Source organism: Hyaena hyaena, unplaced genomic scaffold (genome assembly GCF_003009895.1).
Source record: "Hyaena hyaena isolate Hyena2069 unplaced genomic scaffold, ASM300989v1 scaffold_510, whole genome shotgun sequence".
In the NCBI taxonomy this organism is placed as follows: domain Eukaryota; kingdom Metazoa; phylum Chordata; class Mammalia; order Carnivora; family Hyaenidae; genus Hyaena; species Hyaena hyaena.
This window is the reverse complement of record NW_024081141.1, coordinates 1,341,373-1,410,910: the sequence shown is the minus strand read 5'-3', so window position 1 is coordinate 1,410,910 and position 69,538 is coordinate 1,341,373. Positions and strand designations below refer to the sequence as shown.

General features: G+C 51.1%; 3 protein-coding genes across 4 annotated transcripts; all 3 read right to left on the bottom strand.

Annotated features, from left to right (window-relative positions):
- Window positions 1-15,965: 15,965 nt before the first annotated feature.
- Window positions 15,966-25,208, bottom strand: KRT71 (keratin 71). The gene is made up of 9 exons (XM_039255078.1): window positions 24,762-25,208; window positions 22,079-22,293; window positions 21,351-21,411; window positions 20,730-20,825; window positions 20,199-20,363; window positions 19,873-19,998; window positions 18,271-18,491; window positions 17,565-17,599; window positions 15,966-16,812 (listed from the first exon to the last, which is right to left on the bottom strand). The coding sequence occupies exons 1-9, from the start codon at window positions 25,206-25,208 to the stop codon at window positions 16,601-16,603; spliced, it is 1,578 nt and encodes a 525-aa protein (XP_039111009.1). The 3' UTR covers window positions 15,966-16,600.
- Window positions 25,209-37,126: 11,918 nt separating this feature from the next.
- LOC120247246 (keratin, type II cytoskeletal 74-like) lies at window positions 37,127-44,501 on the bottom strand. Its single transcript, XM_039255077.1, has 9 exons — window positions 44,031-44,501; window positions 43,200-43,414; window positions 42,707-42,767; window positions 42,129-42,224; window positions 41,487-41,651; window positions 40,169-40,294; window positions 38,518-38,738; window positions 38,021-38,055; window positions 37,127-37,329 (listed from the first exon to the last, which is right to left on the bottom strand). The coding sequence occupies exons 1-9, from the start codon at window positions 44,499-44,501 to the stop codon at window positions 37,127-37,129; spliced, it is 1,593 nt and encodes a 530-aa protein (XP_039111008.1).
- Window positions 44,502-55,562: 11,061 nt separating this feature from the next.
- Window positions 55,563-67,461, bottom strand: LOC120247248 (keratin, type II cytoskeletal 72). 2 transcript variants are annotated; one of them, XM_039255080.1, is made up of 9 exons: window positions 67,003-67,461; window positions 64,957-65,171; window positions 61,951-62,011; window positions 61,502-61,597; window positions 60,674-60,838; window positions 59,961-60,086; window positions 57,496-57,716; window positions 56,871-56,905; window positions 55,563-56,130 (listed from the first exon to the last, which is right to left on the bottom strand). In XM_039255080.1, exons 1-9 carry the CDS (start codon window positions 67,459-67,461, stop codon window positions 55,940-55,942), a joined length of 1,569 nt encoding a protein of 522 aa, XP_039111011.1. In that variant the 3' UTR covers window positions 55,563-55,939. The 2 variants fall into 2 exon arrangements, with proteins under 2 accessions (XP_039111011.1, XP_039111012.1); XM_039255081.1 differs by lacking the exon at window positions 59,961-60,086.
- Window positions 67,462-69,538: the final 2,077 nt, after the last annotated feature.

Sequence of the window (69,538 nt, the reverse complement as noted above, 5' to 3'; positions counted from 1 at the left end):
CTCTGCACACTCATGGATCCTGCCTTCACACCCCGTCGGCACAGAAACTGTGGGCCTTGCTCACCGTCCACTGGGACTGACAGTCATTGTCGAGGGCTCATGAAAACAGGTTGGCTTTTTCCAAGAGAGACACAGTGTCCCCGACAACCAATCATTTACTCATTTCTGCATTCACCACAAGTGCTTTGGGCAGTTGTGGGGTGTCATGCACTGGGTTGCCTCTGTGGGGGTGCAGCTGTGAACAGGACAGACCCATGGGGAAGACACAGGGTCTGAGGACAGGGCTGGGTCTCCCTGATTTCCTTGCCAGGCCCAGGACAGTGACCTACATTCACCCGCCTGGGGACAGTAGGTGGTCGTGCAAGGGTTGGGAGAAGACTAGCCTCTGAGCCAAAGTCAGCACCAAGGCCCCTTCAGCCAAGGCGTCTGCCCGTGCCAGGCCTGGACCCTCCAGGCTGTGGGTGCTGGTGCCAGGTGGGAAGAGGAGCAAATGATGGAAACCTCTTTCTTCCTGCCCCCCTCCCATCCCTCTTCCCACCAATAGAAGGATTGAGGATCACATGTGACCATTCGCCTGTGTCTAGACCACATTATGCCTTCAGCTGGCTGTCTACTCAAATCCATACCCTCTGGAGCAGTTTCCAAGGGCTCCTGTTGTCCCTCATCCCACCCAGTCTCTGGGTTCCCGTGGCCATTCAGCCTCAACTCCTCTGTCCAGCCACGTGGATCCCTCCACACCCCACCCCAGGGCCTGGCTTTCATGCTAAGAGGGGCCGTTACACTGAGGGTTGCCTCTTTGTCTCTGTCTCTCTGTCTCTGACTCTCTCTGTCTTGGTTTCTCTGCCATAAAACATGAAGCAAAGATCCAAAGGCTTCTCAGGCAGTGTGTTCCAAATGGGTGTCTGACCATGGCTAGCTGGGTGCCTCTCTGAAACTTTCCATGATCCCAAAACAGTTCAGAACGTGGGCTGGGCCAGTGCCCATGATGTGTTTTGTGGTGTGATAGAAGACAATAGCAACAGGCACAATTCCACAACACTGACTGAGTGCCAGGCACAGTTCTGGATATAGTAACTCATTTAATCCTTACACCGGCATGAGGTAGGCCTATTATTGTCCTCATTTTACACATGAAGAAATTGAGGCCCAGAGACGTTATGTCATTGGTAAGTTACAGAGCCTAGATATGAACGCACGCAAGTATGACTCCAAAAGCCCTTGTCTTCACCATTGTTGACATTCAGGGTGTTGGCTCACGACTCTGACTTGAGCTGATGAGGACTTCGGCAGTGGCTCTGGTCTCCGGCCAGCCTGTGAGGGCAGCAAACACAGAGGGCCTTAGATACCACTCAGCAGTCAGCGTGTGTCAGTATCCTGCAGCAGCCTTGGGGGAGGGGAGGCTCTAACCTTGAGTAGGGATAGGGGTGGGTCTTTGGGGAGAGCCCTCCCCTCTCTGGACTGCCAGAACCTAGGGTGGGGCAGCTGGGACTCGGGGGCAAGACTCCAGTGGATTGGGGTCATCCTACACCATGTCCCTGGGGGGTGAATCTTGGGGGATCACCCACTATCACTCTTCTCCCTATGTCCCTGGCACTAGACACGGGGCAAAGGCCCAGATGTGTCTGCAGCAGTCTATCCCCAGATGGCCCAGATGTGTCTGACAACCACCTATCCAATGCTACATGCGTGGTCTGATGTCTTGGTTCAGTCTTCAGCCTTCCCTTCTGTTGTTCATTTTTCCTACCCTTGAAACCCCCTACACCAGGACACCCAGACAAGGCCCTCCAGAACTTTGCTCTGGATGAGCAAACGCCACAAAGAGGAGTAGATAAGAAGGGATGACCCAGCCTGAGGATTAGTTGGCATTTTTGAGTCTTTGGGATGGGCCAGGCTACCAAGTGGACCTTAGGGAGTGGACAGCTCCACCCAACTCAGAAAGGAGATGAACCCCGTCTCACTCGGATATGTAGCCTCATTTCTTTTGGTGACATTGGGTCTGATTTCTTCCAGCTCTTCTCTGACATTAATGGCTCTTGGAGTCTCACTGTCTGCCTGAAATTGTGCTAAGATTGAACATGCATTGCCTCATTTACTACTCGCGTTACCGTGGATAACAAGACTATTGTCACCCCTGTTTTCTGAATCTCAGAAATGACTGTGTCTTGTCTAAGGTCATACAGTTAGTAATGTCAAACCTGAGACTGGACCCCCAGTCTGGCTGTTCCTAGAGCCCATGTTCTCAACCAGCACATGAGTGGTGGTGCCCAGGGGACCTGAGGAGCCAAGCACCTCCATGATCTCCATCAGCAGCCCACACGCCAAAGCCTCCTCAAAGAAACATACCATCTAAATGAAAACAATGTGCTTCTCTGCACAGCAGCTCTGAGACAGGTCTACTGTGCCCTTGCCTCTTTCCAATCAGATCATAGTCCTTAAACCCTAAGCCCTGATCATGCAGAAATTCTGGAAGCATCACTAGGGCTGTCAACACCATGATGCCCCCACAAGGTGGGACTTCCTGACTCTCTGTATCCATGAGGCCTGAGTGTTCTCCACTTATCCATCAGCCTTCCCAGACACGGTATGTGCCAAAGAATGAACAAAAGCTCCATTCACGATGACCCCTCCTCCTCCATCATGCCTTACTTCCGTCCTCAGCAGCCCAGGAGCCCAACCGGTTTGCGTCTGCCCCAAGGCCTTGTCCCACTCATCGACCTCCTCACCCTCCAGATCTCCCTCCAGCCTCACCATTCAGAGCTAGGGAGACACTTGGTAGCAATCGATGCCTCACTGCCAGAATGTCATGACCTATCCAGCCTCTTGGGCAGTCCCCAATTTCCAGCTGACCTGGGCATCCCCGAGGGCTGGGGCCCCTCACTCTGGCGCCAGCCACAGCCTCCTGCAGGTTGGCACACTGCCTTCCACAGAGAACAATAACGTGTTATGGTCTGCAAGACCTCAGACATAACATGGCTCCATTGTTCAGAGTCTGGAAAATGATCTCATATTATTAACCCTGAGAATCAAAGTTATCCCCAGTCACTTGGTAAAGCGTTGTTGCCTTCCTTTGCTCAAGAACACACAGTAGCTTCCTAATGACCTATACTCATCTCCTCATTCCTCTGGATCCCCCTTTCTCACCATCCCTACTACGATCTATCATGGGCTCAGGCCCATTCCCTAATTCCCACAACCTGGACTATGTTATGCTACATGGCAAAGAAAAATTAAAGCTGCAGAAAAAATTAAGGTTGTTAATCAGCTGCCCTTAAAATTGGGAAATTACCCAACATAATCCCAAGGGTCCTTAAATGTAGAGAAGGGAGGCAGAGGAGAGGTCTGAGTGACGGCAAGCAAGAAAAGCCTGACCACTGTTGCCATTTTTGAAAAGCAAGGATGGGACCTGTGAGCCAAGGAAGGCAGATGGCTTCTAGAAGCTGCAAAATGCAAGGAAATGGATTCTCCCCTAGAGCCTCCAGAAGAAACACAGACCTGCCTACACCTTGAGTTTAGCCCAGCTAAAACTGTGAGATAATAAGTTTGTGTTATTTCCACCAATGAGTTTCTGGTAATTTGTTACACCAACAACAGGGAACAAATACACTGTCTCTATCCAGATCAGCTTTGGCCAAGGAACCTACTCTTTATCCTCCACACCACACCCAGGTAACCCTCTCTCAATCCCCAGACATTGCCCCTGCCTCCTCGGCCTAGTCCTGCCTGCCCCTCCTACTTCCTGGGTTCCACTCCTCACAGGGCACCTCCAAGGTCATCCACGACAGAGAGGGCCACCTCCATGTCCATGGAGCAACAGTGACCAGGCTACATTCAGCATCCACTGTGGTTCCTCTGCCAGATATATGTTCTTCTCCTCCAGGGTTTGTAAACATTCTCAGGTTTTGTCTACTGCTCTCAGGTGAAGAGTTCACTCTGGATTGGTCCCTGTGTCCATCTTCCTCAGTACTGACCGTTCCCTCCCAATCCCTCCACATTTCCTTGCCCTAAGGTCCAGCAGGAGCAGTGCTGGCTCATGACAGCTGCAGGTTCTCACTCTTTGGCTGCGGGTAGGAAGAACCTAGGCTGGAATTAGACCCATCCTTTGGTTACTATTTGATGAGTGTGAACCATGAAGTTCATGTCTGCTCCATCCTGGAGCCTGGAGGGTGGAGGAAGGCTGCTTGGTAAAGAGCACTCCGCTTTGCCAGGTTGTTTTGAGGGGATTGATCTTTGGTTTTGGCAACTCAGTGGCCTCATTTTGTGATCACCTAACTTCACCCATTGCTGCTTTTGTTCACCATGGATTCTCCCCCCGTTCAATTACCACCAGCCATAAGTTGTCACACTGGTGTGGCCAATAAAGGCAAGATGGCAATTCATAGGCAAGAGTCTCTGACAGTTGATGAAGAATGTGTCTGTTCTGGAATATGACATCACAACTGGTGTCCTCCCTGAGGACCTTGGCCTGGTGGGCAAATGCTGACATTTCCCAATGGTCCAGTTCTTTGTGAGGGAGGCAGGGGAAATGGCCCCACTCTTTCCCCAGACAGTCCCCAGAGGGACATTCCCCAAACAAAATGGGCTCTGTCCATCTTCCCAAAGGCCCATAGTCTTCTTGGTTTGCAGAAAACAGAGAGTACCCTTTGTATTAGGATTTGGATGAAGGTTCTACTCCTTGAGAATGGGACATGCCTAATAGGTTTGTATCATAATGATCTCAGCTGGGAGTGCAAGCTACAGACAGTCCTTCACTTGAAAATAGCTCTGGCTCCTCAGGAATTCTGCCCTCCCTGTCACCTTGCACTCTCTTGGAGATTCCCACAGCATGTGTGCTCTCCACATACCTCCAGAAAAACGAGTGTGGTCAGCTCACAGCTCTCCCGCTGGTGGCAGACAGCCTCAGATGGAAGTAGGAACAGAGTAAGTGATGTCTCGGGTTTGCTCCCTGAGGAAACCCATGCAGCATGGGTGTCCTTCCACCCAAACATGGGGCTCAGATTGCCAAACTGGGCCCCACCTCATGAGTCAGTTGGGCAGATACCTCCAAAGGCCTCCAGCACCATCAATTATCTGCCTTGGTCAGGTGTGGGGATTCAAGCTGGGCCTCAGGCTGGGCAGCAGTTGGCCACGTTCTTCATTCTGACAGACTCAGCTCCAGGCTGTGGTTGTTTCCCGTGGACCAGAATCCTGAGATATCTGAGGCAGGGTCTCCATGCAAGCATCTCCTGAGGGCTGAGGGAAGGAGCACCTTCTGTCATTTCCACAGAGCCTCACTCTCCTTGCTCTTGTTCATTCCCAGCAACCAGAGTTGGCCTCACCCAGCCTGTGGAGCATCTCCCCTCAGGCATGCAGCTGGGCCCTGGGAACACAGGCTGTGAGCCCCATAGTAGACCCTCTCCTCAGCCGCCTCTGAGAACATGGCAGTCTCGTCTGTTCCCCCTTGCCTCTTTGGAGAGTCACACTGTCTTGCTGGGAGGAACCAGAGGGGGTGCCCTTCCCTGGCCCTACTGGAGACTAGTGTGGGGACCACTCTCCTCTACCCCAGGGCCTATTTTCAGACAGTTTCCATCAGAAGAAACCCCTTCCTCACTGTGAGTTGAAATCGCGCCCCCCCCCCCCATATGCTTCTTGGCCTTTGTTCTGCTCTATGGAGCAACACAGAAGAGCCTCAAATTTCTCTTTCCTCTGGCAAATTTCTCCATATTTGGGGACATTTCTGAGTCACTACCCCTTCTCTGATTCAGAGGACACTTACTCCTAAGGAGAAAAAATATGGTTCCATCCCATGCTATCTACACTGTAGCAGCTTGCCCAACGGTGTGCTTCTCACAGCCCTCAGAAGCTGGCTCAGCCCTGGCTGCCAACACAGACCCAAGCTGGGATTGCTGGCCTCTCTAGCTAGTGCCTGTTTGCCCCTCTCTAAAACAAATATGACTCCTTAAATATTTCCCCAGCTGCAGCCATTCAGGTACACGCCAGGAGTTTGCTCATACCTACAAACAACCTGGACTATTACTCTCTGTAATATCTTTCCTTTAGATTGGCTTGCAAGTTTACCTAATATATTTATTTTATAAGGTGATTTTTTAACTATTGAATGACATCTTTTCTAATACACATCAAAACAATGTCAGGACTATAAAACAGGCTATGACAGAGCCTAGAATGATTTTGTGCACCAGCAGGGCTGTCCTCTCTGCTTTGGGAAGCAGCCTTTCACATGTCTGCAGGGAGGGAGCTGTGCTCAAGGGTCCCTTCTGCCCATCTCATCCCCTTCCTCAAGCTTCTGCCCCAGACTAACTTCCTTACATGTCTCTGGTTTCCTCCCTCTGGGGTTGTCCAAAATAGGAATAGTCTTTTCCCTCTGTTTTCTGGCTCCCTGCCTTCATTCTCCACCACAAGGCTGGCCTTGCTCACTGCTCTCAAGCCTCCTCTACCACCAAGTGAGGAGGAGACCACTCTGTGGCACTTAGGATGGGATAGGGGCAAGGGGCTGATTTATGTCTTCAGAACATCCAACTGCAAACCTGGACCAACAGGTACACCTGACCTAGAGTCAGGGAGGTGGCAAGTCCGTTTCTATAATTATACCGTCAAGTGTCTAGAAACCACAAATGAGCACTTAGAAAGCCAAATTACAGTCCTTACAGGTAAGGAGGGTGCGTACAGCAAGCAGCAGCCTCTGGTCAGGCAGTCAAAACAACTGAGGCTGTGGCCGATTCAGCCCCGGTGTGTTCTCGGGAAGAGGGGGGTGGCTTAGGCACCTGATCCCACCACCCCCCCCTTGATAGGTAGTGCCTTCCTAGAGATACTGAGAACCACTGTCACTAATCTCAGGCAGAACCCCGGGGAAATTCTTGAAAAGCTTCTCCTCTGGAGGCATTTGCCCCCTCCCCAGCACACCAGGCTCATGATCATGGCCACACTGGCTATCCCCTAAGAACAACCTTGACCATGTGGACATCCAGGATCCTTGAACATATCTGGCAGTCCTGCCCAGTTCACAATGCTGGTTCCAGCCTCACCGCTCACCCTCCCAGACCCATACCATTGGCCCCACACAAAGTCCCCAGTTTCTCTGGAACATCTCTCTCAATAGCAGTGTTTCAGACCTGCCTCTTAAAGGCAGAGCCAACCCCTGGAAAAAAAAACAAGAGGGGGCAGTGAGATTTCCTCTGCCTCCTCCCTAGCACACACGCTCCATCCAGGTAGGAGAGAATGTGGGGGCCACTTCTGATTTGTGACCCTAAGCGAGTTTCATAGTCTCTCTGGCCCTGCGTTTTTTTATATCTATAAAATGGTGTTAGTAGAATTGTTGATGAGGATTTAATAAGGAAGTATCCTTAAAGAAGCTACCTCATGGTCTGGCACCCAGGAAGCCCTCAACAGACAATAGCTATTATCATCATTCCTACCTCCAAAGTTTCTCTCTGTGTATATTTCCCATCTCCTTGATGGGCCAGGTGCCGCCCCTTTGTTTCACCTTCCTATCCTTTGACACCCACGGCTTGGCCTAGGTGCCGAGGTCTGCCCCAGTTGGTGTCCCAAGTGTGGGTCCTGTGTCCAGGAGTACCCTGACACTAGGTCAAGGGGGACCCTGCCCTGGACCCTTCTTTAACAGGCCCTGTTTTGGTCCCTTCCACCTTTCCAGAGCAAGGAGTCTGTAAGGTCACTGGGACAAGCTTATCTGGAACCACACTCTTCTCAGGCAACTAAACCCCTAGAATCTACCTCTCCCCCAGCCTCCAGCCCACATCCAGCCCTGTACAGTCCTCTTCTTCTGGAGATCTGTCCTCTGGAGCACAGACTGCCCTGCTGGTTAACGCCCGTCCAGGCTGTCTGCAGTTGTAGGCCAGGGTTAGTGTGGGGTTCTTGCAGTGAGGACGGAGCCAAGGGTTGGAAGAGAAGGGCAGACTATAGGGGCAAAGGGGCCCTCTGTACTGCCACATTCAGACCTGGAACCCTGAGGAGTCCAAGAATACTCCAGTTGAGCCTGACTTGCTGGTCATTCTGTTGAGGACCCAAAGCCTGGGTGCCTCAGCAGGTACAAGATCACCTCCATCAGCTTCTGTACCACCAGCCTTGGTGTGTGGAGGGGAGGAGGCTACCTGGGGTGCTTGGGGCTCTCAAGAGGTCAGATGGGAGCCTGCTGACTGTATTCTCCTTGGTACTTCAGGTCTGTGAGCCAAAGATTGGGATGCAGAGAAGAAGTTACTGGGGTCTTCCCCACTGACAGCAGATGCAAAGCTGAGATGTCCAAATATCCAGACCCTTTCTCAGAGGCTAATATAAACTACCTATTTAATCAGATGTTATCATTGTGTTTTCTTAGGCATTTCATAGTATTCTTTCCATATTCCATGCCATTTTCTGAAGACACCTTTCTGAGACTCCTGGACCCACACATCTGGGAATAAGTTGCTAACTGGGATAATTACAGGAATGTGTGAGTTTGGGCACAAATGTATAAATTACAAATATGCTTATCTCTATAGAGTCAAGTTGCCCTGATTTGTCCACCTGCTAGTGACCATAGGCAAGGTGCTTAACATCTCTAGTCCTCAGGTTCCTTATCTGATAGATATCTAGATAAATTCTAAGAACATTTCCACCTCTAACACTTTGGTGTTTATCCTATTTGCTCTTCCTTCCTTATTCTGCAGTCACACCAGGGTAATCATCTCCTTCTCAAAGCGTCCTTCACATTCTTCCCTCTAAAACCCAACTTCATCCAGGAAGCCACAACTGCACTCGTCGTATGAAAAGACCCACCTTGGACCTAGAAGTGTGTTTCTCATTCAGCACACAAGGAAACTGAAGATGAAGTGAGAGGCAATGACCTAGAGACAGAACCAAATACCCTTCCACCTCTCCACCTCTGGGGTCCACAACCCTCAGGGCCACCATTATAGTTTGCACAAATTATTGTTTCTGTGAGCATCAGTGCCTCGCTTCCATCACAAGACTTCTGAGGGCCAGATCATATTCCCACCCTCCCTGCCCTGCACCAGCCCTCCCACACAATCCCTATGCCAGATGGGATCTCAGTGTTTAAGTCAGGGCTCTCCAGATAAACAGAACTAATAGGAGATGGGTGGATGGATAGATAGATGTAGTTACTCATTATAAGGAGTTGGCTCACATGGTTAGGAAGGCTGAGAAGTCTCAAGATCTGTGGTTGGCAAGCTGGAGACCGAGGTGAGCTGCTGATATAATTCCAGTGGGTGTTGGAAGGTCTGAGAACTGGGATAACTGATGTGCCAGTTCCAGTCTGAGAAACAAGACCAATGTCGCAGCTCAAATAGTCAAGCCAGCAAAGTTTCTTCTAACTCAGCATTTTTGTTTATTTGTGTACTCAATTGATTGGATGAACCCACCCACACAGGGGGGGCTGGAGAGGGGGGAGGTAGGACCATCTGCTTTACTCGGTCTCCAGATTCAAATGTTAATCTCATCTAGAAACACCCTCACAGACACACCTGGAATAATGTTTGACCAAATGTCTGGCACTCCATAGCCCAGTCAAGTTGACACATAAAATTCACCATCACACTCAGTAAATGTCTGTTTAGTGCAACAAAGAAAAACTCATCTTGATTCCTGCCAAAAACCCACTGTCCCATTTGAAGGCTCCCTTTATTCTTATCTTGGACTGTGGTCATTGTCTCAATAGCAGTAATGAGAATAATTCATAATAATAATAATAATAATAATAATAATAATAGCAGCTAACATTTACTGTGGGCTGGCATTTTATGTCTCAACCGCAAAGGTATCAGGAGATAATGATTCTTCTTACCCTTTGTGCAGAAGAGGAAACAGACAAGAGAAGACAATGAACTAGCTGTGGAGAGCAGCATTTCCAGACAGCACCCAGGACCGGAGCCCTGGCCCCGCCCTCCCACACGGCAATGACCTTGCCTCTGCAGTGCTGTCACCAGCATCATTCTGAACACCCATGCTGCATTTCTACAGGCTTCCCCTTCATTTGATGATTTTCTAAATGTCGTGTAGTTGACAGAGTGGTTTTATTCTTGTTGTTTAGACAAAGACACTGGGACACAAAGAGGGTGCAGCTTGAAGCACTTTTCACTAGTCTGGAGCTAATGGGGAAAAAGAAGGGTAGGGCAGCAGGTTTTCATGTGGCTAACTATTTTTTTATTTTTTATTTTTTGCTTCCATCTTTTTAATTGCTGCTTAGTGCTCCATGGTATAAAATCTATTTAACCAATCATTATAGCTTTTTTAAATAAATATAATTTATTGTCAAATTGGCTTACATATAGCACGCAGTGCTCATCCCAACAGGTGTCCTCCTCGTGCTCGCTTCGGCAGCACATATACTAAAACAGGTGTCCTCCTCAATACCCATCACCCATTTTCCCCACTCCCCCTGCCATCCACTCTCAGCTTGTTCTCTGTATTTAAAAATCTCTTGTGGTTTGCCTCCCTCCCTCTCTGTAACTATTTTTCCTCCTTGCCTTCCCACATGGTCTTCTGTTAAGTTTCTCAAGATCCACATACAAGTGAAAACGTCTTATCTGTCCTTCTCTGACTGACTTATTTCACTCAGCATAATACTTTCTAGCTCCATACACGTTGCTGCAAATGGCAGGATTTCATTCTTTCTCATTGTCATGTGGCTAACTTTATTTAGTCTAAAGGACTGAGCTTAATTCTGCGAGGTGGCCTTCCTACTGTGAAATTGTCTTTTTCCTTTATGAAATGATGAAGGTGGTGGATGCTGTGTGTTTCTTTCCTTTATGTCCCGTTTTGGCAAAATAAAAGGCTGGCAGCCCTCGCCTCTGATTTGAAATCCTAATTGATGGTGGGCTGTCAGGGTCCCGCCCTGCTGGCCTGGAGCCCGGGGTGGGGTGCTTGCTGGGAGCTCTCTCATGGCACACCTCTTCCTGGGGTGTGTGGGGGGGGCATTTACTCAGGTGCACTTTTGCCCCTGAGTAAGTATGAAGGATAAGTTGTGCCCAACCTGCCTCCTACCAGTTGGGAAGATGCCCTCCATTGCCCTTGCCTGCAGAGGAAGGTCAGAGAGGACAACGGGCCTGGCTGACCTGCTTGCTGAGAACGTGTAGAGGGAACACCCAGTGTGTTCCGGCTACAGAGAGTGCAGTATCCCCACCAACCTTTGTTTTCAAATCTGCCTCAGCTTGCATGGGGCCTCTTCTCCCACACCCATCTGATGCTCCACTCGCTTGCTTGTGGGGTTGTGGGGAATCAAGCAGAGATCATCCCACCAGCCACCCTTGGCCCATCCATCCTAAAAGCTACGATTCATCCAACTCTTCTTTCTTTTGAGGATTTTCTATGGCAGCCTGGAGGCCTCTCTCTCCAGATTTTGCTAGATTCCAAGACAATCAAAGAGCTATTTGAGGAGCACATGGGTGGCTCAGTCAGTTAAGTGTCCAACTTTGGCTCAAGTCGTGATCTCACAGTTCATGGGTTCGAGCATGGGTTTGCGTTGGGGTCTGTGCTGATAGCTCAGAGCCTGGAGCCTGCTTCAGATTCTGTATCTTCCTCTCTTTCTGACCCTCCCCTGCTCACGCTGTCTCTCTCTCTCTCTTTCTCTCTCTCAGAAATAAATAAAACATTAAAAATTTAAAAAAAAAAAAAAAGAGGGAGACACAGAATCCAAAACAGGCTCCAGGCTCTGAGCTGTCAGCACAGAGCCTGATACAGGGCTTGAACTCACAAACCATGAGATCATGACTTGAGCTAAAGTCAGACGCTCAACCAACTGAGCCACCTAGGCGCTCCTTGTTCTCCATTTTTGGATGGCTTTTTCTCCCTCCTCCACCAACACTGGCAAGAGACAGAGTTTGTATTCCAGTCTAGAATGGGGGACCGAGAAGTAGCTGAGGCTGAGGAAGGGAGAGACTGGGAAAATATTTTCCTTTCTTGAAGCTGTGTTGTGATAAGCCCACAGCCAACTGAGGGAACATTAGAGAAGCAGCCAGAGAGGCTGGGTGACAGGACCTGAGAATCTCCACCCCTGAGAAGGCCAGCCACTGAGGGAGCCAGACAAGAAACCGTCTTCACTGCTGGGCAAGGCAGGCAAGCGTGTAGCTGGAGGGACGGTGGTCAGACCTGAAGCAGAACTTTTCTAAGGCCAAGTTGTGAGGCACAAGGACTCCGGAGTCTCCTCAGAAGGTACTCAAGAAGAGCGGCGATGCCTTTACCACGGACTGGCCACCGGACCATTGTCTGGAGAGAGGACAGTGCCCAGAAGAGCCCACCTGCATGAGCAGGGCCACCTCCTTCACGCTTCTCTAGATTCTTCTTGCTGATTTAGGATTCCATTTTGATACTTCTGCCCCCAGAGCCCAGCCAGCTTCTCCAGATAGAGTGACCACCCTGGTCTGCCTCAGCCCTCCCCACACGCTGGGTCCACGCCAGCCCACAATAACCACCTGCTTGAGGCTTCCTCCTTGCCTCCTCCTGCTCCTTCTCCAGGGCCAACGTTAGCAGCTTCCTTGACCACTTCTGGTGCAGGAGACCAAGGCTTCAAGGGGAGCTGGATCTATGTGCTGCTTTGCCAATCCTCCCTCAAACATTGAGGGGATCAGCTTCTATGTCTGCAGGTGACAACACGGCTGCAGCCTCAGTGGGGAAATCTGAGATGGGTTACATGGCAATCCATAGGCATAAAAGGAACCCAGCCCAGTGCCTAGGACATGGAGGTATCAGTCTTCAGCTGATGGAACGTGATGGCAGCAGCAGCAAACAGTGGGCAGGGAGCCCGCAGGACATCAGGGAAGGGTGGGAACGCACAGCAGCTGGGTGGGCAGAGGCAGATGGCTCCCACACCGGGAGGCAGGGCGGTGATGTGGAAAGAGTGTGGGCTTTGGAGAGACAGACCTCATCGAATCCTGGCTCCGTGCACTGGCTCTGTGGCCCTGGCTACAGCAGGTCTCTGTCTTAGGAAAAACAGCACCCACCTCAGAGAGGCGTGCCCAGCTCAGGGAGAGTCTGGTCCACAGTAGGTGTCCCATAAAGCTCAGTTTCCAGTCCCTCATTTTGAACCCCTGCCTGGTACTCTAGGTCTAAAGCATAGGAAAGGGCCGGGAGACTGAGGCTTCACAGAAGGAGAGAAGGAGCAGAGTAGTGATCAAAGCCAAGAAGCCTCAGCCCCCTTGGTGGGCACCCCAAGTTCGGTGTGGGACCCCTTTTGTTCTCCTCGCCCTCCAGAGATGGTCTGAGGGTGCCAACCTCCACATCTATGGCCCACTTGACCCACGGCAGTCCCTGGGAGCCCCCCAGCTGAACTGCCACAATGTCTGGCTTGGCTTGCTGCTGGGTCCCCTCCAGTGGGATGTCCCAAGGAGCCGGGAGTCAGAGTCCCATGGGGAGGGGTAGTTAGTCCACCAGCTTATACTCACTGCAAATGCTGTGCCAAGCACAAGAGTGCAGAGGTGAGGACCATTCAGACCCTGTCACTGACTTTGGGGGAGGTGATGGAAAGTACAAGTAAGTGGGTTGGGGACTTAATCCATTTGCACCAGCTTTTTCTCCACCTGTGTCCTTCCTGAGTGGCTCCTCCTGCCTGTAGGATCAGAAGCTTCCTGAATGCGGGGATTTTAACTTTGCTTTCTCCTTCTCCTGCATCCACTCCACAGAGCATCACATAGCTATGAGGAGAGGAAGGCAGCACAGTGTCACAGACCCAGAGGTAAGACGTGAGGCTCATTGTTATGCTCTTACACACCTGTGACCAGTTCCCTTTCCTGCCCTTTACCCTCCTTTGTTGCCCTGTAACACCTGCCACCCTGTCCCTCAGCACATAGCCATGTTTTTTACCTGACACAAGTCTGGGATATTAGGTGTAGGTTTCCTCAGTGCCCCAACCCCATGTCCCTTTCAGAGCTCACATTGCCATCTTAATGCCTTGACCCCATCTCTACTCACTCATTCTAAGACCTTGCTACATTTACTAGAGTTTGGACCTCTTTCTCCACTGATTACATTCTCAGCTCAGGACGTTCACTAGAATCCCTTCCCTAACTTTTGAGAGATACCATGAATGCCTGGGCCCTACTCCAGTAGACCACCTTAATTGGTTTGGGGTGGTGGCTCAGACATCAGTATTTTTAAGTTCCCACATTATTTAAAAGATTTTTTAAATGTTTATTTATTTTTGAGAGAGAAAGACAGAGTGAGAGTGGTGCAGGGGCAGAGAGAGTGGAAGACATAGACTCCTAAGCAGGCTCCAGGCTCTGAGCCGTTAGCACTTGAGCGGGGCTCAAGCTCATGAACAATGAGATCATGACCGGAGCTGAAGTCAGACGCTTAACCACCTGAGCCACACAGGCACCTCTCCCAGGTTATTTCTGTGCCTGTGTGAAGAGCTACTGCTCTTGGCAACGGTGATCAAAAGACCACCTAGACTCATGTGACTTAAAGGCCACCCTACCTGTAAGCCATTAGCATTATTTCCTTTCCTCGGAGCCCTTGCTTGTACCCCGAGCCTTCCATCAACTCCTGCCTGGTCTGTAGTCCACAGCCAGCTGAGACCCCTTCCTCTGGTACCTGCAAGCTCTGTAACTCAGGTCCTTACTGTGGACCTCAGTGGGTCCTCCTGACTATCTCCTGCAGGAAGCTCCCCTCAGCCTTCAGCCTCTTGATCTGCTGCTCTAGAAAACAGACTCAAAATCTAGGATAAACTTGCCCACCTGGGAGACCCCTGTGAGCCCTTGGGCACAAAGGGATGTGGGAGAGTTCTTTACTTCTCCAAATCTGAGTGAGAAACCAACAGCATCTAGAGAAGCAGCCTCAATTCCCCGCATTTGAGAATCTAGAATTCTTCTAAGCCTCTCAGCTGGAAAGTTCCTTCCATTATCCCACCTCAGTTCTTACTGCTACAAAGGTAGTAGAAGTAGCAGGTGTATGTGTATCCTTTGCTGAGGAACTTATGGTGTCTCTACCCAGTTCTTAACACACACACACACACACACACACACACACACAAACACACAAACTTCAGCTTGTTGACCAGTGAAGCAAACTTGCTGCTGAGTCTTGATCTGCACATCCTCCTCTACCCACATGGTGATGTTAACTTCTAAGTTGAGAGAGGTGAGAGGCTATAGCTGATGGCCACCTCCTGGATGGCAGGGGCTTGAGCCTGGCCCCGGTGGCCTTGGCCTAAGCCTCAACCACTACTCTGAAGTTCTGTCTGCCAGCCAACCCAGCCCATTCATCCCTTTCTCCAATCCCTCTACCTCCAATTTTGTAAGCTCCTCAGGCCCCCAAGGACTTCCTGACAGGTTTGCCAGCTCCTGCTGGTCACTGGGGGGTCTGTCTATCTTCCTTACGCCTCTCCTCACCCTAAGGTAGACAGACATATGGGCAGGTGCCAACTGTATAGTCAATGATGTTTGTAGCCTACCCTGACTCCCAAGTCCAGCCTCAGGCTTCAAGAACTTGTTCCCTATTTGAGCATCCAACAAGCTCCAAGTGTGGGGTCCCCATCAGCTCCACCTTCCCTGAGTGACCCCTCCCCCATAAGGCCAGGCCGCTGAGCAACAAGGAAAGGGTTGAACAAACACAGACACCTGCCTGACAAAGTTCTCAGATGAAGGCCAGGGTCTCTGTCAGGAGCAGGACCACATCCGTCAGTAGACACAGGTAATTCTTTTGTTGAAAGCCACGAACCATGCTGCACACACCCATTTCCTGTGTTCCTCCTTACTTCTCTCCCTTTTTTCCCTCCTTCCTCCCAAAGTTAGCCCACGCTTCATTTCCCTGCAGCTCCAACACTGCCCAGCCCCTGGGCCAAGTGTGCTCTGAGAGCTCCTTTTCCTGCTCTCTGGAGAAAATCAACATAGAAATGTGGGCCATGCAGGCAATACGAAAGGTGTACCGTATATGTCTGTGTGTGCCTGTGTGGGACCTGCTCGGGTGAATACTGAACGGAGTACGTGTACACATCTTGACTACTCAGAGACCAAGCCATGAGACTGTGCTGTTTATTGAGAATGCAATAGGAGGGTCTCTAAGGAAGAAAGGAGATGCAGAGGGGTCTCCTCTTCTCTGCTTCTGGACACAGGAGAGTGAAGAGAGACCCTGAGTTGTACCGGGTCCCACTCAGAGTGAGCCAGGAGATGGAGCCAAGGTGGGGTGGGGACTGGCTTTTCTTGGTTGTTGTCCTTCAGTCCTCCTGGCCTTGAACACAGAACCAGCCACTAACATAGGCAGGAGCTAGGACAGAGGCCCCAGGGAGCCCCTCCAGCAGGAGGGGGCCTCGGTGTGAGCCTCAGAGAGCCAGACAGAGTAGTTAGCAACTGAGCTGGAGGCTGTGTAGAGGGCAGAAGGCTGGGAGCCTGGAGCTGAGCTGATGGCATGGTTGGGGGACCTCAGCCAAGAAAGTAAATGCCAGGCATATGCCAGAAAGAATTTCCCCAGGTGTAGTCATCCACACCTGTTCAGGCTCAGGAAGACATAGGCCGGGAGAAGCAGGGTGGCCAAGGCCAGCGCTGGAGGTATGGGAGCAGGGCTGGGTAGAGATGGGGCTGACAGTGGGCTAGGGAAGAGCGCATGTGGGAGACAGCCGAGGACACACTGGTGGCAGGAGGGCCTTGGACAGCCCTCTCTACCTGCTGGCTTTCTTGGAGGACGTACTCTGGCTGGAGCCCTTCCCCAGGGTATCCTTGTAGTCACTGGTGCTGCCCCGGCTCCTGCCCTCCCCACCGCGGACGCTGCACACGCCTGAGATGCAGCTGGTGCTGTTGGCCACGTAGCCGCCGCTGACAGAGCTGGGCCGGAGACCATAGCCGCTGCTGCCGCTGGTGCTGCTGATGATGGCTGCAGAGGGAGAGCGGGGTCAGCTTGCCTCAAGAGGCAGGACCAGAGTAAGCTACCCTTCCCTGGGACAGAGGGGGCTCTTGGGACAATGGGTTAGCCACTTCACGTGGCTGTAACCCCCAACCCAGGGAAAATATCCCAAAGACAGCTTCCCCCATGTCCTGCCCTTGCCTTGCACAGCTTAGACTGGCTAATTTTTAATTTCTGGAGGCCCATCCCTTTGGCCCAGGTACCAGTGCACCCACCTATGTTCTAGATATACCCTTCCCCCTTCTATTAGCCTTTTTACTAAACTTCCTAGCGTCCAACCTCTCTCTCTTGCTAGCTGTCCTTCAGATGACATTTTTTAGAGGCTCTGGTTTAATTCTTAGTCCTACTGAAATCCAGAGATCCAATACTGTCAGTTTAGCCTTGGAGGTCCTGTTTCCCTGATCACCTGAGCTCCCTCTAATTTCTCAGTCCATGGTTGGTCACAACTTGCAGCTCATCCTTTGTTTCCCCTTCCCTGTAGCCATAACCTTCCTAACTGCCATCCCCTGGGAATGAGGAGATAGAGAGATAAGGAGGAAGCAGTCCTGGGCTGGGAGCCAGGAGACCTGATTGCTGGCCATGCCTCTGCCATCTGGCTGTGTAATCTCAAAGTTTTTTGCTCTCTGGTCCTTAGTTTGTTCATGTATACACACAGAGTGGGACTAAGGCCCTCTCTAGTCTGCAGATTCTACAGTTTTAGGTCCAAGAATACATGTACTTACAGATGCTGACAGGGGAGGGAAATTCTCCTGACATCCTGTTGGGGAGAGAAATAAAATAAGAGCAAGCAGCCACCCAATCCACAATCTATTGACCTCAAGGTTAGCATCCCCATCAGCCTGAATTGGGTTTTTGAACCCAATGGACACCTGTGGAAATTCCAGGGCTTCTTTGGCACAAGTAGAGCTTGGAAAGCTCTGGGTGCTGTCCCTGAATCTTTGGGGTAACCGGGCAATGACCTAAGTCAAACCATAGTCGGCACAAAGTGCACATGTGGGGTGTCATGCACACTTCCCAAGGTCAGGCACTGAGTCTTTCCTGTCTGCTGAGAACAGTGGGAAAACTGGAATGGCTGCCCTGGGACATCTCTGACAAGTTCATCTTGTACCTGGACAGATAAGGAAGATGAAACAAGAAGGCCTAACATAGTAGTGGGTTTGGGTTTGGGCAGGGGGGTTGGTTTGGGAGACTGGGTAGTGTGCCTTAGTACATTCAGGGAAATTGTAAGGATGGAATGAGCTCATCCCCAAAACACTGGTGTGAAGTGAGTGCTCACGCCAGGGCAGGTATTATTAATCACTGTTATTATTCCCATCATTGCCACCCTTTCAGTACTAAGAGTGCATCTTTTCTGGATGAGGGTGTGCTAAGCTTTCCCGTTTCATCCTTCTCAACTTTCCGGGGCTCTCCTGTCAGAGCAACCCCCACCTGCACTCCTCGCTCTCCAGTAGCTTGCGGTAGGTGGCGATCTCCATGTCCAGGGCCAGCTTCAGGCTCATGAGCTCCTGGTACTCCCGCAGCATTCGTGCCAACTCCTCCTTGGCCTGGTGCAGGGCGGCCTCCAGCTCGTCCAGCTTGGCCCGGGCGTCCTTCAGGGCGCTGTCGCCCCGCTGCTCGGCATCGGCAATGGCTGTCTCCAGGTTGGAAATCTATACAGGGAATTGGAGAAGTTCAAAAACTGGAAGGGGTGATTAGAGTCATCCACATCCAAATCTCACTAGTGCTTGGAGATTCTTGGGCGGAGATGCCCACTTCCATGCATCACACCTCCTGCTCCTCTTCTAGGCGAAGGCCCCTGCTGGAGCTGGCTATCTCCACTCGTGTTTAGGCATCGGTGATGAGGAAACATAGTGCATCCTCCCCTCCTGCGATCGCAGCCAATTCAGTACCATGTCAGTTCATTACGAAGACATTTACTTGGCCACCCATACGGCCATACAAAATGAGTAAGAGTAAAATTGACTTTCTGCTCTGGAGTTGTTTAAAGTCTGGGAGAAAAGATCATTGGAATATGGTGTGGTAGGTACAATGACAGTGGCCACCCAGATGCATAGGACCACAGACAAGGGGTGCAGGGAAGGAGATTCCTCAGAACCAACTATTATTTCCCAAGTGCGTACCATATGCCAGATACTGCACTCAGCCCTGTATATGCATTTTATGTATCTTAGTTCGTGTAGTCATGTACAGAAAGGATAATGAATTTGCCCCACATCACAGAGCCACTAAGTGTTAAAGCCCACAGGGAAGTGGAAAGATCACTGGACTAGGAGTCACAGTTGGTTCTGATCACAGCTCTGCCACTTGCCAGCTTGCAACCCACTTAACCTCTCTGAGCCTCAGTCTCCTCATCTGTAACAATGGGCAACACTTGCCTCGTAGAGTCTTTGGGACGATTCAATGTGATAAAATGATAGGATCTGCTGCCCTTGTTATAATATAAATGCATCTTGTCTCCCCACCTAATGAGACTGCAGTGTATATTCCTGGGAGTGTTTCCAAGCCAACCCTTAATAAATAGCCACAGAAGGCATGCTTAATGGGTGCTGTCTGAGTCCACTTATCAACCATTTAATCTGAAAATGTTTATTAAGATGCTACTATCTGCCAGGAACTGTGCTCGATACTGGGAAAGCAATGGGGAACAAAGCAGTCAACTCCCTGAGTTCTTCAAGTCTAGTGGAAGATGGGACAGGCTGGTATCAGGCAATTGCTGAAGTGTGATGAGGTAAGAGGAGTACAGATGCCGGCAGAACACGTGACTGGGAAAGAGGGAACAGGGATGTGGTCCTAGCCCATCCTGGAGAATGAGAGAAGACTTCCTGTGGGAGGGACTTTGAAGCAGAGGTCTTTGGGTTGAGTAGGAGATGAGATGCCCTGGAGATGTCTGCTCTAAGTATTCAAGGCAGTGACCTCATTGGCTCCTTTCCTCTCGTGGGCAGAGATTCGGGAGGCTGATATCCTTGGCCAACTCATCCCTCCTCCAATTTTGCCCTCCTGCCCCAGGCCATTGGCAGCTGGTCCCCTCACCTGCTTCTTCACGTTCTCAATCTCTGAGCGGATTCTCTGGATGAGCCGGGTGAGCTCCGAGATTTCGTTCTTGGTGTTTTTGAGGTCATCCCCATGCCGGCCGGCTGCCAGCTGCAGTTCCTGGAACTGAGGACCCCAAAGTACAGAGCCATGGGTAAGCATGATGTGTATGTCATGGGCATACATGATATCTGGGATTGGTGATGTCATGGGGGAAGGGCATGTTGGACACTTAACTGGACATGGCCTCTGTGCTGGGAGTGTTCAGTCCCAGCCCTCATGCTTGCTGGAGTTGCCCTCCCTGGTCCTGCCTCAGCCCAGCTCACCTTGGTCTGGTACAGGGCCTCAGCCTCAGCCTTGCTCTTCAAGGCGATCTCCTCATACTGGGCACGGACCTCGTCAATGATGCTGTCCAAGTTCAGGTCCCGGTTGTTGTCCATGGACAGGATGACAGACATATCACTGATGTGGGACTGGATCTGAGCGATCTCCTACATGGCAAACAGGGCTGGTCTCAGGACTTGACTGTAGGAGGCCAACACTGCCCCTCACCCCCACCCCCAAGCAAGGTTAGCAAATCCAGGAAATACTAACTTGGAGGCCCTGAACCTAGGCTGTTGTTCCCTGGGCAAAGTGAGTTCTCTCCAGGCCCCAGACAGATTGCTGTCACCATGAAGCCAGGACCTGGACTATTTCGCTCCCACCCAGGGGGTACAGACTGGGAGCCCCTCACGGCTGAAATGGGAGATGAATGGCTAACCAGGGGACCTCCCTGAAGCAGGGAGCCTCCTGAGCCCCCAGAACAGAGTTTTACCCACTGGCTGCCCTCAGAGAGGTGGGTGGAGAGGCAAACTTACGGCTTCATAGAGGCACTTGAAAAACTTGATCTCCTGATCCATGGAGTCTACCTTGGCCTGGAGTTCCACCTTATTGGCATAAGCGGCATCCACATCCTGAAAGATGCCCCCACCATCCCTCAGTCACTGCCAAGAAAGAAACACCCACCCCGGCCTGGGTGCCCTGCACATGGAAATAGCTGACCTCTTCTCCCTGAGAGGTTCATGGGGAAGGAGAGGAAGGAGCAGAAGGGCCAGCCCTGCCCCATCTTGAGAATGTACTCTCTCAACAGGAATGGGGCTCCCCTCTGAGGAAGGAAGCCCCAGCCAGACAGCTGGAACCCAAGCTGTCTGTCATCCTTCTGACATCTGAGTCAAGCCCTGTGGCCCCCGGGGAGCCCCTGTGTCATCCTCTGCTGTTCTTCGCTGTGGACAAGTCCTGTCCACGTGAAACACTTGGGAAGGCCATCATCGTCTCTGCCTTTTCATTCCCTCTCTGGATAGTCCATCTTGGCTTTCCTTGGCCTTTTCCTCATTATTTTGGAATCGCCTCTCTTTCACTGAGAGCAGAGCACACTGGTAGGCTCAGCCTTCCCTGGTCCCAAGCCAGCCCTGGACTCAAGGCCTGCCTTTCCCCCTCACCTTCTTGAGCAGCACGAATTCGTTCTCTGCAGCTGTCCGCCTGTTGATTTCTTCCTCATACCTGCAGGAATGCCAGGGCTCAGCTGGTCAATGCATCTCACTTAGAACCCTCTCACTGAGAATGCTCATCACTCTGAGCAAGAGGCAGTGTGCCCATTTGGGGGACAGATGCTAATGGGCCACAGAGTACTGGGCTGCTGGGGCCACCAGGCAAGGGAGGCTTCCGGGAGGAGGGTACATGGTGATCAAGTTTTGAAAAGGAGATTATTGAAGACCTAGGTACAAAAATGAGGTAGGAACATGTGGAGCAAATGTTCTATGAGAAATCTCATAAGGAGCAAGAAGCAAATTTGAATAAAGCCTTACCAATGAAAGGGAGTGTTTCCTTAGTTACTCCTCATAGCCATTCTGGAAGGTGAATGAATATAAGTCCTCGTTTACCAGTGAGGACCCAGAAGCTCTGAGTGGCTTACCCAAGGTTTGCCTCACCCAGCCAGATATAATCCTTTGACCACTGTCCAGTTAACAGGATATTTGTCCTAAGTGCCAGATCAGAGGTTGGAGAAGCAAGTTCTAGGGTTTTGTCAGAGTAATTCTGCTCAGTATGACAAGAAACATGGCCCCTCACCTCCAACACCTTTATGCTGGGGTAGATGCCACTCCTACAGAACGAGCTCAGAGGGAAAGGGGACAGTTGTCCAGCTGCAGGGGGATCGCTCCCCACTCACCTCTTCTTGTAGTCCTCCACCACGTCCCGCACGCTCCTCAGCTCCGAGTCCAGCCGCACCCTGTCTCCGGACAGCGTCTCCAGCTGCTTCCTCAGGTTGCTGATGTAGCCCTCGAGGATGGGCTCCAGGTTGTTCTTGCAGTTGTTCAGGTCCAGCTGCTGCAGCAGCTCCCACTTGGTCTCCAGCACCTGGTTCTGCTGCTCCAGGAACCGCACCTGGGGCCCAAAGCACAGAAACCATTGAATCCCCGCAGAAATAGTCACACCTGTCATTCACAAGGCCCTGTGCAAAGTGATCTGCTGTATTTTCTCTTTTACTCCTCACAACAGCTACACTAGGTGGTCAAATTATAAATACCACTTAATTGAAAAGAAGCTGAGCTATAGAGAAGTTTAGCCTCTTTCCAAGGTCCAAACGTTTGGTAAGTGAGGGAGCCCAGAACCAAATTCCATCATGTGTCCCCATAACTCATGCACCCAGTCACTCAGAATCCACTATGGCCAAACTGGCTCAGGGCAAGTGTGTGCCTAAAAAATACCAGGACAGAGCCAGGTTGGGTCAATCTTTGGAAAGGTTGACTCTGCTGAAGAAGGAAGTTTGCCCTTCATTTTATATCATGTCAAGTTCAAGGAGGCTAAATGGGCTTTTGGGTCATCTAAATGTCCCCAGCTCCTTCATTGCCCATGGCCTCTTCCCTCAGCCCTAGTTCTGCCTCTCAGAACCATCTTCCACAGGACCAGCATGGCACGTGGGGCAAGATAGATGGACAGTGATCCCCATGCCACCATGGTCACAGTGGGCCAGGAAACTGACCAGAGGGAGTGGATCTACTTACTTCTCGCTTGTGTGGTTTGGGGCTGTACAATTTTTTAAATGTGACTTAATCCACATGAGCACAGCCAGTGTCTAAATAAAGTTGTGTTCCCTATCGTCATAATCATGGGACCTCAGAAAATTGTCTGGGATTCAGTGTTAAGGTGGGATCAGTCACCAAACTGCTTGCCTCCAGCAGATCATGAGCCTTGCTTTGGTTTAACCAATCTGACTCTTTCATGTAAATTCTTAAGACTAAACACTGACCACAGAGTAAACCCTACACTCAGGATGCCACAATTCACATCTGAACTACATACTGGATAATCGGGACCACTGATAAGATGGATGCATATTTTCTGGGTACCTGGGGTTATGAGACTGTTGTCCTCTGGACATGGAAGTTATTTAGAAACTGTCCAGGCCTGTGAACTGGCTTCTCCCTCACTCTGGACAAACCACCTTTGTTCAGAGGTGACTGTCCTCATGAAGAAGGTGACTCTTCTTCTTTTCATGTCTCCAGACTTTGCCCCTTAATGGGGTTTGACCAGCCCTGCCAAAGGTCAGGCTACTCCCATGTGACCCCCAAACCCCAAACCTCAGAGCCCTTTGATCTTCCAAATGTGAAATGGTTTGGAGGAATAAGGAGCCACAGAGATAGTGCTGGCCCCTGAGGTGAGCAAAGGATCCTCTGAGCAGACATCTAGAGCTGGGGGACAGGGATAGGCTCTGATGGCCACTGACCACTTCAACCATAGGCTTTATCCTGGGCTGACCCATCCTTGGTGCCTAACTGCCATGTAGGCAATATAGCCCCTCATCCCCAGTACTGAGTCTCACCTTCCTTCTCTCCCATCCCCACCCCAGATGCCAAACCCTGGCATGGCATTTATCATCATGCTTTTGCTGACTCATAGAATGGGAGCACTAATTGCTCATCTACTAAAAGTCGAGGCCTATCTGGACTGGATGACGCCTTGAGGCCTCTTCCAGACCTGTAGTTCCTGCCTTTCTCAACACCCCTCTCCGGTCTCTCTGAAGATAAAAATGATCGTAACAATAACCATCATTTGGGAGTACGTGTGTGGCACTGTGCCAAGATCTTCACATGCATTTTCTTTTATAAACTTGACAATAAACCCCAAGAGGTAGGCCATCATAGAGATGAGGAAACAGGCACTGATAAATAACTCTCTACATGGCTGGCTCTGTGGCTGGCTTAGCCAAGACATAGCTGGACAGTGATAGGGCTGGAGTGGAAGTCAGGTCTGACTTCAAAGCAGTGTGGAGACGTCTTTTCCACTGCATTCTTCTGCCTCTCAAGAGAGTCCTCAGCCAACTTAAAAAAAATGCCCATGGTCAAACCACCCAGGAATGGCCACACCCTGATGCTCCTGATCCATTGGTCAAATGACTAGTGGAGGAGACCTACTTGCAATGGATGGGGAGAAGACAAGCTTTCCTGGTTACTCTGGGGAAGATTGCCTCTCTTTTGATTGGAAGATTGCCAGTCAAAAGATTGCCTTTCCCCCTGCATGGACCCCAGGCTTAGCAATGACACCAAGCTGACTCTTGAGTAAGAAGTGGGCGTCTTCCCTTTGGAGCTCCTGCCAGTACCCCCATAAGCCTCTGCCAATAGAGACAGACCTACCTCTGTCTTCTCTTAGGAAGTATTATGCAGGGAATCTTAAATAAGTCACCCTGATTAAAGAAACACCTACTTTGTGCCTCCTCTTAGCTAACCTGAATCCCTTCTCTGTAACAAAAACTCATGTTCAGAGTAGAGAGAGAAGAGAAGAGAAGAGAAGAGAAGAGAAGAGAAGAGAAGAGAAGAGAAAAGAGAAGAGAGGAAAGGAGAAGGTAGACCCACCTTGTCGATGAAGGAGGCAAACTTGTTGTTCAGAGCCTTGATCTGCTCCCGCTCTTGGGCACGCACTTTCTGGATCTCAGGATCCAGCTCCACGTTGAGGGGGGCCAGGAGACTCTCATTGACAGTGACCTGATGGATGCCTCCAGGTGGGCACACAGTTGGACACACGGGCCCCAGGGCCACACTGCCAAACATGCTGCCAGCAAAGCCACTGGCCCGGCCCCGGCCAAATGCATAACCTCCACTCTTCCCGCTGCCGCTGGCCATGTTGAGGGAGATGTTCCGGATGCCCCCCAGGCTGTAGAGGCTCCGGCTTCCGAAGCCTCCGCTGAGCCCTTTGCCCCCTGCCCGGTAGGAGGATGAGCTGCCCCCTGAGAGCACTGCCGAGCAGCCGCTGAAGCCCCCCTTGGTGGCGGCTCCCGACTTGCAGGTGAACTGGCGGTTCATGCTGCTGGTGGAGATGGAGGTCAGATGCAGGAGGGGTGAAGGCCAAATCCCACACGGGCTCTGCAGTTTGTAGTGAGGACTGGCAGGCACCCTTCCTTATATGTGCTTGGCACTGGGGTTCGTGGATGGGCAGTCAAGAGCTTAATTCATGGGTTTGGCTTGCCTGGGAGCAAGAAGTCATTTTCTCTATGCTGAGCTAGAGATCAAGCCCTCCCCACCTCTGAAACAACACGAAACCATCAAATTGCTGGGCTTGCAAGCCTTGCTCATGTAATTTGGGTTTTATCTCATTAACCTGCTGTTATAGGGTAATTTGCCCCAGGCCCCATCCTCTCCAGGGGGGTGTCACTGGCACTTCACCATCCTGACTAATCTTCTCTGCGTCGTGGGCTTCCTCCTGAGGCCTCAGGGAGCTGGAAGAGGATGGGCTGCCCTGGACAGAGTAGGATACTAGGTAGAGTATATGGGGGTGGGGGGGCTCCAACCATAAGTGTGTCTTCCTCTTTCCTGGAAAGATTCAGGCCTCCTGGAGACACACCCCACTGATGGCCTCTTCCCCTAACCCACAGAGGACTGTGGCTCTCTCTGCTGGGGTGTGAGGGATGGAGTGACCCTCTCCCCAGCATGGGACATGAGCACATGATGGGCCATATGCTCCTGTCAGTTCTCAAGGAAATGGGATCTCCACACTTCACCTCTCTCAAGCTCCTATAAGGCACACTGGAGGCTGTGCAAGGCACAACCGAGGTCTAGTAACAAACACTGGACAGAGTGAAGAAAAGGAGGATGGAGTTGGAGCATGTGGCTGAAAATTGAAGGAGTCAACTCAGAGGAGACAGGGAGATGGCAGAGAGAGGCTTGCCACAGCCTGGAGGCTTCAAGGAGACTCCTGGGTGGTCCATTTGCTCATTTCTGTCTTGTGTATCGGTTAGTAAGAGCAGGAGCAAGCTGAGGACAGGAGCCACTTGTTTAGAGTTCAAGTGAAGGAACTGCTGTCCAGGTGAGACTGACCTCATATGCATCTCTCCCTGCCCCAAACTCTGCCTGCCGCTCCCTCTGTGTCAGGTACCTGACATGAGCCCCAGTCCTCCCCTATGAATGCCATTGCTGCTATCCCTGTTCTGCCAGTGGCCAGCTCTGTCCCCAGAGATTGCCTTTACCCAGTGATCTCTATTGGGACCCCAGGGTGTGCCATGACTCTTGGCTGGGTGAAGCCACAGGAGAGAGAAGAACCTGGAGCCAGGCTGGTGTGGGGCTCTCTCTCACTCTGTTTAGGAGTTGACCTGGAATCCATTCCTACTTCCTTCCCTGTACTCCTCCCCACTCACCTCACTGCCATTTTGTCTTCATAGTTCACCAGAACTTTCTTTTCCTCCCTTCTCTCCTTCCCACCTTGTCTCTTCATCCCTCCTCTCCATCATCCATCCACCCTTCCCTTTTCCTCTTTTGCCACCTCTTGCTCTATTCTGCCCTCTCCCCAGAGGTCTTCCTGGGTCAGCACATCCCAGGTCTGAGCCCCCCTCATCTCCCTTAACCCTTAGCATGTTCTTGGTGTGTTCTGGAAGGACAGTAGCTCTGTGGGCAGCCCCCATGCAGTCCCTCTGAAGGCTGTGTCACATGCCACCTCAGTTTTCCTTTGTAAGGAAAGAAAAGAAGAGAAGAGAAGAGAAGAGAAGAGAAGAGAAGAGAAGAGAAGAGAAGAGAAGAGAAGAGAAGAGAAGAGAAGAGAAGAGACATTCTCCATCCAGAGACCACCTAGCTATTCCTCCTGCCCTTCCCCCATCCCCTTCTTTTCTCCCTTTGGTAAACCTCTATTGAGAGCTTCTGTGTGCCAGGCACCTGTGCAGTGTAGGGGACATGGAGGCTTGCGATCTAACGTTACAGGTCTTTCCCAGCTCTTGGAACCCGTCCTAACACGATGTCCCCTTCGATGGCTTTGCTGGTTGTGTTTCTGTCATGTGCAAGGCAGCTCACCAGCCCAACCTTCAATGTCCCTGCAGCTGCTGCCCTTCCCTGTCCCCCTGTCCCTGCTGTTCCCTGCTTCAGCCAAGGACATCGCCCCCATTGGCCTCATCTTCAAGTGCTTCCACAGTTCTGCCACACTATATCTAACGGGACTGAAACACCTTTTCTCCCCAGCCCTTCTCATCCAAATCCTCTGCTTTTTCAAAATCTTGCTTAAAACCCTAGCTCAACCTCATCTCCTCCTCTGTGTGCTGGACCCCTCCGTCCATTGACATTTGTGCTGTTGTGTTCCTGAGGGCCCGGGGATCAGATGAGGGCCCCATGTGCCCCATGTACCTTTCCTCAGGGCCCAAGCCCAGCCTCCCGGCATCCCTTCCCAGGTGCCAGAGGACTGACGCTTGTTGGAGCAGTAGCCAAACAGCAGGGATGGTGCCTCTTTAGGAAGCCCCTGGGCTTGCATCCAACTAGAGTGACACCAGGTAGGAGCCCAGACCAGGAGCTGACTCCAGGGATCTGAATCCCACTCACCGCCCAGCAGCACTTAACCTCTCCAAGCCTCAGCTTCCCCAACACAAATGGGATAATAAACTCCTCATGGGGTAGCTGTGACCATCCCATGGGAAGCACTCCGTATGTGCCTGCTACTTAGTCAGTGTTCGATTGATGTTATTGATTACCGAAAGTATAGAGTAAGGTAGAATTTAGGAATCGAGCTGTCCTCTCTGCTTCTGCTCTCTCTCCTTCTTCCTTTCCTCTGGGAGGGGATGTCTGGATCAGCACACCTCCATACAGTGTCATCTGATATTGGACGACAAGAAGGGGCTGTTGTTCCCAGAGGTCCTAGGCTTGAGGAATAGGTCCACTCAGACCATTCCTGATAATGGAAAACTCGCCACTAGAAATAGTAATAATAATAATAATAGCCACTGTCTAACAAGCACTTGCCAAGTATAAAACTCAGTAGGAAGCACTTTTCAAACATTAGATCTATTGCTATTGATCCATTTATCAGATATCTACTGAGCACCTACCAGGTGCTGAGGGGGGCAATACAAAGTATCCTATCCTCAAAGAATTCGTTTCTGGATCCATCCAGATGCAGGTGTTCCTGAGAAAAGCATCTCATCAAGCTATTAACAAGTCATTAACACTTTAGTGTGAATTAGTTAATCAGATACTAGCCATTAGGAATGGAACACCCAATGTTGTTGCTGAGGATGATGATAGGAGAGGAAAGAGGAGAGTTCAGGCCCACCCACAGGAAGGGTGGGCCCAGGTAGGGCTCCTGGGGTGCATGTGTTTTTGCTGGAGGAAAAAGGGAGGGACAGAAGGAAACCAGGACAGAACCACAGTTCAGCAAGGTTACGAAGTTTCTGCCCTCGCCTTAATTAAGACCTGGGGAGGCTTAGGGGCAGGATGAGGCAGAGGCCCCTGCTTTGGGAGGCTGGCGGGAGGGACGATATACAACTTCCCACACCTTGTGTCCCCTCACACCCTTCGAGGTACCAGGATCACTCAGTTTTCTAGCTGGGAATTATATTCTGAGCCAGGCATGGACATCTCTGAGCCTCGGTTTTACTCATATGTACAATGGTAGGGAAGTGTGTCAGATCAGAGAATCAAACCCCCACGTTACCAGGAACATCTTGGTTTCCTTAGACCTTCAAGGAAATTTTTAATTGCTTGTTAAATAAATTATACTTGTACGGCTCTTGGTTTTATAGCCAAAATATTTTATTTACACAAATAACTTATAGCTTTCTGGGTGTTTTGGTCTCTACATTCGTGATGATCAGTTTGACACGCTTGTGATCTCTTGGCCCATTGGTTCCCTTCTGGAGTCTGATAAACCTCCAGAGAAGAACTCAGAGGGAGAAGGGAAAATCTAGTATAATCCAAGAGGGTACTTGCTGAGTGAGAGAGAAAGGGAAGACACAGAGGGGAGACAAACCCTAGGGACACTGAATCCACAAGGGCTCCCTGGAGGAGGGGGTTTGGGTTCTGGTCTATTAAGGAAAAAAGGTTTGGGTGGACTTGCAATGGGGCATGGCAAAAGCAGCCCAGCACGGCATTTGTAAGGAAAGGGCCCTCGAGCTGGAGCAAGCACTAGCAAAGGGCGAATATGGGTGATGGCCCCTAGATCCCAAGCTGTGTATGTGACAGGGAGCCATTGAAGGTTCTTGAGCCAGGCAGAACCTGAGCAATACAGTTTGAGGAAGCAGCAGGTAACTACCGTGTGAGTAGGAGGAGCGGGGGTGGGTAGAGGCTGGAGGCACTGAGGGAGCAGGTGGTTCTCTGAGCAAATAATTGTCTCCAAAATGAGGGAGAATGAGCTGGGTCATTTGGATGACATCAGCTCATATCCTGCCAGCCCTCCTCAGCTGATGGACTCAGGAAGTGAGTGTGCTGTCTGTGCATCCCCCACGGGTCCCTCTCGTACCCGTGTAGCCCCTGCGGTTTCAAGCAGGTGGGACATTCAGCCCCAAGGCAGCTGCATGGAGCTCAGTCCCTGGGGGACTTGGCCACAATCAGAGCCACCTCTGGGGGCAGGACAGCTGTTCGGCTGGTTTGCAGCTGGCAAGGCGGAAGTGAGCTCACCCCAGAGGAGCTGGAGTATAAAGGATGGAGGAGGGCTGTCCCGCCAGGCACTCAGCTCCACTCCCACCCTGCAGTGTGACCGCCAGAGAGGCGTCCTCCTCACTCAGCTCTGTGGCCAGGAGCATCTCCCTTGAGCTTTGCCGGCCATCTCCTTCCACCACCCCTCTCTTTCCACATCTCTAAAAAGGGGGATGCTCGCATGCACTCCACCTACCCCCAGAGGTGGACGGGAGACACCTCGTAAATAACAATGATGATGATGGTACTGATACTACTAATAACAGCTAACACAGGCTGTGAGCCCTGCCAGGCACTGCTCTAAGCAGTCCGTGGGTAGTAGCTCACTTAGTCCTCCCACAGCAGCCGTGCGAGGCAGGTGCTGTTATCACCCCATTTTACAGATGAAGATACTGAGGCACCAGGAAGTTAAGCTCGTAAGTAGCAGAGCCGGGGTTCAATCCGGGCAGCATGACAGCCATCTGCACTCTTAGTCTCTATGCTGGGCGGGCTTTCTCATGTACAAATGTCCAGCGCAGATGCCTGTCCTATCCCAGGTGCGCGGGGCCAGCTCCAGCCTCCCCCCAAGTTCTGGTTCGTAGTCCCTGCTGTCCCTCTGTCATCTCAACCTCTGTGAAAAACTGAACTTCCCAGGGTGGATTTCCTGCTGCTCTTCTTCCTCCCACAGACCCTCCGGCCTGCCGGATCTGAGCCCTTGATCCCCTTCTCAGCCTTCTTTGTTCTTCTGAAGAACATTAGTGTAGTGTCAGGACTCAGGTGAGGGTATGGGGGAGCGGCGTTGCTTGTGAGGTGGTTACATGCTTCTCACACTCATCAGCTTTTCCCTGATGTCATGTTCTGGGCTGTTCTCCCAGCCTCCCGCCCACCAGGGCGGCTTGTCCTATCCTTTATTTATTTATTTATTTTTTTTACAAATAGTTTATTGTCAAATTAGTTTCCACATAACACTCAGTGCTCATCCCCACAAGTGTCCTCCTCCATGCCCCTCCCTCCTCCCCCCCACATCCATCAGTCCTCAGTTTTCGTCAGCATGAATGTGGGGGGGGGAGGAGGGATGGGCATGGAGGAGGACACTTGTGGGGATGAGCACTGAGTGTTATGTGGAAACTAATTTGACAATAAACTATTTGTAAAAAGAAAAAACAGAAAAACAAATCAAGTGAAAAAAAAAAAAAGAGTCTCTCAGGGTTTGCCTCTCTCCCTCTTCCCCACCATTTACCCCCTTCTTCTCCCCCTTGTTCCTCCGTCAAGTTCCTCCTAATCCTCCTATACGTGCAAACATATGATATTTGTCCTTCTCTGCCTTGTCCTATCCTTTAAAACAAACCACTACACACCTCCTCTAGGTAGCCTCCCCAGAGCCCTTCAAGGTCGGTGGTGCCTCCCTGCACTCACCCTATTGCCCATGTCCTGGATGCATCCCTCCAAAATGACCTATGAGGTCCTTCCAAGGCCAAGGAGTGCTTTTTTTTGCTCCTGGGGTCCCAGGCTCCAAGGTTATACCAGCTGACAGACGTGCTCCCACATGTGTCAGAGGACACGTGTGGGAGCACGTCTGTGCGTGGGTGGTCGTGAGCATGCACATGAGCAGAATGGGTGTCCAGCCAGCTAGCAGGGAGTGGCCCGGCTGTCCCAGTGGTGGGTGGCTGACCTCCACGGTGATGGGCTAGTGCCTGACAGTACCAGCTGTTACATATTTTGAGAATCTTCTGAAGACATGGGTCTGTGGGCCAATGAGCGTGTGTCTGTGCACGTATACACTGCTTCTGATGACAAGGGTCCCCTGATGGACTAGCTCTCTGCTCCTGTCCATTGGTGGCCCACAGGTGGCTGTCCCATTTTCATGATATTCTTTTTTAATAATAGCCTTGGTGGGGGGGGGATGGTGACTCCCAGCTGATGACCATTCAAAGGAATCAAATTCATTCCTTCCTTGAACATCCCTGAAAACATGAAAGTAGAAATTCTGGCTAGTTGGGCCTGAAAGCACATCCCTTCCTGGGAGCTGGGGTGGGGGGGGGGTGCGGGCAAGAGAATGGACAAGGTGACTTCTCAAGGCCACAGAGCATCCGTTTCACAGAGATCTTCTCTGCCAATGCACGTGGCTGAATCCATGAGAGCCGTGCATGATACCAAGTTTGGAATTGAGGGAGAATGTTCGTGAAGATGAGAAAATGGGAAGATTCCAGGCAGAGGGAAAGGCACAAGGGAGGGGGATGGGGAAGAGCGGCCTCGGCTCCAGAAGGCAGAGAACACATTGTGACTTCCGTCTTCTTAGCAACCATGCTGGCCCAGGCATTGGCCACATACCAGGGACAGAGGAAGACAGGCTAGCAAATCCCCCAGGCTTGTTCTTGGCCAATCAAATGGAGGGCTAGTTATCTCTGCCCCCCTACTGGCGCCAACCGTTCCCGCATCTTTATCCCAGGTTGCTATTTGCCATATGGTGGGAAAGGCTGGAAGTAAAGTCCGGGGACATGGTTTCTTTGTCCTTTCCCTTGCTACCCTCCATCCCAAAATTTCATTTTTTATTGGGGTGAGATTCACATAACATAAAAGTAACCACTTTAAAATGAATAGTTTGGTAGCATTTGGTGTATTCACAATGTCAACCACCACTCTGTCTAGGTCCATGCATTTCGTCACCCCAAAAGGAAATGCACTATCCACTGGCAGGCTCTGCTCCTCCCCCAGTCCCTGCAACTGCCAAGTCTCTATGGATCACCTATTCTGGACATTTTGTATGAGTGGAGTCACACACTGTGGGACCTTTTGTGTCTGCCTTCCTTCACTTAGCACCATGGTTTCAAAATTCATCCACATTGTAGCGTGTATCAGTACTTCATTCCTGTTTATGCCTGAATAACATCCCATTGCAAAGAATATAGCAGATTTTTAAAAATCCATTCATTGTTGGACATCTGGGCTATATCTTAGCCCTTTCAGGCTGCTGTAACAACTATAACAAATACCACAGACTGGTACCTTATAAACAACAGAAATTAATTTCTCACAATTCTGGAAGCTGTGAAGTCCAGTCAAGGTACCAGTATGGTTGCGTTGTGGAGAGGGCCCTCTTCTTGGTTCATAGCCATCAACTTCTCACTATGTCCGCATATGGTAGAGGGGCTAGGGAGCATTGTAAGATGTCTTTTATTAGAACACTAATCTCACTCATGAGGGTTCCACCCTCATAACCTAAGTACCTCCCCATCTCCTAATTAGGCTCCATCTCCTAATCTCACCATCTTTGGGGGTTAGGATTTCAATATGTGAATTTGAGGGACACACAAACATTCAGACCATAGCAATGTGTTTCTGCATTTAGTTATTGAGAACAGTGCTGCTATGAGCGTGCATGTACATGAAATTGCTTAAACGCCTGTTTTCAATTCTTTAGGATATACACACCAAGGAGTTGAATTGCTCATATGACAATTCTATGTTTAACTTTATGAGGAACTGCCCAGTTGTTTCCCACAATTAATGAACCATTTTACATTCCTACCAGCCATGTACAAAGGTTCCAATGTCTCCTCGTCCTTGCCAACTCTTTTTATTTTCCATTTTTTTATTACATCTATTCTCACTGGGTGTGAAATGGAACTTCACTATGGTTTGGGTTTGAATTTCCCCAATGACTAATTGTGTTGAGCATCATTTTTTATGTGTTCTTTGGCCATTTGCATATCTTCTTAGAAAAAGAAAAGTCCATTAAAGTCTTTTGCTCATTTTTGATTGGGTTGTTTGTTCTTTGTTAAGTGCTAAGAGTTTCTTATATGTCCTGAATACTAAATCTATAGCAGGTATATGATTTTCAAATATTTTCCTTCATTCTGTGGGTTTTCTTTTCACTTTCTTGATAGCGTCTTTCATGTACAGAAGTTTTAAATTTTGATGAAGTCCTACCTCATTTGTTTTTCCTTTAGGTGCTCATGCGTTGGTGTCATATCTAAGAATCCTGTGCCAAATCCAGGGTCTTGAAGATTTACTCCCATATTTCTTCTAAAGTCTTTATGGTTTTAGCTCCTATATTTAGCTTGTTCATCCATTTGATGTAATTTTTGTATATGATGAGAAGTGGGTATCCAACTTCAATCTTTGGCATATGGATAGCTAATTGTGCTGCACATCTAGGCATGGTATTGGTGTCCTTGTCAAAAGGCCAGAAATGCATGAGTTTTACTCCCCCAAATCTTTTGAACATATTTGTGCTAGGTAAAAAGATCCTAAGAGCATTATCTCCTAGGTATCTCTGTTAGGTGAAGCTCCCTTAAGTGTAGGGCCCAGAAAAAAATAAGGCCAGTCCTTGGCCTTGAAACCCCCAAGTCTGACACTGATAGAATCAGGCACACAGAGAGATCATCTCAATTACATATGGAAATGTCATATTGGAGGTAAGCATTGGGCACCGCAAGATCCTAGAAAATAGGCTCTCAGCCCAGCCTAAGGATTCATAGAGGTTTCGAGAAGGAGTGGGTACCTGAATGGAATCTCAAAGGAGCAATGAGAGTTGCCAGGTGATGAAAGGTGTGAATGACAAGCCATGCACAGAAGCCGTGAGAGTGTGAGCATCACCTGGGTAGATGATTCAGCTCCTCAATGGATCTTCATTGGAGGTCTACACAAAGCAAGTAAACCAGATTCTTACCCTCCCAGACAGTGTAGACACTCCCTCACTCCCCTGAGCTGCTCTCCAACCCAAACTTCCATGCACACCCGTTCCTTCTGGTCTCTTTTCCCTGTGTGCTAAAGTCAGACCTATGGAAGAGAAGTTGGTCACCACTGGTCCTACCTCTATGATTTCCCCTCTTGGGCTTCAAAGGAATCTCCAAATTGAGTTCCAAAGCAACAGCACAGTCACCCTTGCACACTTCTCAGGATCTTAATTCAGCCCCAGATGACAGAGAATCTCTCCATTTCTCAAGTGGATAAACTGCAGCCAGAGGGGCTGCCCCTCTACCCTCTTCAACACCCTGGCACAGGCAAGTTACCTCAGTCCCTCAAAATCACATCTACCTGGCCTCTGGGCACAGCACCCAGGCCTCACCACCCAGTGGTCAGAGGTATGCCTGCACTGTGGCCCTAGAGGACGTAACCCCATGAATTTCTCATGGGTTTGTCTAAAGGCTGTTTCAGGTTATGGATTCCATCCACCCACACCCTTCTTGCTAGGTCACTGGGAATTTGGTCTTTGGGGAAAGGCAGAGCATCAGTGATGGGAAGGGCTTTAGGGTTTTCTGGTCCTGGGTTTCATGACCCACAGAGTCCATGGACAGGCTTTGTGGGTTTGCAAATCTCTGGACATGCAGACATACTTCTGTGCCTTTTTCACGGCGAAAGGTCCACAGCTTTTATCAGTTGGTCTGAGTGCAACAGGTGATGGTTAGTGGCTGAGCTGGGACAGAACCCCCATAACTCCCAGGGCACTATTTCTGGTACCCACAGTGACGACGGCGGTGACACCAGAGAGGCATTTGGGCAGAAAGCCCAGCAGACTTTTGGGCTCTTCTGCTTCCCAAGGTTTATTGCAACTCGGCGCACACAGAAGGGACCTCCTTAATACATCAAAGGCACAGTGAGGTCGATGGAGGCGGCAGCTTGGGACAAGAGGCCCCACCCTCACAAGGCCTGTCCGTTACCCTGAGGGCTGGAGGGGCAAACATGTCAGGCACACCTATGATACTAGATGCATCAGAAAGCCAACCAGAGGGCTGAATTCTGCAGACCGAAGCTGAGGGACTTGGAACCCCACTCAGCCCCACTGCTCACTTTAGAAAATCTAAGACCTCCCACCCACTCCCCACACCAAAATAAGCACAAAAAACTGTCCTCAAACCTACTATGATGGTGTGCTTTAAGTTCTCTCTCCAGGATGTGCCCATCTTTCTAGTCATTTAATTAAACTTCCCTCCTCCTCCAGGAAGCCTTCTTTGCTTAGCTTCTGCATCCTGGTCTCTTCTCAGCATCGCTGCATGAGGCTGCCATTCCCTGATTTGTATGAGGACATGGCTTTGCATGTATGTCTGTCTCTCCCATCAGCCTGAGATCACCTCCAGAGCAGCCTGCTCTGATCTGCCTCCAGACTCTCTAAAGGCTTGTGCACGTGCATGGGGCGGGGCCCACAATCATTAAGGGTAGGCAATTTGGTGAGATTGACACACCGACAAGAGTGTACCTCTGATATCACTCAAGGGCAGTTTATTGAATATACAGCAGGAATCCAGAGTCCTTAACTCAACCAAAAGAGGAACTGGGTGTCACCATTTTTAGGAATATTTACATCAACAGCCATGGCTCTTGAGTTGGGCAGTACCACCAGAGATAGACAGAGCTCCCCTCACTGAGCTCATAGCAACAGGAATCGAGAATCACAAGCAGCAGGATACAGCCCCAGGTAGAGGACTCAAGATAAATCACATAGCCACAGGCCTTGACCAAAAGGCAACATAATCATGCTGCTTGCATCGAAAGAACCATGGGTTTCAAAAAATTCCCTTTGGGAACCAGGCAGTGATACACCATGAAAAGAATACACCATGGAGTCAGCCAGACCTGGGCTCCATTCCTGGCCCTGGTACTTTGTGGGTCGCAGGGACAGGCTCTACAGCCTCTCAGAGGATGGGGCTTCTCCTCTGTCCTGAGTATGCTGATTGAATCCACCTTGCAGGTTGGGTAAGAAAGACAGGCAACACATGTGGGGAGCCTTGCACATAGCAGGGGCTTAGCAGATGGGAGTTGCTATTACCAGTAAGGGAGGAGTGGTGGGTGACCCAAGGTGGTAGGGGGTCCCTATGTTTTCTGTCACTTGGCTCTGTGAAGACAGGTACAGCTGGTGGTCTGAGAGTACACACATTTTCTCCTAAATAATGGAGTCATTTGGCAAAGAACTTTCTGAGGGGACAGGCAAAGGCTGGCTGACCGCTGGCCTCCTGGGTGCACGTCTCCATGCTCACCCCCGGCACTGGCAGGGAAAGGAAAACCTCCCAGGCATCCTCTAGCTCGGCCTCAGTGCACAACAAGGCTATTCCCCCTCCCCTCCCCTCCTGATTCCCCTGCTCTCTTCCTCTCTCCCTCTGGGAAGGACGGGAGCTTCCCAGTGCCAGGAAGGTAACTGGAGCCTGTGCCCCAAAGCCTCTTGCCAGCTGAAGGCAGCAGGGGAAACAAGAAGTCACAGAGTCCAGGCGGCACCTGAGGAAACGGGACAGTCAGGGGAGCCACGGCACAGGTGGCCAAGTGCACTACAGACAGTTCCAGGGCTCAGGGGTGGAGGGTGGGGACAGCAGACTCCAGGCGGGGTGGCGGTCAGGGCATCTCTTCTCCCAGGTGCCAGGAGCTTATCGTGTGGCCTTCTTGGTGGGAGCGCTGGCAGGGGTGCTCTTCACCCCAGCATCCTTGAGCTCTCCCACTCGTGCCCCTTTGGCCCTGAACTGCCCGGCCCGAGTGCTGCAGGAGCCACCCACCAGGCCGCCGGGCCCCACATCGGAGCTGCCAGAGGAGCTGGGGTGGTAGTAGCTGTTTCCACCGCTGCTGATGACAGCTGAGGAAGAAGGGCCAAGAGCAGAGAAGAAGGGCAGGGAGGGCCAGTCAGCGAAGGAATGATTTCCCCTCACCCCCCAGCAACCTTTAGCAGCCGAGGAACATCACAAAGACCAACAGAAACCATGTGATGTGCTAGGGTCCAAGTGAGGCAAGGACCACATGGGACAGACACAGCTCCTGTCCTAGAGATTCTCGGACCCTTTGGCCCCCAGTGCACATTCTTTTTTTTTTTTAACTTGTTATTTAAAGTTTGTTTGTTTGTTTGTTTAGAGGGAGAGAGAATCCCAAGGAGGCTCCACACTGTCATTGCAGAGCCTGATGCAGGGGTCGAACTCACAAAGTGTGAGATCATGACCTGAACCGAAACCAAGAGTCAGCCACTTAAACAACGGAACCACCCGGGCACCCCTGTACCCGTGCACATTCTTAACCCCCTCTCTGGATGGCAATGCCCTGGGAAGAGACAAGAAGGAAATGGGGTGGGCATGAATCAGTCCCTGTTTCCATGGGACAAGGGGAAATAGGTTTCCTTTGAAGCCAGAGAAGCTTCAAAACACACTTGCAGAAACTCCCAGATTGGTGGGGGGAGAGGGGAACCGCTAGTGGAGGTGGCATCGCCCTGTCCTGGTGTCCCCAGCTTTTCCATCCAGCCAGGGTCCCCACCCAACTCATATGTCAGGGACACTTACTGATGCTCACAGACGATGGATTCTCACCAGACATCCTGTAAGACAGAAAGTTAGAGAAAGATAAAACCTCAGGGAAGTGTCTACATTCAGCCAAACCTTGATGGGAACCTGGTTTAACATGTAGATTATTTTCATTCATCCTTTAAACAATCTGGAGTATAATCCCATTTTACAGGTGAGAACATAGAGATGCAGAGACTCTAAATGATTTACCAGGACCACAGAGCCCGTGCGTGGCAAAGCTAGTGATGAAACCCGGTCTGGGGTTTCTGTGTGACCCCACCTGCTATTTTCACAGCACGCCCGCCCCCCCCCCATGCTGTATGCTTCATGTTTGACCTCCCTCACAGGAAGGAAGGGAAACTGTGCTCCCCAGTCAAACCACCACCTTGTGCTCATGTTATTCATCTTCCACTTCCCAAATATCTCCAGCCCAGCAGAGGCCACCCACAGCCCCTTATCCCCAGTTTCCCTCTCTCCCTCTACCCCCACCTCACCTGCATTCCTCGCCCTCCAGCAGCTTGCGGTAGGTGGCGATCTCCATGTCCAGGGCCAGCTTCAGGCTCATGAGCTCCTGGTACTCCCGCAGCATTCGGGCCAGCTCCTCCTTGGCCTGGTGCAGGGCGGCCTCCAGTTCATCCAGCTTGGTCCGGGCGTCCTTCAGGGCGCTGTCACCCCTCTGCTCAGCATCGGCAATGGCTGTCTCCAGGTTGGCACACTGAAAGCCAAAGAATAGGGAGATATCAGAATGCAAATTAGTTTTTAGATCTTCTGGGTTAGGTAGCACAACCCCCATTCTTTACAGATGAGGCCCAAGGTAACAGCGATTAAAGGCTGCAGAGCCAGCACTAGATCCTGGGTCTCCTCTATTTTCTGTTACAGATGGATATTTACAGGAATTGTAGTGAGAAGCTGTTGAAGCAGTGACATTTTATGAACATAGGAAGAAATGAAGTTTGCAAAACTGTCTAGTCCCTGGGGTCGGAGGCCACCAATGGCTACAGGTTCAAAGGACAGAAGGTCCAGAAGAATCATGCTGAGACCCCAGCCAGGATGCCTTTAAGGACCAGACAGCATGCCAAGGAGCCACTGTAGTCGGATTCCTGTCTGCGGGACAGCTCCCAGTCGGGACCCTTGCTAGAGTTTCTGGACCACTCCAGCACTCTGCAGGGAGAGTCTGGCTCAGAGCTCCCCTCTTGGCAGCTTGAATTGGGTGAAGGAGGCTTCCCTTAGAGCAGGAGGTTAAAGGCCTAAATATCACACCTACAACCTCACAAAGTGGACTCTGACAAACATCTAACAGCACTGTGATGCCATGTACTGATGGAGAGAAAAGCTGTCCCTGGGCTCCCCCACACTGCCTGGAGGGGAGGTTGTAGGGCCTCAGAGAGGAGAGTAGGTTCTAATCTTTCAGTTTTGTAACCCTGTCACTAGCAGAGTTGACCTGGTTCTTTGGGGAGGACCAGGACAGGAAGGATTCCCCACCCCCTTAAAATCATCTCCCCACTGATATGGTGTTTAAACTTTGCTGCTTCCAGGTGAGACAGGTTTCCCTGGTGGAAGTGGACACACTACGTGGTACAGGGCAGGGCCACCCAGGAGGGCTTCATCTGCAGTTGTCCCTCCCTCAGTCACCAGGACTACGCCCCATCCAGAGGGCAGGAACTTAAGGTGGCCATGGAGGGGCCTGGGATGCATCCCCCCCCACCCCATGTGTGTTAAGCGTCCAGTGGGAGGAGGAGGTGTGGGACCTGCCATCAGAGAGCACATCTGAAGGGGATGTACAGCAAGTTTGTTGCACACAGAAAAGGTCTGAGAGAGAGGGGGGTGGGGAGGAGGAAACTTGATTTCTAATCTTGGCTCTATTAAAACAAACTGGAGACCTTGGACAAGTCACTTTCCCTCTCCAGCCCATCGTCCTCATCTGTGAACTGGTAGTCAGATGAAGTAAGCTCAAGGCATTCCCAATTCTGAGCAGAGTGCCAGCTCTGACCACAGGAGTACAGAGGAAGGTAGGAAAGAGGGACAGTGGATAGCTGAGGTTGCTCCCAAGCCCAAGTTAGGGGATTTGCTGTTAAGGGTGGGCTCCAGTTTCTCCATTGCAGAGGATGAAATTGGACTTCACAAAGAATCTGACATTCTGCCCACCTGCTTCTTCACACTGGTAATCTCACACCGGATCCTCTGGATGAGCCGGTTCAGCTCTGACATCTCGTTCTTGGTGTGTTTGAGGTCATCACCGTGACGGCCAGCTGCCAGCTGCAGCTCTTGGATCTGGTTTCCCAGAGATAGAAAGTTGGTTATGAGTCAGAACTACACCCCCTGCCCCTCAACTTGAAGTAGGGGAAGGGTCCTGAGCAAACAATCCCACAGCTGGGACCAGCCAGAGGAGGTGGCTCCTGAGCAGGAGGTGATGGAGCCGGGGCCTGGGCACCCTTCCAGCTGTTTGGTGGTGGTTCTGGCCAAGAAGTCCACCCCCTTCTCTAAGCAGAACCTGTGTGCTGGGCCCATCCTTTCTCATTGCCCTGCCTACAGTCTTTCCTCAGCTGGATGAAAGAAAGATGCAAGTCACATTTCTTAAGCACTTTTGAAATGTAAGAAGAGATGCTCATTTAGCACATCTCTCCAGAAGCATCTGCAGAGGCCAGGCTCTGCTCCAGGTACTGAGGATGTAGCAGTGAACAGGATAGGTGAGGTCCCTGTCCCCACAGAACATAAATTCTCCCATAGCCCTTTCTCAGTGACAAGTGAGGGCCAGGAAACTGAGGGTCATGTGTACCCTTAAGATGGTGGAATTGTTGGTTCAGGGCTTGTAGCTCATATCTTCCCCTCTCCCCTTTCCTATTCCTCCAGAGAAGAGGGGATGACATAGCCATGGAGAGGGGACAAGGAACCTGTGATCTTTGCTGTTGGTGGGATTTAACAAACGTGAAAAGGGGTGTCAGAGCACAACAGGTGTGAAACCCTGAAGAACACTCAGGTAGAGTCTTCTCCAAGCATAATTCCCATCGCCCAGAAGACTCCTAGACTTTCACTTCTTCCTCTTGAAAGTCTCCCCACACTGATCAGGAAAGAGCCTGGGGCTTCCTCTTCCCTCCCTTCCCTGCCCTGGGTCTCTCCTAGCTACTCTCCTCCATATCCGTTACTCTTCTTCTGCCCAATGGTGACATGCCCTAATCCTTGGAAACACGTTTATTTTACAGCAGGAACACCTCTCTTTTTTCTTCCGTCAGTGGATTGCCTGTGCCTCTCTGTTGAATATGCCCACCCACACCAGTTTTATGTTTTATCTTGGATAATAGTCTCTACTAAGAATTCTTTTTGAGTAGGATGTGGCTAAAGCATTGGTTATAATCATTCTTTCTTTCAGCACATCTACAAAGATGGCTCTTGAATTTACTGGTGGAGGTGTCCGTTCCCAGGAGAGGAGAGGCTAGTGGAGGACAGCGATCCCTCTGGTGCCCACCTTGCTCTGGTACAGGGCTTCAGCCTCAGCCTTGCTCTTCAGGGCAATCTCCTCGTACTGAGCTCGGATCTCAGCAATGATGCTGTCCAGGTCCAGGTCCCGGTTGTTGTCCATGGATAGGACGACAGAGGTCTCGCTGGCATGAGTCTGGATCTGGGCCATCTCCTGAATTGAGAGGTGAGGACAGAGTCAGGGTCCCCCAACTTTTCTTTGCTGCCTATTAGTCTTTTGGGGTGAAGTGGTGGGAAGAAGTGCCTGCCCCAGATCTGTCTATTGCAGCCGAGGGAGAAGGCTTACAGCCACAGGGTACACCCCATATGCGGAGCAGGCAGTTGATGGCATTTCCCATAATTCACAGGGTTAAGAATCTGTGCTTGAGTAGGACCTCATGGAGTCCTTTTTTCCTGGCTGCGCACAAGGTCACTATCATAGCCCAGGGGGGATCGTCTATTATGTACATGGCTTCTGGAGATCAAGACCCTATACTTTCGTGGTCTCACAGTGCAGAGTTTTGCACCTTTCTATCAAAACAGACTTCATTATGTTTATCCTAAATCCCTCTTATTGACATTCAAGAGAAGAGTGAAGTGAAGCCCTTGGCTGGCAATAGGCAGGGTTGGGGAAGGGCAGGAGCATCCTCACCGCATCATACAAACACTTGAGGAACTTGATGTCTTTATCCAGAGAGTCTACTTTGGTCTGGAGCTCCATCTTGACCGTGTAGGCTACATCTGCATCCTGCCAAGAGGCACCCAGAACAATCAGTCAATACAACTCCCATCTCTCAGCTTTCCCTGTCCCTGTTCCCAGAGCCATCTGATTTCCTTTTTTTTTTTTTTTTTTGCCTGCAAATGGATGAATAAAATCATTCAATATTGCTTTTTCTCATACCCACTGACTTTCTGAAAATAGGAAAAAGGGAATGTTGCTTGTTACATGGGAGAAAACAAAGCCCAAAGAGGTAGAATGAGTTTCCCCAAGTCTCACAAGCTAGATCAGAATTTCCTGACTCCCAGGCAAGAATTCTCTGCTATCTGTCTCTCTGTCCATTGCCTGGGTGTGTGTCCTGCCTCTCCAAGTTGCTAGAGGCCAGAACAACGACTCCATCCCCACTCAGGCATCAGCCCATCCCCAGGAGGCCTGGGCTGGAGTCCTGAGTGGAGATGGTTAGGATGGGGGTGCAAAAGAGACCAGAGTCCATAGGCTCTTCTCTTCCTTACCTTCTTGAGCAGCACAAACTCATTCTCAGCTGCTGTGCGCTGATTAATCTCCACCTCATACCTAGGAGCAAGGAGAGAGGATAGCAGAAACCTCAGTCCCCCTGGCCAAGTAACCTCCCCTTCCCACTAGCTGGGAAAGTGCTCAGATGCAGATCTCCTAGAGTTGCACAGGTTGGGAGTGGCAAGACTATGCCCCTGAGTTGCCTCATTTATATTCTACTTGCTGGATCCTAGGAAGATATCCAAGTGGCTCTTAGGCTCCCTAAACTGGCCACTGAACCAGTCAGTGGATCAATGAGCATGGAACTCCTTCCTATCAACCAGATAGGAAGTTCTTACCAAATAGGGCAGGCTGTTCCCCCACAACCAGGGGAGGGATGTGAGCCCCTGGCCCTGGTGCTTGCTCCCTCCCCACTGAAAAAGTGGCACAGAGGTTGGATTAGCCCAGGAGCCTTTGGGAACATGAACTTTGACCTTGGTGGGCTGCACTCACCTCTTCTTGTAGTCCTCCACCACATCCCGCAGGCTCCTCAGCTCTGAGTCCAGCCGCACCCTGTCCCCAGAGAGCGTCTCCAGCTGCTTCCGCAGGTTGCTGATGTAGCCCTCGAGGATGGGCTCCAGGTTCTTCCTGCAGCTGTTCAGGTCCAGCTGCTGCAGCAGCTCCCACTTGGTCTCCAGCACCTGGTTCTGCTGCTCCAGGAACCGCACCTGGGAACACAATGGAGGCTATCAAGTCCATGGACATAGACCATTGACTCCCAGGTTATAGAGATTTTTCTAAAGCCGTTTGGCTTAAGTGCTGACTCTGCACTCATGGGATTCTATGCAAACTAGACCCTTTACAAGTGCTCATTCCATAACTTTCTGGACAAAACCAATCCCTGAAATCTCGAAGAGGAAGGAAATTCCATAGCTTTCTTCCATTGCTTGACCCAGCACCCCATGCTCCTCCTGACGACTTAGCCAAGTGTTTCTTCTATACCATGAGCCCTCTCCTCCCAATAGTGCTGATCCTACCAGCTACTTCTTTGTCTTCTTTAAAGAGCTAGAGATTCATCCAGTTGTCCTTCAGAAACCCAACACTTATTTCTCAAGGTAGCACCACACTTCACTCAATTCTCCACCCTTCTCTGCAAAATCCCCCAAGGAAGCAACACATTCATTCATTTCTTTGTGCTACCTAGCTCACAAGATGTTATGATCAGGGAGCCCTTCCTGCTGCCCAGCTACCACCTTTCTATCCACAGTACCCTGTCTGCTCCCAAGCAACCAGGAATTGCCCCCATCTCACTGGACTGTCTCACCTTCCCTCTGTGAGACCCACCTTGTCAATGAAGGAGGCGAACTTGTTGTTCAGAGTCTTGATCTGCTCCCGCTCCTGGGCACGCACTCTCTGGATCTCAGGGTCCAGCTCCACGTTGAGAGGGGCCAGGAGGCTCTTGTTAATGGTGACCTGGTGGATGCCCCCGGGTGGGCACATGGATGTGCACATGGGACCCGAGACCACACTGCCAAACATGCTGCCAGCAAAGCCAGTGGCCCGGCCCCCTCCATACCCAGAGCCATGCCCAAAGCTGTAACCTCCAGTTCGAAGGCCACCACCAGCCATATTGAGGGAAATACATCGATTTCCTCCGAGACTGTAGAGGCTCTGACTGCCAAAGCCAGCCCCAGGTCCTTTGCCAGCTGGACGGTAAGAAGCCACACTGCCCACACCCTTCCTCAGCACCATGGCTGAGCGTCCACTGAAGCCACCCTTGTCACCACCAGCCTTGCTGTTCAACTGCCGACTCATGGTGGGGAAGATGGAGTTGACAGAGCTGGAGAGAAGCAGTCACCAATGGATAGAGAAAGCTCTGATGGAGCTCCTGGAGTGCTGCCTCCTTTTATCCTGTGAAGCCCAGGACACCGGAAAAGGGCGTCTCTCCACTATCTCCTTTCCTAGTGCTAAAGGGCCAGGGGCCGTGGGCAGTGTGTAGAACAGAGATCTCCAACCCTTCCTGGCAACAAAGGGTTTCTGATAGCAAGCAGAATATGCTGTCCTTGCAGACTGGAGTGGTCTAATCCAGCATTTATCTGTGTTCTTAATTAAGGACCTGGAGACTTATCGCCTTCAGAGATCTCCTAGCTTTATTTTTCCAGGGCTTCCTCCTTCTTGTTTATCTATCAGCAAGGAGCAAGGGCAATGTCCAGCTTTATCCAGAGAGGGATCATCTGAAAACTCAAGGTGTCCTCCCTAGAGAACCTATCTCCCTTTATCTGGTCAGTCATGGTGAGGAGCCGAAGCATTCTTCCCGGGGAAGAGGAGACTTGGAAAGAGAAGAAAGGATGTCTTCAAAGATCCAGATCCAAGGCACAAGTTCCAGGAGTCACTCTTTGGGTCACTGTCAGGACCCCAGCTGTTATCAATGGAATGAACCATAGGAAGATAATGGAAATGACCACAGAGTCTGCATGGCCCTCAGCAGGGGTATTGTCTGGAGCTTACTGTGGGCAAAGCCTGAGGGGGTAGTGACTTTGATGTTGCCTTTCCAACAGTGAGAACCTTATCAGGCAGCTGGCAGTTCCTGCATCCATGTTTTTGCTCCTGGATAAGGTTGTCTGCCCCATACTTGGAGCTCCGACCTCAGTTCTTCTCTCCTTGGGGAGAATGTCCCCCCCGCCCAACTCCCTGTGCTCCCTGGAGAAGCATTCCATACCCAGGGACCATGCTGCAGGAGTCTCTGAGGTCGGGGTGAGCTGTTCTACCAGTTTCCTAATCACCCCAGGAAGCCACTCAGTTAGGGGACAGGAGAGAGCAGCACTTTCTGCTCAGATAGTCCTGGTCCGGTGAAATGTTATGAAATTACTTCAAAAAAAGGCACCTGGTAGCTATCCTGATGCAGGACTCTGACCACCTTCTGTGACTCAATTGGGCAGCCTGGATACATCTGGATCAGCCAAAGATTGGTAGAGTGGTGCTCCTGATGCTAGAGAGGAGGGTGGAGATGGTGAGCTGGACGGAGCCCGGAATGCTCTTCAGAGGGCCTTCCCTTGACACGGCGTTCTCCTCAAAACCCGGAAAGCAGCAGCGGAAGCTCCTTCTCTAGGGACCCTGTCTCCTCAGCCCCCCACCCTCCCATACCCCACTTTCCCAGCAGGGCCTAGCCCCAGGGCATGGGAGGACATACTGTAAGTGGTTTCTTATGGTTTTCTAAGCCACATTGCAGGTGCTGGTGTATGAATGAGTCCCTTGACCAACACACAACCCCAGCCATCAAGAAGCTGCATACCAGTGAGAGGAATCTCCATGAAGAACTTAATCTGGGGCCAAAGCTCCAGATGGAAGAGAGTTGGGAACGAAGGACTTGGAGGCATACTGGGAAAAACAAGCTAATTTCAGGAACCTCCAGAAGGCCGAGCTAATAATCCCCACCAGCATACATGGTGAGGGCTGGTTTGGCCCAGCTGCTCCCAGGCAGTGGGGACTGATGTATGACTTGTAGTGGCAGTGATGGTGGCAGCAGAAGAACCCACCAGAGTAACAGCGACAGTGCTGACAAAAAGAGTTCACATCAATCGTTCACAGTGCACATGCCAGGCATCGTGCTGAGGACTCCCAGCATTTCTACTTGAACCCTGGCATTCTGCACTTTGCTCAACAGGTGAGGAAACAGAGTCTTAGGGATGTGAAAGAATTTGCCCGTAGTCACTCGGGGAGTATGTCAGGGCTGGCACTGGAATTCGAAGGTGTCTGGTCTCAAGGCTGTGTTCCAAACCAGCATGTTATGTGGTAAGATGTAAGCTAGAAGCAGAGATGCAGGGCTTTCTGGGCTGGGGGCTGGGCAGTAAGGAGGGCAGTGATGGCCATGGTGGTGGTGATGGCTGTGCGCTGGGCATAGTGATGCAGAAGGAAGAGGAGGAACCAGAGGGGAATTTCCTGACAGGTGTCATCATTGCTGCCACGCACGGGTGCCCCTCCCAGCGGATTCAAGGGAACGTAATTGCAGGGAATTGTCTCCCGTCTACACCGTGGGATCTCTGACAGTCCCCATCTTTGCTGTGTTGGCCACTTTCTAATCAGCCACCGCGCTCCACACCCCAATATTTGAGTTCCCTGGGCTACAGAGCATCCCAAGGCCTGAAGAGACCAGTTCATTCAATAGCTGTAAAATTGAGTTCCTACTGTGTGTGCTGCTCTCCGCTGGACAGTGAGAGAGAAACTCCTCTTTCTCCTCTAAGAAACTGGAATTGAAGTGGAGGTGACAAAATATAAGCATGTAAAATTTGTTTGGTTGTTGTTTTTGTAGTTTTAATGCCATGTGCGCAGTGGATTATGACTCTGACAAGCAGTTACTGAAATTCTGATTTAAAAAAAAATCAGAATAAAATACACAGGGCTTGGGGCGCCCAGGTGGCTCAGTCAGTTAAGCACCCGACTTAGGCTCAGGTCATGATCTCGCAGTTTGGGAGTCTGAGCCCCACGTTGGGCTCCGAGCTAACAGCAAAGAACCTGCTTGGGATTCTCTCCCTCTCTCTCTCTCTCTCTCTCTCTCTCTCTCTCTCTCAAAATAAATAAATAAACTTAAAAATATACATGAGGCTTTCTGAGGTGGGGGTTGGGAAGTGAGAGGCGGGCCGGGCTGCACAGGGGCACAAGGGAAAGACAGTGGAGTGGGTCGAGACACTCCCTTTTCCCTGCAGACAGTGCAGCATCACGCGAGGGTAAAGAGGAGAAGAGACTTCACACTTTAGGTTAATGAGCAGGCTCCGTGTTCGTTCCATGAGAAGTGTCAGGGAGACAGATACCTCGGAGAGCCCTCAGGGAGCTGAGTCTGTCTGCACCACCATCTCCTGCCATCTTGGTTAAGGATACTTCTGGAGGGTAAGAGGCCCACTATGAAGGACACACCACACTGGAGGTAAACTGAAAGCAGGGCCTTGAATAATCCCAAATGGACACAACCAAAGTCCCATCTGCTTGGCTTGAGAATGGATATTGAAGGTCATTTTCCTCTAGTCCATTGGCCTTTGGACTGTGCCTCAACACAGTCTAGGGAAGCAGTGTTCTGTAGTTAAACGTCATTAATGGAGAGAAGAAGAAACCTCAAGGATCCTTGCACTAACTTTGAGGCGACAAGACTTGGGGACAAACCACAGCACCTTAGAAATGGGAAGGGCTTGAAACTGAATTCTCTAATTTCCCCTTAGAAATGAGCTCAGTGTGGAAACCTAATACTCTCGACCTGTCCCAACCAGTTTGAAAAGAGGCTGTTTTTCCATCCTCGTCCAAATTTAGCTGGCTCAAACAACAGAGTTCATCTGCTTCTCTGCCATCCTCACCACACCCCTTCCCAGCACCCTTCCCCTCTCTGACATGAAATGCTCTGTGTCCTGGAGTACCAAGTCTGACAGCCAATGGGACATGCACCTGCGAGGTGGGGCTCAGCCCCCCTGCAGCAATCGGGGGCTCCAGATACAAGACGAGAGGCAGAGGGGCAGACGATGTGGACGGAGTGAGGCAGAAAGTTCTGTGTTAGGAAGAAGGGGCACAGGATATGAGGTAGAGCACCCCAGACAGGACAGATGGGGGTAGCTGAAGACCATTTTGTAGGGTGACCAATGATCTCGGTTTGCCTGGGACAGAGAGGTTTTCCAAAACATGTGTCCTTCAGTGCTGCCGCCTGGGCAGTTCTGAAACACCCGGATGGTTGATCACTCTAGCACCCTCCAGATCGCACAGTACAGAGTAGCAAATTCTCCAGTAGTTGCTTCTTTCCTGTCTGTAAAATCTCAATATGCAAGCAATTCTCTGGTCTCTCTCTCTTTCTCTCTGCTTTCTGCTAACTGCCCCGCCCTGCAAAAGCCCCTACCCAAGTGTTAGCATGAGTCCCTCCCCCCAGATTATTGAGAAGACAGGTAGCTAGATGACATCAATTTATTTTTTTTAATTTTTTAATGTTTGTTTATTTTTGAGACAGGGAGAGACAGAGTGTGAGCAGGGGAGGGGCAGAGAGAGAGGGAAACACAGAATCAGAAGCAGGCTCCAGGCTCTGAGCTGTCAGCACAGAACCCGATGCAGGGCTCGAACCCTACGAGATCATGACCAGAGCCGAAGTCGGACACTTAACTGACTGAGCCACACAGGCGCCCCTAGATGACATAAATTTAAACTCTATTCCACACTCACTCACTTAAATGCTTGCCCTATTATAAGGTGCTGTGCTAAGTGAAATCTCAGACAGGCCATCACCACGGTCCCCACTGCCATTTCTTGGTGGCACATTAGCATAGAAGACGTTGTATAGGATGCCTCTACTGACTACAACCTAACAGAGGATGTTTAGTGACCTGAAACTTATCCCTGCTAGTTCTCACAGAACTTTCTACAGGCACGGCCCTGCATCTGTCCACAAACAGCTTTCTCTGAGTCGAGGGCTTCCCATGTCCCCTCCTCCCCACCAGCAACTCCTTCCTTCCCCCTACCGCAGTCCGGCTCAGGAGGTGCACGACTCCTCCTTCCTTCCTCAGGAGAAAAGCCTCAGGACAGTTTAACCAAGTGGCCGCAGGGCTCTTGCAGGCAGCCTGTCGCCTGGGTGCACCACAGGGTTCCAGCTCCACTGGCCCCGGTGCTGGGCACCAGGCCCCGGTGCCGGTACCACCCTTGTGGTCCTCAGGGCAGCCCTGGTGGCTTGCCTGAGTCCCAGGATGGGCTCATGACCTACGGGTGAGTTGGAGCCTCTGGCCAGAAGTCCCTCCTCCCAAGGGAGGGTCGCCAGAGAGTCCTGGCTTCCCTGTGAGCTGTGACCCGCTTCTCCGGGGCTGGCTGGGCTCTGTCGTCCAGTCCCCCGGGTCTCTGAGCCCCTGAGAGAGGGTGGTGATCCCCCAGTTCCCACTGTCCACTCTGGGCTCTGTCCACAGGGAACTCTGTCCTGCCCTCCTTCCCTCTGACCTGTTCTGCCGTCTGGTTTTCAATTTTGGCAGCCTGAGTACCCTTTTGCCTTCAGCATATCCCGGACTGTGTCTCGTGAAATTCCTCCATTCTTGTCTCCTTCTCGCTCTTCCTACTTCCTGGCTCCTAAGCCTTTAATGGCTGAGCAGACCCCCAGCCCTTTAGTGTCGATCAAGCACTCGGTGGCTAGCCCCCCCCCCTCCACTTTTTTAAAAAGAAAAGCTCTCTGAACTCTTTACAACTCCACCCCACCACCCACCTAGTCATCTCAGGGCACCTTCCTCTCAGCTCGAATGCACAGAGCTATGTGCAGACAAGCGCAGTCTTGCTCTGGGAAGCACACATTTTCTTCCATTTGCTTGTTTCAAAATACCACCAGGCCTCCATTCCTGTATTACTTCATCTGTCTCCTTACCTCAGACCCCTCCACCCCAAGCCACTTCTGGAAGAAGTTTGTAAGGTACTTCCTGGCCCCCTTTATCGCAGGATTCTTTTTTCTTTTCTTTTTTTGAAAGACAATGGAGAGGCTGGAGCAAATGAAGTGCCTTAATCTTTTGATCATGACTGTGAAGTTGGGCGCTTGATCCACCTCTTCCTTTGCCCATTTCCAAAGCAAACAAGCCGGGCCGTGCGGTGGGCTATAATTAAACCAGTCATCACTAATGACATGCTCTCTATCTCCCATCGGAGCATGGCGCAGCCCTGCCCACACAGGAGGGGAAGCCCTTCCCCACCCCCATCCGGGTCCTAGGGAGAAACAGGAGTGAGTGGTGGGCTTGGGGGGCACCTGCCTCAGGTGTGGGAAGAATGGCCATCTCTCTTCCCTGTGCCCTAATCATAGCTGAGCCTGTGGGGTCCTGGGGGAGGGGACTGGACAAGAGGAGAAGCATCCAGGCAGAACCAAAGCATTAGGGTCCTGGGTTGACCGCAGGCAAGGTAGGAAGTGGGGAGGGATGTAAAAGTGGGACATCTGGAAAGAAGTACAAGAAATAAGAAACGGTGTTTTAGGAAAAGGAAGCTGGAAAAGACTGGGTCAGTGGGGAGGGATGGGTTGGCCCTGGGGGGAGGGGCTAAGGCATATAGAGAGGGTGCAGGAGGAGTCCTTGGAGGCAGAGGCTTGAACTGAGCTCTCCGCTGTTCCACAAAAGGCATTTCCATCCAGCCTCAGCCTAGGTGGAAGGGGAGAGTTACCTGAGGGCTACTGTGCTGAGGGACCCTAAGCACCACCCTGCGGGACGCCAGCCTGACATGGACATAGGGCCTCAGGCATGTGGGGGTTCAGTGATGCCCAATGTTGGCACCTGAGGCTGGGGTCAGAGCTCCATTCAGAACTGAGACCCAGGTGAAGCCGCTTTATAAGATCCTGTCAACCCTCCCTTCCAGACCGGGAGGACTCAGGCCCCAGGTGCCCCTCTCCCCAGTGTCATGGGCCCCCACTGAGGCATGTGAGACTTTATGGCCAGGCTACTAGGTGCGACACACAACTGTGGGTTTGGGAGGCAGGTTGTGAAATGAGACTGCAGATCAGAGAGTGGCAGGCAGTGGCGCACACCAGGACAGGAGCAGTCTGGAAGTGGGAGCCAGTGAGCACAGGAGACTGGGGCATACTTGTTCCCATCAGGGCAAAGGAAGAGCTGGGCAGCATGGAGCAAGGGTGGGAGCTGCATATCTTAACTGAGAGCCAAGGAGAGGGTTGAGAAGGACCAGCAGCCGTGCGAGAGAACCTTCTAGAAATGGATGTCAGCTAGAAGGGCTGAAGAGAATAAGATGGGGAAGAGCTGCCGGCCTGGGATCAGAATCCGGCAGGGAGCTAGCCTGGCAGCTGTGCTGGGCTGTAGACAAGGAGTGCTCACTCGTTGAGGGCTTGCTGGGTACATTTTGATCCATTTCATCTTCACACCAGCCCTATAGGTAAATACTTTTATTTTTCCCACTTTACAAATGAGAAAACAAAGGAGCAGGGAGACAGAGTTGCCTAAGTCACGGTTGTATACATGGCAAAAAACCCAAATACTCAAGTGGCCAACTGAAGACTGAGCCCTTCCACACAGAGTGACTTCCTGCACGAAGGTGCCCTCTAGCCTGGATCCACTGGGCTATGGTTCAGGTCACTGGCTGGGAGCAGCTTTAATCTGGAGCTTAGTGCTGCATCTGGAGTTTCAGCAAAAAGGGTTTAGACCTCCTGAGAGCCCTCTTGGGGATGGATGGATGGATGGATGGATGGATGGATGGATGGATGGATTGGAAGCAAAATGGAAGTATTCAAGCAATAAGCCTCTATGAGGGACCACATCCATACAGGGGTGTGGCGTGGACATTCACCAGAGGGCAGGGATGGGCAAGGCCATGGAAAGTGGCTCACAGGAGAGGAGAGACTCTCACTGTTTCTGGTGGCTCTGGCAGCACTTGCCAAATAAAGTGAGTGTCCTCCAAGCAGTTGTCATCCTGAAGGTGGCAAACGTGGTGGAGGCCCTGGAAGAAAGACTGGACATCATCAACAAAGCAGCTGGAATCTCAGAGCAGCTGCCAAATGTGACATAAAAGGTCTTTAAGATGCTCCCTGTCTCTAACAGTCCATGCCCTTTCCACCTCCTCCAAGAGGCTTTCCCAGATTGTCTGTGTTCAGCTCTGATCTCTTCTTTCCTCTGTTACCCTTTGGCTGTGCCTTGTCAGTGCCTCCATGCCTGTATCGTCTACCAAGAGAGACAGAGACAGATCTCAGAGGGGGCCACCCTGTGCCAGGGCAGGGGTTTGCACACAGTGCAGATGGGGCTGGGGGAGAGTATTGCTGAAGGATGGGGGTCTCACTCCCAGGACCTCCAGATCAGCACCAAGATTCTCAGGCACTCCTTGAGGAAGAGCTGGTTGGAAGCCCCAAGTCGTCTGAGTAGAGATGAGAAGGTTTAGGCATGGCAGCACTGGTACCCTTCACCTGATGTGAGTGAGAGGTCGGAGAGGAGAGGGAGGGGACAGGAGCCAGGGCCTGGGCAACACGGAGGCTGGGGCCAGGCACACCAGGGAGTGAAACAGCTTCTCCTCCAGCTGGCATCCTGTGGCGGGCACAGAGCCTTGTCTGAGATCATTCTACACCCTCTGCACTATAGGGAAGTCTCCTCTGGGGCCATGGGAAGGAAGGTGCAGTACCTGGAGCTGCTGGCAGAGGGCAGTGTGTGCACAAAATACAGACTCCAAGGAGTCTTTCTCCTGCTTAAAAATCAACAGTTCGTGACCGCATGGAAATGTGTTTCAATGAGAAGACCCAGTGCCCTCCATCCTGCACTTAACCCCTCTCAGCCAGGTCCCTGGGCACAGTCCTGTGGATCGATGGGTTGTGAACCAGTGTCCCCTCTCAGCCAGGTCCCTGGGCACAGTCCTGTGGATCGATGGGTTGTGAACCAGTGTCCCCTCTCAGCCAGGTCCCTGGGCACAGTCCTGTGGATCGATGGGTTGTGAACCAGTGTAGAGCCGACATAGAAGGCCCCTGAACATGCAATAATAATTATTGTGACAACAACTAACATCTATTGACTACAAACTATATTCCAGGCACTGTAGTACTTCCATGATCCTTTTTCACATGTTCATCACTCCTCTACAATGAGAACCTTGTGAGTAACAAAGTGTCCTGCCTGGAAGAATGGGCCCTGCAATTGGGCTGGGGTTCAGTTCCCAACTCTGCCATTTACTAACTGTGTGACATCGGATGGTTTCTTATACTCCTCTGAGCCTCAGTATTCTCATTAGTAAGATGTGCATTATGGTCATTGCATCTCGTGACAATGATACCTATCAGATCGTTGGAAGAATTAATTGAGTTGCCAGACATAAAGTGCTCAGAAGAGTTGGGGTCAAGAACAGTGCCTGGCACGGGGAGTGCTCAGTGATGGCCAGCTTGTGTCGATCCTATCTTGCAAGGTCAAGATCTTACACTAGGGTCACAACTAGCCATTAGAAGAGCCAGGAACGGAGGCCAAGCTTATGACACTCAGCTGGTGTGCTAGTGGGGGGCCCTTTTCCTGAGACAGACCTGGCTTATGCCTGTCATCTGACAATCCAGTTTAGCAAGTGCTCAGATCCAAAGTGTTCCAGATAGATTGATAAATTATATAAACATCATAGACATGGATGTCTGTAAAACTCAAATTTGTTAACACAAGTACGTTTTACTACTCACAAGCCAAGTCATCAGGACACACGTGTATAGCCTAAGCCCCTTCTCCCCAGCGAAGGTGGGCTAGACTAAGCCATGCATCCTGCAGCAAATGTATATTGAGTCCTCACTGTGAGCCAGACTGGGGACCCTGAAACAAGGGGCTGAGAGGGAGTGGGGGAAGGTGACAGGCGTGTGTGCAACTGCCAGGACACCAGGAAAATAAAGCACCTACTATGATGCAGATTCTGGAATGGTGCTGTGGATACGTGGGGCTGTGAACGCAGGTGGAGCCCAGAACCATCCAGGCCTCCACTGGCTGGCCTACAAAGTGAGGAGACAGGGAGGGATGCCTGGGTGGCTCGGTGAGTTAAGCCTCTGACTCTTGATTTCACCTCAGGTCATGATCTCACCTTTCGTGGGATCAAGCCCCATGTCGAGCCCCACGTTGGGCACCATACTGACAATATGGAGCCTGCTTGGGATTCTCTCTCTCCCCTCTCTCTCTCCGTGTCTCCTCTACTCATGCTTGCTCACTCGCTCTCTTATTCTCTCAAAATGAATAAATAAACATTTTTTTTTTTTTTTACAGTGAGGGGAAAGAGAGAACTGTCTGGCCACCAGCTCTAACGTTCCCTCTCATTTAAAGTTCAATGTCTTTGATGGAGTCTGCCTGGAGGGACCAGAAAAGGCATGAATGTGGGAAGTGGCTCAGCTGGGCCACAATGGATGAGCAGGCTTTCACTAAATGGGGCATGGGCACCTGCAAATGAAACATTATATTTGCAAAGATCCTTGGGTGTGACAAGTCCTGGCCCACTGGAAAGAAAAACCAAGGTTAAGAATAAGGATGGCGTGGGAGGAGAAAGCATCACAGGCACCTCGAATGCCCCCCATCAAATGAGGCTCATCCCTGGAAGGTGGTCTCACCCTTGAGGATTCTTCTCTTCAGCACCTTGCTCAAGCCAAGTGTGGGAACTGATTCTGGGAAAACAATACCTCTGCAGAAACACAAACACGTTTCAGACAGTACACTTCTTCCTTTACTTAATTTCCACTCCTAGCAGTAATATGACCGTGTGTTATGGATTTCTCTGTTAGTTGCTTATTTTCATTCTCCCCATGGACTATAAGCTCTGTGAGAACAGAGTATGTGCCTGTTTGTTTGCTCTGCTATTTCCAGTACCTGAAGACTGGTTCCGAGAGCCACTACTATATGTACACAATAGATTGATACATCCAGAAACATATACAGGCAAGCCTCAACCTTTGGGGCGGAAAAGAATCGGCTGGATTAAAAGAGAAAGAGGCCCTTTGTGGGGGAGCGGGCTTCAGGTGGTTTGGCAGGAGAGTAGGGAAGAAAGGAAAAAGAAGGAATGACCATTCTGGATATAAGAGGCACCTAGTGTGGGCACCTTTGAGAACCAGAGCGAGAAGCCACCCAAAGCTCATGTGCCTGAGCATCCTGGCATGACCAGGCTCCTCGCTGAGTGCGGTGTGAACCCATCTGTAACGGGGGTGATAATGCCCACCTTTCACCGTGTGGACTAGATGCCCCAGGGCCCCGAAAGCACTGAGCCTGCCCAGCAGCAAGTCTGAAAGAAACCTCAACTGTTGAGCAGGAGCCTCCCTCAGCAGTACCTACTTGGCCAGAACCGGAGGGCAGAAACCCATGTCCGGCCAGGCACCCAGAGGGAGGCAAGAATTAGACCGAGAAACGTTAGAAGGGGTGCTGCCGATGTAAACATCCTGGGCAACAGATTCAATACTGGGAATCAAATGGCACTGATCATTTATTGCAGGAGAGGCAGACAACCGGACATGACCTGAAGCAGAGGACAGGCAGAGCCCCTGGGCTGTAAAGGCCCAAGAAAGGCAAGGGGACAGAGGGGGTCACCACCTGGCCACGGGCAAACATCCTGTGAAGATGTGTTATCTCTGCACCGGGGGCAGTGACCCCATGATAAATGGCCAAGAAGGTCACTGAGAGCACCTGTGACCGGACTTCCCACGAATGAGTGTGCACCACCCAGACCACAGGAATTGGGGCTACAGAGAAGCACCTCAGGGCTGGGACAGAGTGGGGGCGGGGGGAGGTGGAGCAGATGGGTCCTGCAGCCTTCTGCGCACAAAGCCCACTGCCGCCAGCCCTTCATCTCGAGGCCTTTTTGGTGGCGCAGCTGCTGCCTGAGGTCTTGGGCAGGGGATCCTTGAACTCGCTGCTGCAGCTGCCTTTGGTTTTGATGTCCACGGCCGCGGGTTTGAAGCTGTAACCGCTCGAGGCGCCGAAGCCCACGCTGAAGCCGGCCCCTCCTGCCCCAACTGCAGTGTTGCTGATCACAGCTGGAAGGGGTGAGAGAAGACCCCTGGCCTGTGGCATCCGAGCCACTCCTCTAATTCCCTCCCCCATGGGGACGGATTCTCTCTGCTGTGTACTTTTAGTTTACCAAGAGGTTTTCAGCATCGCTGATCATTTTTCAAGTGTCTGGCCGCACATATTTGACCCTGTTCTATTGGTCCATGGTCATCCACCAGCATCGGCCTTGGAGCTTCAGCGAGCTGTGTCAGGGACCTTCACCCACAGGAGCAAAGGCCCTTCGTGGAGGACTGTGTGCAGTCCCCAGGGAAGGGGCTGCTGGAGTACCCGCCCCCTCCCCCGCAGTAGCTCCCTCTTGCTGTCTGTAGCTTTCCTGCCTGTTTCAGCTCCTTCTACAGTCCTGCCCTCAGGCTCCCTCCAGCCCCCTCCTCTCCCAGCGTACCCTCCCCCTACCAACTGCAAGCTACAGCCTTGATTGTGGACGGTCTCAAAAGAAATAGAATGTCGCCAGGAAGCCTCATGCTTACAAGAGGCTGTTGGGCATCATTTGATCTTTCTGTAGGTTGTGCTTCTATATTATTCACGGTATTATTATTTTTCTCCATCCACTGCTTCTCATGGCTTCTCATTGGCTGCTAAAGCCTCTTCGCACCCCTACGTCTGTCCTGAACCCTCCCTGCTGTCCTGACTTCTCTCTGGTGTCATGGAACTGGTGGCTCAGACTTCTGGTAGGTGACCAAGGGCAGAACCAGGTCCTGGTACTTACAGATGCTCACTGAACTGGGGTGTTCTCCAGACATCCTAGAAGGGGGAGAGGCAGATAAATCCTCTGTAAAGCAGCACTACATTTATCCAGAGGGTCACAGGGATGCCACCCCATCCCTTCTTCCCACACACCCCAGCGGGACCTCTTGGGAAATGAACTGAGACCAAAAATGTGCTGTGAAGGCCCCCTTCCTGATCAGAGTGGCTCTGGGGTGGTCTGGTGAGTGGGGTGACTGTGTCCCCGCTCCCCGCCGTTCCACCGGTGGTCTCACACAATCCAGGGGAATGAGCTCATATCCTTGCCGGACCTCAGGCTTTGCCAGAGTGACCTCACACTCAGATGACTCCCGGAAGCCATCCTGACCCTCCCCTACTCACTCTCTTGGGCGCAGCACAAAGGGCCAGGGATGCTCTGTCTCTCAAACACTACTGACATTAATATTTCCTCTCCCACTGCCTCTTTGGGATTTTTACAACTCAGTCTTTCCTACAGTCGAACTTTGGTCTTTCCTACTGCACCGTGTCAAGCCCATTCCCTCTAAGGTTTTACCTCAGTGGGACCTGAACAGACCCTCAATCCTATTCACACAGACCAGGAACTGCTCCAGATTAAAGATGCCCCCGACCTGCACTCCTCGCCCTCCAGCAGCTTGCGGTAGGTGGCGATCTCCATGTCCAGGGCCAGCTTCGTGCTCATGAGCTCCTGGTACTCCCGCAGCATTCGGGCCAGCTCCTCCTTGGCCTGGTGCAGGGCGGCCTCCAGCTCGGCCAGCTTGGCCCGGGCGTCCTTCAGGGCGCAATCACCCCGCTGCTCGGCATCGGCGATGGCCGTCTCCAGGTTAGAGCACTGCGGGGCAAGGGCATCGGGTGCTTTGAGCCAGAATGCAGTTCTGAGATCCTGCTCACACGACCTCCCCTCCTTTGGTCTTGACTGAGAATAAACACTTTGGGGTCCTCCCAGTTTCTCCCCCTTTGGACATCGCTTGAGATGAATCTTTCCTTTCTCCTAACTCCGGGGATGGCTCACCTCTGCTCATGCATGGCATGTGAAGCTGGAGCTTCCCTACCTTGGGAGAGAGGAGGAAAGGCACCGAGAAGGCGAGCTACCTGGGCCTGTGGCCCCAGCCCTCTCCCTCCTGGTCTGTAACACTGGCTGCAAGATTTTAATGCCAACCCAAGGCAACAACCAAAAAAAAGGTGGGGGGGACTATTGATAATATTTCTGTCCAGTAAGCCTGCCACACTGAGTCTGGCCTCCAAAATTCTGCAGAGAATCAACCTTGGGACCAGGTTCCCCAAGCAGGCAGACACTTGCTGTCAGGTGGAAAGGTAACTTGCAGTACAACACTGCAGATGAGGCTCTGGGCCATGGCCACGTGACAGCTGCTGTCGGCTTCTTGAGCTTCTTCGTCTTGGTGTGTGTTCCTGTCACTTGGCCAAGGTTTTGGTAGAATCTAAGTATCTGGTGTCTCATTTCTGGGGTATCCCCTTCCTCTGTAGTCAAACTTGCTTTACCCCAAGGAAAGCCACTGAGCCTGAGGCCAGACAGAATTCTAGACTGTGGTCCAGGTGGTGCCACTTTGGTGCCAGGCAGGCCCCCAGCTACACAAACACCCCCATTGCTTTGGGTGAGTGGCTCACAACCACAGGACCCAGCCACCTGACCGCAGAAGACCGTGTCCCATCCTCGGGACCATGGAGGTCTCATCATTCATCATACACTCTGACCTGAATTCTGCCAAACTGGCCCTTGCTCCTTTTCTCTGACTGAGGTCCCGCACAGTGCATCCAGGAGGCTCCTGGGTCTTGTGGATGTGGCGTGAGGTGAGAGGGCATGAAATTTGGGCATCCTTGACAACAATTATCACATGGATCCTGGGGTCACCAAATGTCAAGAGAGTCTGCAGGTGAAACTATGTGCTTCTTTGGTGGGGAGTCTAGAGGGCAGGAAAGCACCCTTGCTGAGGGCCCTCTGGAGGAGCTGCGATGGGGACCGAGCAATCGAGAGTGACCTCTGTGGGTTCCCTACAGAGGATATCATTCCTGACCTCCCTGGTGGCATTCTGATCAAAGATATCAACTTCTGGAAATAAGTTCACCCAACTGTGAACATTCGGCATTTTGTCAGATACACATTATAATCGGATACTTGAGGGCAGCTCCAAACACTTTGTGTTTTTCTTTCATTTGTGCAGAATTTGATTAAATTAAAAAATGTATAATCTGGTCTTTTTTCTTTCAGCTGCCAGGAGCCTGGTGCACAGAGGAGGAGTGTGTGTGTGTGTGTGTGTGTGTGTGTGTGTGTGTGTGTTTAGGACACGAAGAGACCTCTAAAGAAGAGGACAAGGGGATAGGAACACTTGACTTGCCCAGAAAGCCTTTTCACCAGCCTCCACAAACTCTGGGAATCACCTGGGTTTGCTTCCTACAGATTCAGATAACCCAATAGTGCAACTGGGTCATGGGGTCACTCAGTGCCAGGCCACCACACACAGCACGGCCATAGTGGGATCAAACACAGAGCAGAGCCTTGGGCCATCCCTAGGTTGGGAAGCTCTTTCTCTGCCACTCTCCTAAGTTCCACTGCTGGGCTCTCCTTCCTCCAGCACCGATTCATCATCATATGAAACCTCCTTTTCACCTACTGCATTGAGTCTAAACTCCCCTGCCCAGCTTCCCCAGTGCCCATAATCTGCCCTGTGCTTCCTGCTGGCACCCTGCCCATCAAGGAACTTCTGCTTGAGCTAGGTGCTTCTCGTTCCTGCACATGATCCCACCTTGGATTCATTGCTCGTGCCGGCTCCCTCACCAGGACGCCTCCCACTCTCCTCTCTGCCCATCCCCTCCCACCTCCTGCAGGAAGCCATACTTGGGTCTTCATTCCACTCTGGCCACTCCAGACCCCTACAGCACCTGGGGTGCATGCTGCTCGGTGGGTGGAATGTTTCATCCTTCTATATGGTTTCAGACTATTCTCTCCTGGATTGTAAATGCCCTAAGTAGGGACAGTGTCTTACCCTTGTTTTATATTTAGTCTCATATCGTTGGTGCCCAAGAAACCCCGTCAGCTGACTCATGTCATGGAACCCACCTGCTTCTTCACATTCCCTATCTCTGAGTGGATCCTCTGGATCAGACGGTTGAGCTCTGAGATCTCAGCCTTAGTGAGTTTGAGGTCGTCCCCATGCTGGCCCGCTGTGACCTGCAGTTCTTGGATCTGAGGTTGGGGGATGAGAAAGAGGAGCAGAGGACAGTTGAGAATTCACTGAGCATGGGGAGAGGGAGGGGGACCACAGGCTCTTCTCAGTGCCCAAACAGCAAAGGTGCTAGGAGGAGAGAGGGAAGGGAGGAATAGGAGGGAAGAGAAAGGCATAGAAAGACCACCCCTTCCTTTCAGACAGGAAAGCTCTACCCCAGCTCAACAAGTTCCTCAAATGTGAGAGCCTTGGTGGAGTTCAACAAAGTTGGGAATGCAAAGAAAAGCCAAGATGGATGGATTACCCACAGAAACTGTCAGAGTTTTCCCAGAGTTGTGACTCCTGTGGCCTCTGCTATCAGCTAGGGTTGTGGCAGGGGAATGGCTAAGCCCATATATCCCCCTAACACATGCCAAGGCTGTGGCTGCCCTCCCTGGACCATCAGGAGGCATTTCCATAAGGCCCAAGACCAAGACAAAGGAGGTCTCAACCCAGCCTGATACACACATAAACATATGCATGCACACACATGCACACGCATACGCATACACGAGGAGAGAGTGGCAGCTGAAGTCACTGGGCCTCACACACTCGGCACGCCACCCACCTTGGTCTGGTACAGCGCCTCGGCCTCGGTCTTGCTCTTCAGGGCGATCTCCTCGTACTGGGCACGGACCTCATTGATGATGCTGTCCAGGTCCAGGTCCCGGTTGTTATCCATGGATAGGATGACAGATGTGTCGCTGATGTGGGACTGCATCTGAGCGATCTCCTGGACAATGGTTAGGAAAGTGCAGCCGGTTAGAGGACCTCCATGAGGAGAGCACATCTCCTGACCCTCCCTGGCAAATCCCTCCCTGCCCTTCCTCAGCCTTCTGCAGAGCTTACCAGTGCCAGCACCTGCCAGGTGTGAAGGAAGCACATCGGGCTTTCAGCCCCAGGGTGGGACTGCCCCCTCCATCACGCCCACCCCTGTTCCACAGTCTGCAACAATGGCCACACTTCATCCATAGAATTAGGTCTAAGCTCCTTACATGGCACACAGAGCTTTTCCAGGATCGCCAACCACCTTCCCTTCCCCAGGCCCCTCATGGTTTAGTACAGCTCAGGCCACCCATCCAGCTCCTTCAGGCTGGAGCCCCATGCCCTTCTCAGCACCCCCTGAGATCCTCCTCATCCTTCCCCAAGAACTTTCTCTGGCTGCTCAGGCAGAACTCACTGCTCCCCAGGGGCTCATCTACAAGATATTTTCCCTACTAGACTGTGACCTCCTGGAGGAAGGGAATCAAGGCCTCCTCAAAGGCCACCTCATTGCTTAGCAGACGTCGGCTGCACTGAGCTGCCAACCTTTGGTGCACACGTCCACACAGGCCAAGAGCCAGAAGCCTCTCGTGAGAGGAGCAGACCACACAGGAGAGCTCAGCAACATCCTTACCCCTTCATAGAGACACTTGAAGAATTTTATCTCATCCGTCAGGGAGTCCACCTTGGCCTGGAGCTCCACCTTGTTCATGTAGGCGGCATCCACATCCTGGGGGACACAGAAGAGCGAGCTACCTTCCCCTGCCCTCCCTCCCTGCCCACAAGGAGCATCAGGTTCCCTAGAGGCTGTACTCCCCTCTCCCTGGGCTTCACAGGGAGGCCGGGCTGCTGACAGCAAACCAACCAATGCACAGGGCGATGGCCGTGCCAGAAGTGTGCCGAACGTGTGGACTCTAAGCTGGTAGATTCTGGGAGCCACATGCATTCCAGGCAAGGGGACTTAGGAGAGCTGGGAAATTAGAACCCCAGTCACTGTTTCCTCAGCCTGCCAACCTCACCGTGTCAGGTGCTCAGGGAGCTACCTCCCTAGGCTTCCTCCAGCCCTTCCTGCTCCCCTCTCACCTTCTTGAGCACCACAAACTCATTCTCAGCAGCGGTGCGTCTGTTGATCTCCACCTCGTACCTGTGTGCAGCAAGAGATAGGAGGTAGTGTTGCCATTGGGATAATTCAGTTCTGCACATACTCCCTGAGCAGTTAGTGACCACCTCCATGCCCAGAGCTGCATGGCAGTGACCTACAAACTGGGGTTCATGTACCCTTGGGGCATGCACAGCCTTCTCAAGAGGATGTGACAGCAACAGGTTTAAAGGAATCCATGTCCAGCCCCTCAGTTCACATGTAACCTACCCTGACATGCAGCTGCCTTAGAGTGCACCTGCGGTGGGCTTCACTGTCCCTCATGCTTTTCACAACCACCTCCACCCTTGTCACACAGAAAGATGCACCCCTTCTGCCATCTGGCACCTTATTACAGTGCATTAGCCCATGGTGCAAGACTTCCCAGGCACCAAACAAAACACTATCCCCACCTTCGAGTTGTTTCTACTGTTTTTTTTATACATATTTCTGTTCTGGGTGAAGCAAGGTCTTAGAAACAGGATGCTTGGATAGGGCTGGGATGTTCTTCATGCAGATATATTGTAGACTGAGGAGGTAAGAGTATTGATGACTCAAAGACCTCACGATCTCACCTCCTATTATTGTCAAAGAAAGCTGAATAATGAATAATAATTAATGCTAGAAAATGGCTTGTTTCACTTTAACACAGGCAATCCGTTTCAGCTTTTTACTCCTTCCTAAGGCATGCCACTAGCTACCAAGGGGGGAAAAAGACCTGTTGAATGATTGAAGTAGTACAGGTTAGTGAAGTGGGTTTTAAACATGACTGGAACATTTTCTGAACCTGCTGGATTTTGTCCATCACACTGGATACAACACATAGAAAACAGTTGATATGATTTATCTCAGATTCCATGTGGGTTATTTAAAAGACAACTGAATACTTTTTTTTATCAAATTATATTATGATGTAGCTGTTTCTATTACAAGTTATTGTTATCTCACATTATTTTATAATATATTCAATCTTTCTTCCTCCCATTAACAAGTATGAGCATATGCTAGTTGCAGACCAATTAGTTTTTAGCTTATCTTTCTATTTCGTAAAATACACAGGAACAGTTTGACCATGATGGCTATCAAAATTAATCACATTCATTTAGTCATAATTTTTCATTATCTACTTCTAGAAACCAAACACCAGAACATACACCTATACACCCACTTATAAAGAAAAACAATGCATTTTATAGGACTGTTAGCTTTAGAAATAACTTATGATTTACAAAATACATTATAATGTGTGCATAAAAGTTAAGCCACAACCAAGTGCATATTGATTTTTTTTGTTTTAGAACACAAACGTATTCATTCTATTAAATCTCTATCACTTTAATCTTGAATGCTTCCAATAGCCTATTGTACAAGATGTAGTTTTCAGTTTATTGCTAAGTGAATTTTACAGTAGTTCCCAATTCATTTCACTTGATTATTTAATTTCATCCCCACAGTAATCCTATGAAATAGCTTCTATTATTATCACCTCCCAATTTTATAAAGGAGGCAAAGTCATAAAGCTAGTTAATAATAAAGCTAGGGGGCACTTGGGTGGCTCAGTTGGTTGAGCAACCGACTTCAGCTCAAGTCATGATCTCATGGTTCATGGGTTTGGGCCCCACATCAGGCTCTGTACTGACAGCTCAGAGCCTGGAGGCTGCTTCGGATTCTGTGTCTCCTTTTCTCTCTGCCCCTCACCCATTCGTGCTCTGTCTCTCTCTCTGTCTCTCTATAATAAATAAATGTAAAAAATTTTTTTTTCTAAATAGTAAAGCTAGGATCCCAATGACAACAGGGACACAATGTCTGAGTGTTGTCTAGCACTTTGGTTCTTTTAAGAGCTGTTAATATATTACTTTCTGGAATTATCCTCTCAACAGCTCTTTCAGATGGCGAGGCAGGCATCAGTATCTGAACTTTATAAATATTAAAGCTGAAGTTCTCAGGGGATGAGGAGACTCACCCATGGTCAACTCGACTGAGTGGTGATTCCAGGCACCTGATTTCCCAGCTCTGAAAAGCCCAGACGCAGCATGATCTTTGGACGCTCCTGACCTGGACATCTGGGCTCTGCCTGGAAATCCCCTCTTTTTCTCCAGAATTCTACTCAAATCTCCAACGGGGTGAAATTTTCATCATAATTCCACCCAACCTCAATTCACACTGTAATCACTTCCACTTCCTGGGGGCTCTCTGAGTGCGTTCTTTAAGCACGTCCCCACAATCTGTGTGCTTTCAGAGGCCATAGACCATGCCACCTCTGCCCTCAGGACTCCACGCAGGACTCATGGCAGAGTTCGTCTTGGGGATACTTCAGAACAGGGGCAGACAGACAGGCTGACATGGAGCAAGAGAAATCACTCGGCTCTGACCATCTCCATCCCCTTGGATTGTGGAAGAGGACATCTTTCCCTAGGATTCCTGGCACCTGGCAGCCAACTTCCACAATATCAGATCACGCTGAGCCAGGATGTGTCCCTGGGCTGGGATGGCTCAACCTCGGGGGAAATTAATGGGATTCAGGAGCACAGATATGCTGCGGCATGAAACAAAGTTTTTAAAATTCTTGTTTGCTTAGCTTTCGGTTTTGTTCTGGGATTGGCATGATGGCGCACATCCTAGGTACTCCCATGGAAGACCTCTCACGCAGGAGGAGCTGCAGTGCCACCTGGGCTGTCCATCTGGTTTTGAGACAGCTCTCTTGTCCCCCATGTCTCCATTTCCAATGTTAACATGGGCACACATTTCCTAGGTGATCAGGGCACCACTTGGGGTAAATCCTTTCTTTTCCTACATCTCAAACTGTCTGGGTCTCCCTCCCTCCCCTATGGGAAAGGAAACAGTGAATGGTATCAGCAAAGGATGTAAGAAGGCAAAAATGCTGGCTCCAAATCGAAACCTCATCTGTCATCAAGACCCTCGAGTGGTGGATTCTCCGCCTCTCCACTCACCTTTTCTTGTAGTCCTCCACCAAATCCCGCATGCTCCGCAGCTCCGAGTCCAGCCTCACCCTGTCACCTGTCTGTGTCTCCAGCTGCTTCCGCAGGTTGCTGATGTAGCCCTCGTAAATGGGCTCCAGGTTCTTCCTGCCGCTGTTCAGGTCCAGCTGCTGTAGCAGCTCCCACTTGGTCTCCAGCACCTGGTTCTGCTGCTCCAGGAACCGCACCTGGGACCCAAAGGTGGTTGTAGCCCAGAATCCCCCTGCTGCTGTTGCCTCTAACAGCGGGGAGAGAGGGCCCCCAGAAACCAAATACAGTCATCCTTAGATGGGAGGGAGGGAAAAGCAAGACTCATCAGAGAATGGATTCAGCAAGACATCCCTTTCTGGGTTTCCAAGATGAGAAATCAGATACAGTCTAAAAAAAAAATCAAGGGGCACCGGGGTGGCTCAGTCAGTTGGGTGTCTGACTTTGGCTCAGGTCATGATCTCATGGTCATGGGTTCGAGCCCCGCGTTGGGCTCTGTGCTGACAGCTCAGAGCCTGGAGCCTGCTTCGGATTCTTTGTCTCCCTCTCTCTCTCTGACACTCCCCTGCTCACACTGCCTCTCTCTCTCAGAAATAAAAATAAAACATTAACATAAATAAATAAAATCAGGAAGTAGGCTTAAGGAGTGCTATAACTGCCACCATGAGTTATCATGTGATGGAAGTAGCTTCTTTTGCTAGCTATAAAGGCTGCTGTTTTCAGAGTGAAGGAAGATGGGAAGGAGGGGAGAAACGGTGGGGGGGGGGGGGAATGGCATTGGAAAGTCACTCTGGCGGCTAACACGTTCTCTCTTATCTGCAATCTAAGTTGCTCTTGGCTGGTTGGTTCCTTTGGTTTTCATTTCAAAATGATGTTACCACATTTTTATAAGGTTCTTTCATACTTGACCAAAGGTCTTACATCTCTGAACTCAGTAACTTCAAGCCTCTGCTACTCTCTAGCCTTCCTTTTCGTCACGATCTCTAGCTTGAGGGAGAGAAGGAAACATGAGGGGGAAGAACAGACTATGAGCAGGAAAATGAGCCCTGTGGTCGGGGACAGTAGCTGTGTTTCTTCCACTCCTTTCCTCTCCCCTCCAACCACTCACTTCCTCTTCCCGAGCACAGCATTGAGGGACATAGTCCGCTGTTGCTCTTCTATCAACCTGAGCACCTTTATTAGCCTCCCTCCATCTTGGTTTCCTCATCCATAAGGCAGAATGATAACAGAATCATGGGTTGGGTATTGATATATGGGAACCCCTTGGGACAGCACCAGGCATTGAATAACATATGCTATTGTCAGTATTATGTCCCCTGTGACTCATGGCTTAGACCTTCTGCTCCAGGTTGGATAAGGAAGCCTACTCTTTCTCTCCTCTTTGTTCTTTGGGGTCGCTGCCTCTGAGTCATCAGAGACAGCTCCCCTTTTAACCCCTGCATGTCCCAATGCACACCTGTAACTCGACATGCCCTCCTTCTTGATCTTCCCTCCTCAGCCCCAGCCTTCAGTTTTCTGGTCCTTTTCTTTCATCTCCTCTTGACACCTTCCTGGCTTATACCCCCATCCTACTTCCTACTTTGTTAAGTCCTTCCCCTTCACCAAGCATCATGTCCTGTGATACTCTCTGGTCAGTGTCCCTCAGGTGCTCCTGGATGTGTCCCCCATCTCCTTGTGTGATAAGTGAGAGCTCTCAGAGGGCCATTCCAGAAGTCTCCTGCCTCTGGTGCACCCCCCTTCCATCCCAGGGTCTTGTCCCCAAAGACAAAATGAAGCCTCTGTTTACTGTGGGTCGTGGGTCAAGGGTGGGGGTGCCAAGCACTGTTCCAAGCACTTTAGAAACATCCAATTCACCCTCACATCCTCATGTGGGGTAAGAGCCACAGTGTGCCCATTTTACAGATGAGCAAAGGGAGGCTCAGAAAGGATAACTGGCTCGCCCAAGTTTTCACACAGCAGTCAGTGGCTGAGGGAGCGCCACTGTGCACACTGGTCACCAGTGCGAGGCCGAACAGATGCCTGAGGACCCACCTTGTCGATGAAGGAGGCGAACTTGTTGTTCAGAGCCTTGATCTGCTCCCGCTCCTGGGCGCGCACCTTCTGGATCTCGGGGTCCAGCTCCATGTTGAGGGGGGCCAGGAGGCTCTTGTTGACTGTGACCTGAGGGATGCCGCCGGGCGGGCACACCGACGGACACGCGGGCCCCAGCCCGGCGCTGCCGAAGATGGTGCCCACGAAGCCGCCCAGCCGCCCGCCGGTGCGGGAGCAGTGGCCCAGCGCATAGGCGCTGCCCCGCCCGGCCGCGGCGCACAGGGCCAGGCGCCGGCCGCCCCCCAGGCTGAAGAGGCTCCTGCTGCCAAAGGCGGCCGCGCTCTTGACGCCCGCCCTGAACGAGGCAGAGCTGCTGCTGACCCGGCCCGTGATGACCGCCGAGCAGCCGCTGAAGCCCGCGCGCTCGCCGGAGGGGCGGTGGTGCAGCTGGCGGCTCATGCTGCGGGACCCGCTGCGGTCAAGTGCGAGAGCCGGGACAGGGGTGCAGCTGCGCCGGTCAGCCTGGCTCGCCCCTAGCCCCTTAAATAGGAGGCTGGAGGCAGCCTAATTTGTACGTCTGGAACACCTATTAGCCACATGGGGCCTCTCGGGTTCTCCGTTTAGGAAATTACCACCTCTCTCTGAGATATTTGTCTCCCCCCACACACAGTGAACTCCCCATGAATCCCCTATAAAATGGCCCTGAACCCTGCATTTGCTTTACTCACCTCCTGCATTATAATAATTTGGCTACCTTATCTCCACTTGCTGCCCTCCAATTACTGGGGTTATCGCTGTCAAGATCTGTGGTGGAAGCTTCCAGTGGGTCTGGCTGGGGGGTGGAGGAGACACCCTTTAGAGGTGGAGGCGCTGGTAGAATGGAACAGATGTGCAGGCAGGTTCTGCTTGGAAAGACATGAACAGGGTCAGGAATATTCCAGAGAATCATCCCTAGCCTGTGGGCTGCTGCTTTCCCCAGGCTTCTGAATAAAGACAGTGCTGACTTCCTGGAAGGAAGTCCCAGAGGGTAGAAATTTCTGGCCTATCTGCAAGGAATTCTCTGTCTGTTGAGGATGACCAGACCCAATGACAGAGTTAAGGCTCTGGTCACAATAGCTGGGGGGCAGGGGGACTTTGGGCCAGAGCCAAAAACATTTCTGGAATAAAAATGAGGGAGATACTAGAGGACATGGCACAGGAAAGCTTTAGGAAGATGGTATTTCATGGGATTGGGTTTTTTTTCTTTTACTTTAATAGTAGAAGAGGATCATTCATCCCATCCAAGGAACCTCTGATATGGACATTTGCTGCCCTGACATTTCTGATTCTGGATCAAAATGTGACTGACTATTAAGAACAAGTTGAGAAAGGCTGAGGAAGCCTCCTCCAATCTGAAAAATTAAGAACTAGATTCTAGAACTTCATTCCAAATAAACTCCCAGAATAACTTTTCCAATCTATCCCAATTTCATTTTTCCAACTTAAGTTGCCTCTTATTCTTCTCTTCTATTAGAAACAGCCCCTCCCAGGGGTAGCTAGGTACATCAGTGGGTTGGTTAAGCGGCGACTTCAGCTCAGGTTTGGCTCCGGTCATGATCTTCCAGGTGGTGAGTTCTAGCCCCATATCTGGCTCTGCGCTGACAGCCTGAGTCGGCTTGGGATTCTGTTTCTGCCCCTCCCATGCTCACACTCCCTTCCCATAGTGCTCTTCTGGCACCCTGGTGGGGTTCTGCTTCATCACTCTTATTGCTCAGTCTGTCTGAGTCCTGGGTATGTGTCCCATTTCCACCATCAGGTTAACAGGTCCCTCTGGATTAACCCTTCCCTCCCCTGCTCACCGGTGCTCCTTCCTAACCTTGGCCCCAGGTACATTCAGGATTATTGTGAAACTGACTGGTGCTTAGGACAAGGCTCATTGCTGTGCCCTCAGTTATATCCTGGACACTGGACTCCCCCTTAGAGCTCTTGTGGGGTGGCTAGATGGTACCTGGGGGAAATTGAGTGACACAGCGTCCACTGAACCAATCACAGAGCATAATAACAGCCAAGGCGTTTTACTCCACAGGGAACGAGGCTCTGGGGACATCCGTGAGTGATAGACATGGCGCCAGCCACAGATAAACAGATAGAGGAGTCTGGAATGTGCTGGGTGGAAAAGACAGTGGGCTCTCTATGCTGCCTCAGGGGAAACATCACAGTCTATTCCCTCTGGAGAGGGGAGGGGCACTGCCAATGAAGCCGGGTGACCAGCAAGCCCTTCGAGAAGTTCAAGGTTATGTTTTCCATTATTTCTTGAGATTGTTTCCTACGCCCCATAAATGTAGCCAGTTTTTTCCCCACAAGTGCAAGAGAGGGTTTATTAACTCTGACCATTGAGAATAGAAGAGAGGAAACAAGAAGTATTGAAACAAGAGAAACTTACATAGGATGAGCTTTCAAAGGGAGCCTTTGAAGTGTCCTTTTTTTCTGGAAACTTTCTAAGGAGTTGAGCCGGTGCATCTGGAACCAAGCCACTTCTGCCCGGGGTCAGGCAACA

Excerpts from the sequence above, each read along its gene's own strand:
- KRT71 (XM_039255078.1), bottom strand. The coding sequence starts at position 25,208 with ATGAACCGCCAGTTCACCTGCAAGTCGGGAGCCGCCACCAAGGGGGGC. Across the intron at positions 20,364-20,729 it reads TCAAGTGCCTCTATGAAGCC|GAGATCGCTCAGATCCAGTC; the intron begins GTAAGTTTGCCT and ends TTTGCCATGTAG. Across the intron at positions 16,813-17,564 it reads TCCCTCCCCTGTCAGCATCT|CCATCATCAGCAGCACCAGC; the intron begins GTAAGTACATGT and ends CTCCCTCTGCAG.
- LOC120247246 (XM_039255077.1), bottom strand. The coding sequence starts at position 44,501 with ATGAGTCGGCAGTTGAACAGCAAGGCTGGTGGTGACAAGGGTGGCTTC. Across the intron at positions 43,415-44,030 it reads TCGCCTCCTTCATTGACAAG|GTGCGGTTCCTGGAGCAGCA; the intron begins GTGGGTCTCACA and ends TTGTGTTCCCAG. Across the intron at positions 37,330-38,020 it reads TCCATCGTCTGTGAGCATCA|CTGTCATCAGCAGCGGTGGA; the intron begins GTAAGTGTCCCT and ends CTTCTTCCTCAG.
- LOC120247248 (XM_039255080.1), bottom strand. The coding sequence starts at position 67,461 with ATGAGCCGCCAGCTGCACCACCGCCCCTCCGGCGAGCGCGCGGGCTTC. Across the intron at positions 61,598-61,950 it reads AGTTTGTGGTGCTCAAGAAG|GATGTGGATGCCGCCTACAT; the intron begins GTGAGAGGGGAG and ends TGTGTCCCCCAG. Across the intron at positions 60,087-60,673 it reads AGGCGCTGTACCAGACCAAG|ATCCAAGAACTGCAGGTCAC; the intron begins GTGGGTGGCGTG and ends CCCCAACCTCAG.